At 44.1% G+C, this 60,948-nt stretch overlaps 1 protein-coding gene across 4 annotated transcripts; it reads left to right on the forward strand.

Moving 5' to 3' along the window:
- Nucleotides 1–1,895: 1,895 nt before the first annotated feature.
- On the forward strand, nt 1,896–58,481 carry PRR7 (proline rich 7, synaptic). 4 transcript variants are annotated; one of them, XM_083182078.1, is made up of 3 exons: nt 1,896–2,104; nt 28,099–28,894; nt 57,398–58,481. In XM_083182078.1, the coding sequence occupies exons 2-3, from the start codon at nt 28,492–28,494 to the stop codon at nt 57,775–57,777; spliced, it is 783 nt and encodes a 260-aa protein (XP_083038204.1). In that variant the 5' UTR covers nt 1,896–2,104; nt 28,099–28,491; the 3' UTR covers nt 57,778–58,481. The 4 variants fall into 4 exon arrangements, with proteins under 4 accessions (XP_083038204.1, XP_083038205.1, XP_083038206.1 ...); XM_083182079.1 differs by having other exon boundaries at nt 2,100–2,238; XM_083182080.1 differs by lacking the exon at nt 1,896–2,104 and adding an exon at nt 2,360–2,475.
- The last annotated feature ends 2,467 nt before the right edge of the window (nt 58,482–60,948 follow it).

Below are 60,948 nucleotides of genomic sequence, written 5' to 3' on the forward strand. Positions count from 1 at the left end.
CTTTTGGAATATACCCTCAGAAAAACTGTAAGTCAGAGAGAACCTGAAATATCTGACTGGGAAGAGCAATTAACAGGCTTGGATGGGGACCACTGCTTTGAAGTCAGATATCTCCGGTTCCCAAGGGCCAATTTTAAAAATTCTTGTACCCGTGGAAAGAGGGGACCCTCAGCTTTCAGACTAGGGCCCTTAGAATCCTGGGGGGGTTTCTGGGTACTCAGAAACCCCCCCTGCATGCGCTACTGCGCCACCGCGGGGGCTGCGGAGCTATAGTTACGCCACTGGCTGCAGTCTTGTGCTTTGACCTACCTTAAGGACCTCTGTTTTATCAGGATTTAGTTAAAATACTTTTGAGTCTTTTAACAGAGGATCCCAAACTCGGTCCTTAAAGCGACCTAGCAGCAAAGGTTTTAAGGGTATCCATGTTTGAGCACAGGTGACTTAAGTAGTTCCACAGTGAATTTAGTTTAACCATCTGTGCTCAACCATGGATATCTCTACAAGCTGGACTGTTAGGGTCACTTGAGGACTGCGTTTAGGAACCACTTGTTTATTTCATGAAAGATACAAGCCGCATACAGAAACAACTTCATCTTGGAAAGAAATACTGTTTGTGCTTTCATTGTTCTGTCCATCCCCTGGATGTGATACTGTAAGAGATGCGTTTTATACCACATCAAATATGTTAAAGTTATGTAGGGTACACACCAGGAAGACCCGCTCACGATGCACATCGTGAGCGGGTCGTCAGTGTCTCGTCCGACCCGCTCACGGTGACGCGGTGGGGCACAACCCGCTCACGATGTGCACCGTGAGCGGGTCCGATCCGATGGCGACCCGCACCCGGCTGTATGGTCGTCATTGAGATCCTACCTGCAGCAGGTAGGATCTCAATAACAACCGACCGACCCGCGGGACCGCGCATCGGATCGGTATCGGTCCACACCAGGTCAGAAAAGGGCCCAATCAGCACACAATCTACATCCAATTGATCGGAATTGGATCTAGATTGTGGGGATCGGGCCCTAGTCGTCCTGGTGTGTACTCAGCATTACTCTGAGAAAGAAATGAGAATGGCATGTTACAGTTTTTGTCTGCGGTATAAAACACAATACCGGACACAAAAGCATTAACACCGCTCTGGAGGTTCTCTTCCCCTCCCTGTCTCATTTTCTCTATACAATGAGACCGTTATTAAAGCACTTTTCCTCTCAACACCCCCAACTGTCTTTCCTAAAGCAGTGCTGACACATTGTGTGTGCCTGTGCGCGTCGTGATTTCCTGGTTACTCTGTTACCATGACAACAGCTGGGAGCAGTGTAATGAATAGGAATTCGGCAACACATGCCAACACATATACATTGCACGTGTGCACACATAGAGCATCACAGGCAGTCATTACACCCACACCATCCAAAGACGCAGGCACATCCTGGCTGCAGCCTTCCATTCTCAATCACAGTATATACTGGTGGTCTTATGTTATTTATATATATATATATATATATATATATATATATATATATATATATATATATATATAAAAGAGAGAGAGATTATATTATATTGAGGTCTTCTGTTATATATAATGAAATTATCGTATAAAGAAATTATATATATATATATATATATATATATATATATATATATATATATAAGAAAAAATGTATTGTAATATAGTTCTTACATTATAGAGCTATTAAAGGTCTTGTATTACATAGAGGTTTTTTGTTATATAGAGAGGGCTCATCTTATATAGATGTGTTATGTGGAGAGATTTAAACATTTTAAAATTGAGCCGGGACACCTTTAATGTATGGCTGGGGTGAGCAGGGATGGGGCACCAGATCATTGTGGTAGAGGGTGGGCTATAACTAATGCTTGTGAGAAAAGGGAACCCAGGCACTGGGGACACAGACAGTTCATCCTAGCGTCACCCTCCCTCTGGGAAAAAGGAAACCCTGTGTGTGTGTGTCATGTTCCAAATGTGACAGAGGTACAGAGAAACACTACAGAGGGGTGAGAGAGTGGCAGACTGCAACACCAAAGGAGGGAGGATAGGAAGAGAAGAAAGCTAGACGGGAGGCATGTGAAGGAGAGAAAGGTAAGAGAAAACACAGAGGAGGATGGATGGATAGGAAGAGAACATGATCATAGGGAAAAGGAAAAGCATTGGACTGCCTGTGTTGCAGAGTTTATGTCAGATCAGCCTGAGCGCCCATAAGGAGCTGGTGAGAGGTAAGGCTGCAAGAGGAGAAGCAGAATAATCATGTGCTTTGCGGAAAATAGACAAAAAGCCAGATGTAGAAGGGAAGCAAATAAGAAATGACATAAGGCATAACGAAAAATGATTGCAAATGACAATGAGGTGGGGGGTGAGGGATGACAGCAGAGTGACAGCAGACGTGCTGGTGCTACGGAAGGGGCTGCTGCTGAGAGCTACACATGCACACGGAACAGGGGCCAGTAAATCAGGTGAGGAGATGGAAGCAGAAGGGAATTCTCTCCTCGTCACTACTGAGGAGACATAAGGACTCCCAGCAGTCCAATGCACCCCTTGCACAGTGCCCCCCTTCCACACTGCACCTCTAACACAGTGCACCCCTTCCACATTGCACCCTTAAACACAGTGCACCCCTTCCACACTGCACCCTTAAAACAGTGCACCCCTTCCACACTGCACCCCTCTACTGCTTTCACTGCTGCTTGCTGATTCTAGAGCTTGTGGGTGGACTTTAGATAAGGTTTCTGGTGCCTGGAAGGAGCTGCCATCCTCCCCAGCTGCGGGCATTGAATAGGATGTAACATGTCCCTTGGAGTGTGCCACCAACATCACACACAGGAGCCGCAGTCGTTTACTGAGACAAGAACACAGCCCTGGGAGGCTCACATCTTCACAAGCCAAATCTGGGGGAGGGAGTTGTAGGAAGGAGGAAGACAGACTGTCAGCTCAGTGTACCAGGCTACAAAAGGCTGGCACCATTCTGTCTGCCTGTCTCCTGCAGAGCCTTGCTTCCAATCATAAGGCTACCCTACAACCTCAGGTACCAGGGAACCTCTGCAAAGGGAGGGGCAATGGGATAAGAGGTGATATCATTGGGGACACGACAAGAGGTGAGTTTATATGTAACAGGATGAGAAAGGAGAATAATACTTATGTGTCATGCATCCATGCTTTGTACTAACATACATGTAAGAGAAGCTCTTAAAAACTATGCGCACATATATACCCTCACTTACAGATGTGTGTATTGATAGATTATATTAAAGTTGATGTATTGTGAATAACACTGTATCTAATATATTATTGCAGAGAGGTGTCTGTATGTGTAATATTACCAAATTGCAGCCTCACTGTGTACATTGCATTGTGCACATATGATGTACCTCCCTGTTGCTTGTACACTGTTGCTAACGCATGTGCTAAGGATGCTGTGTCTAAGATATAACAGTATAGGCTGCATGAGTAAGGCAGGCATATTCACATCTATTGGAATTGGAAGGGGGATTAAAAATAAGCTTCTACGTTTATTATAGAATTCCGCATTTGTCTTGGTGAACTGTCATTACAGGAACCATATATAGATCCTTATTACATGGGACTTTCTATCCAGAACTCTACAGCTTGTATGACTGTGGTTCCGACCATGCAATCAGAGTGCTTTGTATTGCATAGCAGGCATTGCATATAGAGTTTCTAGCTGTTAGCTGCATCCTGGAACTTTGAATCAACAGCCATCCATAGTCAACTTAGCTGCTTTAGTATAGCCCAAATGTCAGCACAAGGTTCATATTATACATGTTCAAATAATGAATATATGTTTTACTATTAGAAGTAACGGCTTATTAGCTATTAGACTTAATAAGTCACAATATTTTAAGTTGTCTTTAAATAAGTTTTAATTTGTTGTTATGTATCAAAAACGACAATTTCCAAATATACTGTGCTGATGTCATAAGAAAGTTTGACTCTTCCGCCAATTGTTCTTCACTTGAACAGGGTTATTTATCAAAGCTTTGGAGAGAAATAATATTGTGAGAGATGAAGAAAGAAAATACCAACCAATCATCACCTGTCATTTTTTCAAACACAGCCAGTAAATTGTAAGGCAAAAGCTGATTGGCTGGTACTTTATCTCTCACAATTGTATTCATAAAACAAGAGGATTGCAAGATAGATAGATATTCCTTAATTACTGTTAAATGCTTGACAAGATTGTCTGTCAATCAAGGCTATTCTATAAGTAGGTCCTTTAGTCTAGACTCTAGACTGATTTATATATAACTGATTTAGGCAAACCTTTTAAAATGAGTGTAGTCAGTCATATGGGGGATATATTGATTCAGTACATATGAACAGATTGATGTATTCATTTTTTTACCTAATCAATACATATCATGTACTCCACTTCATAGGCAAAAGCAGGGGGGTTTCCGGTTGCCCGGAAACCCCCTCCTCTTGTCAAGGGTCTCAAATTATGACAATAGTAATCAAATATGATACGATTACTACAGCTACTGCCACCTCATGCAGTGTAAGGGACAGAGCGGAGCTGCAGCACATGCCCAGTGGTAGCAGCTTCATCTACCGAGTTTGCTGTGTTTATGGATCTGAGTCCTCAATCAGTGCATTGAACCAGAGAGCAGCTACCAGGAAGAAGAGACAGGAGCCTTAGCATGAGGTGGCAGAATATGTTTTTAGACAATGCAGTACTGGTTCTATTATGTTTTTGTATTTATTATGTATGGTATGTGTAATCTTTCCTGACCATGTATTTATATTATTTAAATGTTTGATACAGACAATACTATAGACCATTTATAGTGTTAGGTATCATTACTGTATTCCATACATAATCCAGTAAATAAAAAGACCAATATTTACATTAATGTCCAGGGTTGTTAATCGGTTCTGCAGAGTTAGAGATTGTGGACTGCATTTGGAAACCCCTCTCCAGAAATCCTGAATTTGCTACTGCACTTGGGCCCTTATTCTGATCGGTGCGGCCGGATCCGATTATGCGGCCAGGACCGTGCGTGCGAAACCCCGCCTTCCATACGGATCGCCAACTCCGTCCGTACGCGGTAAGAAGCTGGTCAAACGGACCGCACGTGTATTTTTCACGGAATACGCCTCCTCCATCTAAGGGAACCTCCCCCATCATTCGATGGTCGCAGACCGAGTGCTCCACCAGCTCCCGCAACCTCAGACCACACGGACATTTTTCCGTGCAAAAGCAGGGATCTGGGCGGGCAGCTGACATCTGGCGATGTCATATGTCCGCCCCCTACACGTGCGTCACGACCGCATTACCATACGTACGCCCAGCATTTTCATGGGAACGCCCATGAAACGCGGGGTGTAAACATATGGTAATGAGCCCAAACAGCCCTTCACGCCCCTCTCCACCCCCTGTTCGGAGTGTTCACATATCATGCGGGATTTGGCCGTACGCCCCGCTCGCACATGCGCAGAGACGCCTCTGCACATGCGCAGACACAAAACATCGGCGGCCCGAACGCACGCGGATATATCCGCACCAACCAGAATAAGGGCCTTGGTTTGGGAGTTTTGTGTATGGTGAGATGAAATTGTCTTTTTTTCCATATTGTTGTTCTCTATGTCTCTTTTATATCCACCATTCACTTAATCTGCACATAAATGGTACAGTGAGCTGACCAGGCTCAATCTTTGAGCTAGACAATTTGGTCAAACAAGAAGACTGAATGAATCAATGCATTATGTCATCAAAATGGGCAAAACCATATGCACTGTAAGTTGGGCAAATGCAGAGAGAGTTAGATTTGGATGAGGTGTGTTCAAATGAAATCTAAATTGCAGTGCAAAAATAAAGCAGCCAGTATTAAACCTGCACAGAAAAAACAATATAACTCCCAAAAATCTAACTCAACCACCTGCAGTGGGGCAAATGGTTTTGCCCATTTTGAGAATACTTTTGTCCTGCGACCAGGTCTGAATTAGGCCCTATATCTACAACTAAATTAGGACGCAGACTTTTGGATCAACTCATGTAGTGTCTTGGTCAGGAATGAAACTGCGCATCTCAGGCAGTAATGATTACCATTCAGTCAGAGTAAGTGGCAAGCTCGCACAGTTCCCAAATCCTGACTTTTGGATGGTGGGGCCTAATATATTCTATACAATAACGGTTTTATCACACCTGTAGGTAAGTATCACCAATTAGCTTGCCACAGCATATTGTAGCGGAGGATAATTGTAGTTCTTCAAATCATCCATAGTCAGAGATGGATTAAAGGCTACACACAAAATATAGAAGTGCCAATACTGAGAATGGGAGGAGCAGTGTGCGTATGTACCCCGCTGCACTATCAGCTCCAATGTCTCTCTTAATACATAAAAATAGAAAAATAACATCATTTTGCAAAGATATTTAAAAACAATATTTTAATACTTGAGATTTATGGGGAACTGTATGGCCGCTGGTCATCATTATGCTGCAATGTTGATGCTTATTGATATGTGGAGGCCTGGAGCTACAGCTCCATCCACACCATTGTCATCTGGCTCTAGCTATATAGCGCAGTCTCTGCACCACCAGTTGGCTACAATACAGCTATCATTATAAGGTACAGTACAGAACCATCTTATGAGAGGAGGGGCCAATGTGCAATCTCCACGTGGCGTCCCCTACTTACAGAGATGCATATGAAATGAAGACTCTGGAACTATGTCAGAGCCTCCTGCTCATGCCCAGGTCCCTGTGGAAATATTAGACCAGACAAGTAAAGGAAAGCCTTTATTTACAAAAAAATAATTCAAATGCTGCATTAAAATGCATAATTAATACATGTATAGCTATTTTAAATAAAACGGAAAATGTACCGGAAATATAACACATACTGTATTGTGTCTTCTGATCACTGGGAAGACAGAAATAAATCATTACAGCATTTTAAACACATAACAATCCTTTGGATATATTTGGCATTGGTGTCAGTGGAACCCTGAATAGTTATTTGCTTATTGCTGCATGGAGGGAAAATATACGGATGACCAGAGGAGGGGATGTTGGCAGTCAGAATGCCGATGTAAGTATACCCTCCCCTAACCCTCCTTCCGCATACACTAACTCTCCTTCCTCCCTCATAGCCTAACCCACCCCGCTAGTGCCTAATCCACCCTGCTAGTGCCTAACCCCAACCCTCTTACCCCACCTCATAATTGACCCCCTGCCCCGCAATCTAAACCCCCTCTTCTAAGTGACTAAACCTCCCTATCTGCAGCCTTACCTTAACCCCCCTCCCCAACAGTCTAACCTAAGCCCACCGCTGGCGCCTAAACCTAACCCTCACCCCCGGCCCAACACTAAAGTTTACCTCCTACTTACGTTCAGGATGCATTTCTTAAATGGCTTTAGTTTTCTCATTAGACCCCTAGTGACACAATGAAGTGTTAATGACACAAGGCATAAAAACTCACAATGCACACTAGGCATGACTATTCTGACTTTAGGAACTTCTTTTTATATAAGTGAAGAGGGTTTTTGATGATGATGATGATGATGATGATGATGATGATGATGATAACATTTATTATTATTACTATTATTCTGTGACAAAATATTTACACAACTTTTTCGAAAGAATGTTTAATCCGAGCATTAGGGAAAGCCATATAGTTTTCTAGTATCATATTTGGACTGTGGAGAGAAATCTGATGCAAATCCCACACAAAAGGTGCACTGTTGGGAAATCTTCTACTATATATAGTATTACAGACGTGTGCGTCTCCTCCCCCTACACCAAATATCAGGAAATAGATCACATGGATATTTGTGAACAAAAGAGGAATGGCTATGAATGACACTAATTATTTTTGGACTTTATTTACTAATTGAACAATATTAAACGCATACAATCATAAATTCATATACTACTACATATATAAAACTGCCCAATTCAGCCAGCACTCACAGGTCCTCAATGGTAACTAGCCCGAAGGAAAAGACCAATGCACAATTTCCAAGAGAATAATGGCACTCCAGAGGTATTCATAAAGTTTTAGGAATGTATCCTGAAGAAGGGGGTTGTACCCCGAAAGCTTGATTTGTATATCAATACAATTCCACTTTAAAAAGTTTTATGAATGCCTATGGAGTGCCATTACTCTCTTGGATATTGTGTTTTATATGGATGTGACTGGATGGATAAGTTAAATAAAGAAGTGGAAAAATACAGAAATGACCTTATAGCATTTAAAAAGAAAAAAGTGGTGGCGTTGGATAGAGACTATGAGAAAACAGGGTATACAACTGGACCAGCTTCCAAGCTGGCAGGGGCAGACCAAATAGGAGGTATAACAGACGCCCTAACAGAAACCAGTTTGACACAGAAACCTCAAGTGCCACCAGTGGATCGGACAGTACATCCAGAGAATTGGCTACAACCTCTAGATCCAACCCTTTAGGGGTACGAACCAGAGGACAAAGAGGAGGCTTAGGGCTACAGGCACAAGAAGAGGTAGACAATGTGAAAGAAATCAAAGGAAAGAAGGGAAAGAAAACCAAATAGTTCACAACCTTTCAAAAAGGATACTGTCTCCAACAGAATTGACAGTGTTGAATAAAGGCTTAAGCTTTATACCAACCAATATGCCAAATGAACTAAGAAACAAAATAGACTTGACCAGACTGAACCGTCAATTACGTTTGAAAGAATATTTTGACAAAATAGAACCAGTTACACAAAGTGAAAAAACCTGTCCCATCAAATGCAAATCAACATTTGACCCGATGTCGGTGAATCCAGCCATAAAAAGACCTTGCATCTTATACAGATATAATAGTCCGTCCAGCGGATAAAGGAGGAGCACTGGTAGTGCAGGACCTTGAACAGTACAAACAAGAAATCTACCAGCAATTGGGGGATATTGAAGTCTACAAAAAATTGGAGGCAGACCCTACACCTGTATTTTACAAGGAATTGGAGCAAACTTTAAACATAGCGCTGGCAGAAGGAATCATAAAGGAAGACACTAAAAAAGCATTATTGACTATTAACAGCAAAATACCAGTATTTTACACAGTGCCCAAATTGCATAAAGACAACATAAATCCACCTGGGCGACCAATAGTGTCCGCAAGAGATTCCCTATACTACAATGTAGCCAGATTTTTGGATTATTACCTACAGCCGGTAATACAAAAACAACAGACATATTTAAAGGATACCAACACATTCCTAAACAAAATAAAATTGTGAGAACATCTCCCGGAAGGTAGTTGGCTATGTACAGCAGATGTCATAAGCTTATATACAAGCATCCCGCACACTATGTGAATACACGCAGTCAAGGAATTGCTCACCGATAATCCGGACTACAAGGGACCACAAATGGACTTTTTTCTAGAACTATTGCGCTTAGTGTTAGAAAGAAACTTCTTCCTGTTCAATAAAGAACTGTATCTCCAAACGCAGGGCTGCGCGATGGGGGCATGCGTCTCGCCGTCTTATGCGAACGCATTCATGTTCAAAATAGAACAAAATCTTTTTTTCAGTAACCAACAATATTCTTCAAAAATGAAAATGTATACGAGATTCATCGACGATGTCTTTATCATCTGGTCAGGTACACAGGAAGAATTCCATCAGTTCATGATACAAGCCAATGATCAGGATCCAAACATCAAATTCACCTACAACATCCAACAGAATGAAATACAGTTTCTGGATGTAAAACTACAAGTAAAAGACAACAAGATCAGTACCACAATATATACTAAACCAACGGACTGCAACAACATACTTCTAGCATCCAGTCACCATCCGGAACCCCTCAGAAGGGGACTACCATATTCCCAATTACTGAGGGTGCAGAGGATCTGCAGCAATCAGTAACAGAAAACAGCGGAAATGGAAATCATGAAAAAGAAATTCCTTCAAAGAGGATACAGCAATAAATAGGTGATGGAAGCTCAAGCTAAAGCATTACAACAAAAGACCAACATATCATCCAATACTGAAAAAATTGAAAAAAACATGATAGTATGGATAAATAACTATATAACAGAATCCAAGACTGTAACTAAATTAGCCAAGCAAATCTGGCCGATTGTACAGAGGGACCCGGACAGAAAGTTATTACCATGTTTCACAAGGGGTAAAAACATCAGAGATCATATAGTGAAAACAGATATCTCTGACTTCGAGAAAACTGAAGAAACACACTTTCTAAGAAAGAAATTGGGAAATTTCAAGTGCACAGGCTGCACAACGTGTACTTACCTGATAGTGGCTGACTACATTAAACATCCCCATAATGGAAAACAAAATACCCATTAAACATAGATTGGGATGTCACAGCAACTACGTAGTATATTGCATTATATGTCCGTGTAGCAAATACTACATAGGAAAGACAATATGCAGTTTTAAAACACGAATGGCGCAACACCGCAGCGCAATAAAGGCTGCACTGGAAGGAAAAACGGCTGAACAGCCCGTGGCCAAACACTTCCAAAAATGTAAGCATACCTTATCCAGTTTAAAATACCTAATGATCGACCACATACCAGCGGACCGGAGAGGAGGGGATAGAAACTTGAAACTTTTACAGCGAGAGACTTATTGGATACAAAAATTAAACACATTAGCACCGGCAGGACTCAATGAACTGTTACCACTAAATTGCTATTTGTGACTGCATATTATATGCGCTACTATGTATCATTATCTGTAAGTCTCAACTGTTCAGAAACGTGAACTCTCCTTGTGAGCATAAGCCTAAACATATTACAGAGGTTTAGCTAGATAACGCAATATACGCTATTTGTATACAGATCACCATGGTTACCAAAGTTTAGTCGGATTGCATTCCTCCTTGCACCGCAGACCGGAAGGTCGGACAGGAGAAGGGAGGGGACCTGGCACACACGGAGAGTACACGAGAATGGGGTGAGACACATGTATATATATGGTGAGTTGAACACTTTTTGCTTTATATCTGATGACGGTTAAGTAAACCGAAAACGTTTATATTGACCTACTGAGTGGACTCAGTTTATTTGTTGAAAGTGAGTGCCGCCGCTTCGTGTGCATATATTTGAACTACTTTGTTCTTGGATGGCACCGCACAGATTGGACAGCATTTAAATACTTGGAGTGCCGGGACCAATTCATTGGTGTATATATATATATATATATATATATATATATATATTGACAAAGTTACAAAATGTAATAGATTTAGGATCTTGGACACAGTGTATAATGCTGTCTTTAGATGGTGATACCCAATAGAAGCCTACGGAATTCTATTGACATTTCCCAGCACCCTACACAGCGTGTGCATCAGCCTACACATGCACACATAGGAATCCTGGGCCATACATCCAGAAGTCTTACCATTGCAAAGGACAGCTCTTGTTGGTTGCTGTGCTATGGAATTGGTTCAAGCATATGGAATGAATAAATACTGTTATGTTTGCAAAATTGGTTGGGGGGGGAAGGGGGGGTATCTAAATCCCAAATCTTCCCCATCTTTGCCAACTACAAACTTGATCCATCATTTAATCCGGTAGATTCGTTAGTTTTGAAATTGGTAGGAATTGTTGAGCTACTTTATGCTTTCTACACATGAGGGGAGGTTGGTTAGTCAATGTTGGCCGATATTTCTGCCTGTCAGAAATATTGGCTATCAGTAATCCTGGACTCCCCACATGCACATTCAACTTTGTTTAAATTGTAGAATCTGCAGCCATTTAGGGCTATCGATGTCTCTTTTCACCGATTCTACAGTTTCCAACTTTACCTAATCTTGTCAGAAATGGCAGAGTGCATGGTGGCCCCCCTGGGACTCAGGGGTCCCTGTGCACACTGCACCCATTATAAATATGCCACAAAACTACGCCCACTTTTTGCGGCATACGCTGGGTGTCACTGGAGTAAATGACACCCTGCCAGCCATCATTTCACAGTCAAAGGGTCCTCTTTATAAATTTATATTTTGGGCTGTACCTGCAGTTAATAAGTATCCCTTGAATGTAGTTACAGGGGACTGCATTAGAAATTTGGAATAATAGTGCTGCTTCCTTGCCAAATGTACATGCATGGTCAGCAGGTTGCACATGCAGTGTAGTGCCATCAGCAAACGAATATAGTGAATGATATTGAGATCACTGATCTTACACACAGCATGGACAAGCTCCTATCAGTGCCTCTGTCCCTGCATGTGTTCTTTAATATATACCAGCAGTCTGGGTCAGATTAACAATGGGGCCGATGGAACTGTAGCTCCAGGCCTCCACATACAAATAGAGCCATCATCGTGACAGAATGATAATCACATGACAGACACCAGCTGGCCATAAATTAAAAGTACATTTAATTTCTATTTTACACATTTAGGGAGACATTGGAGTGTATAGTGTGTGGATTCTACATGCCTATTTGGCATTGGCATCACCATATAGTGCATATGGGAGCCGGTAAACACATACGAACATACATGCAGGGATTGTATGTATGTGCTGGCTGCAGGTCCCCGGCTATGATAAGCGTGTGTATCTTACAGCTGCCACTGAACCTGGTATCCTGCATTTGGCTATATTCTCCTTCAAAGCTTGTCCCCTGACTCCTGTATAAACTAGCCAATGGGAATCTGTGGTGGGAGGCTTAGAAGGAGAATTATGCCAAATGCTAGGTGCCCGTTGCTGCACCTGTGATAGCCACAGCAATGCTGGCCACCATGATGGCTATTGCTGCAGTCACCACTGCCATTAATGAATAAATATGCACTGAAGTAACTTTTATTCAGCATTCTGGTGTTGGGTTTGAGTAACTGAACTCCTGGACCATGTCTGCATGCCTTTATGCATTAGGCTGCTGTCATAGGATTGGCTGTCACTGCCTGTATACCAGTATCTATTTATTTTTTACTTATTTGTTTTTAAATATTAAAGTGTCCTATTATCTTAACAGCACAGTGCAGTTGCCCATATTGTAAGATGCCTCTTCCTCATGGTGTGAAAACACAAGTGTGCAAAGTCGTATACAGTGATCCTTATTCTGGTTCACTCGCAAAGGCAAATTCCTTCTCAAATGGACAAAACCAATGGCACTGCAGGTGGGACAGATGTAACTTGTGCAGAGAGAATTAGATTTAGGTGTTATTTTGTTTCTGTGCAGGGAAAATACTGACTGCTTTATTCTTACACTGCAATATAGATCTCACTTTGAAATAAAACCCAACCCAAATCTAATTCTCTCTGCACAAATTACATCTGCCCCACCTGCAGTGCACATGGTTTTGTCCATTTGAGAAGGAATTTGCCTTTGCGAGTGAACCAGAATAATAGCCTGTATCTAGATGTTAATTATTTATGTCTAGCTGTAAATCTCAACCATAGCGTAACAAGGTAGGAATTTAGGAAGTACTGTACATTATTTTTCTCTGTGCGCCCACTTTTTGTGCCTTGTAAGTTACTAATAACTGCAACGAGTTGGATGTTACTGCCCAGAGAAGGATGGTTTACTTGTGTCACTGTATATTCATTTCATGCATCCTGTTTCTATTTACACACTGCTTCAATCACGACCTTGTGTAAAACTGTAAAAGAAAGTATTCCTGTGTGAAAGTGGCGCTGATTGCCTGCCTAATCCAGGAATCTATAAAAGCACAGCATGATGTCACAGCTCTCTATTCACTGGTTTATCCGAGCTGTATATATGCACAATGCATGTACATGCAGTGCTTTGTGGCTGAAGCCTCTCACATTGAAATGAAAAGGAATACAAATAGGAAGTACAGTCTAATAAGTAGGGCTGCACTTGAGCAGAAGACATATCATACTGTAGAAAATATGCTACATTATGAATCATCAGTCAAACATTATGACCATTTTAGGATCTCTGATGTCAACGTAAATGGATATCTGTTTGTGGTGTAAGTATAGATATATACTGGAGTGCTGCATTTTGTTTGCTGGTCTGTATAACACGTTTGTGTAGTGCGGGCATCGCTGCGAGTCCCGGACCCCTTTGGTTGATATATATATATATATATATATATATATATATATATTTGTTTCTTTTCATTATTTATTTTTAATTTATTACCAGTTATTTATATAGTACCACATTTTCCATAGTGCTACAAAGAATATTTAAACATTCACATCAGTCCCTGCCCCAGTGGAGCTTACAATCTATATTCCCTACCACATATACACGCACACACATTCATTCTAGGGTTCATTTTGGTACTTGTTTCCTAACACGGCCACACCGATTTGCATCGGGGTGATCGTGTCGGAAAAATCGCGTCCGTCGCATCGCATGCGACCAAAACGCATGCGATGCGACCCGATTTTTACATTGAATCAAATGTGAATAGGGTCCTTGGGACCCTATTTTACATTGGATTCAATGTAAACTATTCCCCAGACCCCCAATTTTACCCCCTGAACGCCACTCCACGATTGACGCCAACCTGAAGCGCGGCGAGCGCAGCGAGCCCGCGAGGGGCGGCGGTGGGCATCCTCCGACCTTTTCATACCCCTACTATCCACGTCGGCGTGGAGTGGAGAATATAAAGTGTAGCGAGCCACCGAGGCGAAGCTTGGCGAGCGCACGCGTATAACTTCACAGGTATACGCGTCCCCTCGCGGGGCTCGCTGTGCTCGCTGTGCTCGCCACGCTTCGGGCTCGGTGGCTCGATGCGCTCGCCACACTTTATATTCTCAACTCCACGCCGACGTGGATAGTAGGGGTATGAAAAGGTCGGAGGACGCGCACCGCCGCCCCTCACGGGCTCACTGCGCTCGCCACGCTTCGGGTTGGCGTCAATCGTGGGGTGGCGACGGGGCCATATACAATGTGAAATGGGTCATATTGGCCCATTTCACATTGTTTCCTATGTGAGATGCACTTAATCAAGTCCATCTCATCTTGTGCCATTATAATGGCACAAGACTGACGCGATGCTCCCGATTTCAATGTTAAAAAATATTTTAACATCGAAGCCTATAGCAAAATCGCGGGCATCGCGTCGGTCGCCATGTTAATGCATGCGACCGACGCGATGCCCCCGATTTTGCCTTTGCCGGCAAAATGGACCTGATTTCAAAGGAAATTGGGTCCATCGCGGGCATCGTGTACCTTAACTTTAAGGTACACGATGCCCGCGATTGTGGCCGTTCTAGGAAACAAGTACCTTAATTTTTGTTGGGCGCCAATTAACCTACCAGTATATTTTTGGATTGTGGGAGGAAACCGGAGAACCCGGAGGAAACACAAGCAAGTACGGGGAGAATATACAAACTCCGCACGGTTAGGGTCGTGGTGGGAATGAACCCCATGACCTTCATGCTGTGAGGCAGTAATGCTAACCATTACACCATCCGTGCTGCTTAAAGTTGGAAACAGATTGGCCTACACATGTACACAAGTAATGATATCTGTAACATGTGAAATAGCTGTCTTTACCAAGATTTATATCAGTCCTATCATTTTTTTGAAAGAACTCATTTTGCAGAGTAGTTTAGAAAGCACAACTTGTTGCATCACTCTGGGCTGAACGGGGAATTGGAGCATTGCACAGAACTTGAGGCTTTAATTAAAAGATGTGATTATTGCTGTCTCCTGTGAATACAAAATGCGCTGAACAGATTGGGATATTGGAAGCCAATTCATAATAAGACGGTTCTGAAAATTAAATCGTTGTCCAGCTTTCTTTCCTACTTTTGTCATTTTATTTTTTTGCTTTACCTCAGATTAGATGGAAACAGGCTAGATATAACAAGTGAATTCCCCCCCAGTGAGTCCAAAGATGTACAGTGACAAGCTTCTATCAGCGCTTCTGTCCCTGCATGTGTTCTCCACTGAATGACAACCCTGGGGTCTTTTTGTTTGATTGTCACCAAGGCCCTATTGGTGTTCAGGGGTTGATTGTAAAGGGAAAAGCCCTGGTGGGCCGGCACACCTCTGGGGCCACCTGTGGACAGGAAAAGTTGATAGACTGGGGAAGTTGGTGTGTTAGTGGGTAGAGGGTGGCATGCTGGTGTGGGTGTGTGCAGGTGATGTGAGTGTGTAAGGGGGCCACTTTTTGGAAATTTTTATATTCACAATCCACCCATGACACCAGGGAAGGGCAATGTAGTGGAATTAGCAGGTACAACCTCAGTAAAAGACACAAGGATGGCTGCAACTGTGTTCAACTCACAATAAGGCCCTAAGCTGAAGGATACCACCTCTTGAACAGGCCCTGCCTCCATGAGGACTGCTTCCAAAATTTTCTTGGGCTGGTTTTCCATCCTAATCTACCCCTGTCATTGTACATTTGTCTATTATCTCTGGTTACAGGTGGATCTATTCAGAAAGCCCTGGTTAGCAATAAGCATGGCTTCTCTCTGCTTTGGGCTATTCATGCAGTGGGTTACCATGGAGAAGTTCCTGATTTCTCCAGCAGTGACCCCCCACTTTCAGGTTCGCCAACTCAGGATAACAAATCTGCACAGCAGAGAAGCTCAATGCTTCCCTGCTCTCAACCTGGTGCCTAACTCTGGTTTCACCCTCCAGCCCCTACAGCCTCCCCTGACTTCAGCCACTGGCGCATCTGCTGAAGGGACCCACTGGCTGATTCCACATTTCCAGAGGTGACCAAAACTTAAGAGAGGATCGCTGGGGCCCTTGATACTGAGGGGCAGATTTATTAATGGGCCCCATACATCAGCAATCACAATTTATGGATTTCCAGATCCAGGGATTTTTTGGCCAGATAAATGGATTTTACAATCTATTTGACTTTGCCCACACATTACAGATTTATTTCAGTGATCGGCAGATTTTTCCATCTAAAGATTGCATCTTCATATCTGGAAATTTCCCAATCGATTGTCATTTCAGCTGTTCATAATGTAAATAGATGAAGAAGACGAATTGGGAATGCCCACACATATAAAAAAAGATCTGCAGATAATACCAGGTTATTAAACATGTTTAAAAACCTGATTAAGCAATCGATTGGCGATTTTGATTGGGATTGCCAAAAGGGGGAGCCCACACATCTAAAATTAATTGTGGCAATCCTCTCTATATCTGAAAATTGTCACAATTAGTTGCTAATGTATGGGGCCCTTAAGCTTGGAGAAGAGATAAACTGGAGATAAAGGGCCTTATTTTGGTTCATTCTTTCTGACAAAATCCTTCTTAGATGGGCAAAACCATGTGCACTGCAGGTGGGGCAGATGTAACATGTGAAGAGAGAATTAGATTTGGGTGGGGTTTTACTTCAAAGTGAGATCTATATTGCAGTGTAAAAATAAAGCAGTCAGTATTTTCCCTGCACAGAAACAAAATTACTCACCCAAATCTAATTCTCTCTGCACATGTTACAGCTGCCCCCCCCTGCAGTGCACATGGTTTTGTCCATCTAAGAAGGATTTTGTCAGAAAGAAGTAACCAAAATAAGGCCCAAAGTGGAGAAAAGGTAAAAGGAGATAAATCTACCCCTGAATTGCATAGCTGCGTAATTGGATACCTTGTTTAGTGAATTTCTTTTTCAGTGTTCATTTTCCTTGTCTGTCTTTATTTGTTATTCGTGTAGATGGAGAGAGAGAGAGAGAGAGAGGAGAATGATCAGAACCCTGTGGACCATCCCCAGCCTCATTTCCTAAGAGGAAACTATTCATTGCTATTATTAATCATTATATTTCAGCATACTTACCATATTTAACATATTTATTGGTTCTGTGAAAAAAATGTCAAACATATTTAGTAAATTCATAAAATGGAGATAAAGCAGGTGGTAAAGTGGAAGGAGATAATGCACCAGTCAATCAGCTTGGTTTGAAAAATGACAGCAGTCGATTGGCTGGTGTGTTATCACTTTCCACTTTATCACATGCTTACCTACCCTCCCGGAATGGCCGGGAGGCTCCCAAAAATTGGGTCCCCCTCCCGGTCCCCCATGAAGGTGGGCAAGTCTCCCGCATGCCCCCTGGAGCCGCTGGAAAGACATGCCGGATTTTGCGGGTCTTTGGGAGGGGGCAGGACTAAAATGATGCTAATCGCATCATTTCACATCATTTTAGCCTGTCCCCTACTCGCAGACCCGCGAATCATGGTGTTTGCGTGGATGTCGGGTGGGGCTTTGAGTCATCAGCCTTGTCCCCGCCCCCCGACCAGAAGATCCGGCTGTCCTCTCCTGGCTTTTCCCGGAGAGGCTTTTTTAAAAGCCGGCAAGTAGGCTTTATCAACGCTTTATCACTTTACCAGACTTAATACATCTGCCCCAATGTTTCATCAGGCATAAAAATATCTTTACACTTTCACAATTTTGTCAGTACAGTCCCTCTATTCAGCCACTGGGACGCCCACAGCCGCAGTATCCCTTGTCCCTGGGTCTGGAAGGTAAATATATATAAATATATATCCCTAATCTAATTAAGCAATGGTTAGCTACAGAATATGGCCCATATCTGCAAAATAAATCTAGGAGGTCAAGTACTTAAACAACTACGAAAGACATGTCAGAAAGATGGATTTCCAATTAAAATATACTTTCCCTTTAGCAAATCTAGAATGTATTTATTGCCTAATTCAGGTTGGCTCGCTAAGCGGCTCCCTCTGGCGCCCAAATCCCTTCGCTGCCATACGAGGGGATTTGTTCACTAACACAAGAAATTATTTGGTCACGGGCCATCGAATGATTTCTCTTGCCTTTGGAAATAAGAGTTAGTTTTAATTGCCTCCGTAGATGGCCAGAGACAGGACAGACGCTGGCCGAATGTGACATCAGCCACCCGCCATGAGCAGGCATTGGCCCTCCTGCGTTTCCAGGGGAATGCCCAATGTTTTCATGAGGACGCCCATAAACGCTTGGCTTTCCCTCCTCCAGCCCGGTGTTGTCGTCCCCAGCCCTCCCTCCCCGGCAGCAAACGACCCGGCGAGTGTGTAACTCACTGAAGCTCACTTTGGCTGAACGAACAGCTGCCCATCTTGTTGCCTGTCTCATCCTTTGCTGAAAACAAGTCTGGTTAGAACATATTGTATCACTTTAGATTAAGGAGAGGGGTGTGGGAACAGCGCAGAAATGTGAGCTGGATGACATGCTTGCTGTGTGCTATTTGAGCTTTGTGAGAACAAGATCTTTGAAAAAAATGGAAAATCAGTTTAGTTTAATGAGCACTTTTAGCCATCTTACATAAATACATGGAAGTGTACCTAATATGTATTTGACTAGGTTAATCAATGTGTAGCACTGGGATGTGTTCAGGTAACCAGGGAGCGCTCACTTCAGTCTAGGGGGGTGTTTAGGTTTAGGCAGTAGGGTTGGGGGTTAGGTTGCAGGGGAGGGGTGTTAGTGTTAGGCACTTAAAAGAGGGGTTATACTTACAAAATGGACCATTCGGTGTCTCCACCCAGACTTGACACAATGCGCGCTGAGCTTCTTAAAACCCTATATCTAGAAAGGCAATCTACTCTAGCGAATGTGGAGGAAGGTGGAATCCGTTTCTATAGAACATGGAGACCATTTATTGAGTCCTTAGGTCCAGAACAGCCCCACTGCTTTGTCCATATAATTTGTATATATTCTTACTTACACCTACATTACCATGGATCATCTGATATGTTCTGATATTTGCATAAGATTACTCGCCTGACCAGGGGCACTTTACCCTATGTCCCTCCCGTCTCCCTTCCTCCTCTTATACCGACCCTTTGTTATTAATGTAATTATAGTATTGTTTATTTAATATTGCTATGTGTTGTTTTGCTGCTAACAATGTATGTGTGGATCCTTCTGCTACTTTTCATTAATTTTTGTTATTTAACACTCTTTTTGGACTGCAGGACACATGTTATTGTTCCTTCTGATACTGAAGCACCTTGAAGCTTCAGTTATTGGGTAAGGGAAATGGTTTTGTTTGGATTCCGCACAAAGTTACCCCCACTCGGGATGGGGGGGGATCAAGAGAGATCCCTGCCCACCGTGTGGGGTTCGGCTTGAGTTGCCTATTACCAACTAATATACGTGTGTCTAGGTACCTGATTGGACGGACACTACACAGTTGGTGGTGCTCCCGTGAGTCCCGTGAGTCCAAATGAACAATTAGACAAAAATGGGGAGAGAAAGAAGACTCAAGAGTCTTCTTTCTCTCCCCATTTTTGTCTAAAGCTTCAGTTATTGCCAAACCCCCACTTATTTTCACTACAGTCAACAGTTATTCCTGGTTGATCTGTACTACTTTTCAATACTGTTAAGGCATGTGTCCTATATATGCTGTGCCAATGTACTTTTTCAGCTGTTGATGTTGTACCGTACATACTATTTTGTCTGTGCAAACAATTTTTTTTTAAATTTTCAATAAATACATTAAAAAAGGAGGGTTTAGGCACTAGCAGGGAGGGCTAGGGTCATGCTGTGGGAACAAGTTTAGGGTGGCAGGGCGAGGGTATGACCGCTGTCAGGATTCCCTCCATCAGGATGCCTGCATTGGGATAATACAGATTTTAGATAAACTGATCCATTATAGCACCACAGTGTATTTCAGAAGATCTTGCAGGATTCAGTCAGTGACCTGACTAAGATTAGGGCCAATTTCACCCGATCCCGAAGGATGTGTGTCCAAATCGTATGTATGCGGCATCCCCTCCGACCCGATGCGTGGTTCTGTGCGCATCGGGTTGGACCCTACAGATTGAAGCTCCACTGGCACACACCAGGGGGCAGACAGCAGGACAGCAGTGTTGGGCAGCAGCAGGTGCTGGGTAGCGGTGGGGTCCAGGCAGCAGCAGAGTCCGGGCACCGGCAGGGTAGGAAGCGGCAGCAGAATTTAAAAAATATTTTCAAAAGACTGGCCTGCCGCTGATTGGCTCTCAGACAATAACCGGCTGGCCAGTCTTTTGAGAATATATATATTTTATTCTGCGGTCTCTTCCCATACCACCATCTGGCGCTACCAGCTGCCTGGGCCCACCACTGCCTGCCTCACAAATCACCTCTGCCCAGCTCTCCTGCTTGTCCCTGCTACTCCGGCCCCCCAGAGTTCACATACGATAAATCACATGTAAAAATGGCAGATCGTAAGTGAGCCTCCTGGGGGGCTGCCGGGGGAGCTCCAACTTGTTATTAGGGTAAGCTGGACTAGTATATGGGGGCCTTAAGTGATGACAAAGAGACATGATTGTGTGGCAATGGTAGCATTGTGTGGCAATGGTAGCATTTATACATGGGGTAGTGAAAGGAGCTGGGTACCACAGCAGAAAAGTACAGTGATATAGATATAGAGGGGTTGATTCAGAAAAATGGTTGAGCAAAGTCAATTAGGGCAATCGTTCCACCACCTGCCAGTAACACTTGTCTACTACAGCTGGCTGTTGCATATCAATGTAGTAGCATATCAAGCAGGGACAGAGCAGCATCAGCCTCCTTCCACAGCATCAGCCTCCTTCCGCAGCACAACCCACTCTCTGCTTTGTACTGGGCTGGGTAGGGTTTGCTTTGGTGTAGATCACTAGGTCAATAGTGTCTAGGTCGACAGTCATTAGAGACCATGAAAAGGTTGACACATGCACTAGGTCAACATAGACAACTTGTCATCACATGAAAAGGTTGACATGAGCTTTTCACATTTTTGTCTGCCTATGTCACATCTGTTGACTAGGACCCCAATTAATGTAGCGCGTATGCTCGCCATGCTTCAGGCCTAGTGCCTTGATCCGCTTTGCTTGACTCTCCGCACTTTACTGTTCCCAATTGTAGTCCACATGGATGGTAAAGTGTGAACAAGTTATGTGAATGAAAAATCATGAAAAACTCATGGGGACCTTTTAATGTGTCCATCATTGCCATGTAGACCTATTGCTTGTGTAAACCTTTTGTCAGTGTCAACTAAGTGCACGTCAACCTTTTGACATTGTTAACATTTTGCCTGTCGACCAATAGTGGTCGATTTAGCAGCTGCTGACCTAACGACCAGAACCAGGTTTGCGTTCTCCCTGCCTGATGACTTTATTGTCATTGTATTGTAAATGGCAACTAAAACTCGCCCCTAGTGCAAAAACGCTTGATGTCAATTGACCCTCAAAAATATGTGGATAAATTGAACAATGATGTTGTCGCTCAGCTCTCCAGGCAGGGGGCAGGAGAAGCCCATGTGGGCACCTTTAATTTGAAAGCTAAGGATAAATGATCTCCTTAATATACATACTGCTCCACCTCCTCCTCTAGGGATCGGGATCCATATTGTGCACTTGAATTATACATTATACATATGTTACCTTATACTGCACATGTCTCTGGTGTATTTTCTAGTGTATTGCTGTTATTGATCTGGTACATTATCACGCAGGAGGATCTGGATGATAGATTGACAGTGTCTGATTTGATAGTAAAAAGGTTGACACCTTATGGTAAACTTTGAAAAGGTTGACTTAGACAAAACACATGCAAAAGGTCAACAAGTCAGTGGTTGGCATGTTCCATAAGTGGTTTCCCCTGTACCTTTGTGGGCCAGGCCAACACTGGGTAGGCTCCCCAAAGAACAGCTGCCAGCTGCAAACTATGTTATACCATACCTCCACACTGTCCCGCTTTCCGCATGAAAGACACATTTTTTGGGGACGTTCCCGTGTCCCACCCAGGGCCGGCAGTGTCCTGCGGCGGGAGGTGGAGTTGGGAGACCCTCCTGTCACCCGTGGATAGATGCTGCATCTATTCATGCCCCCACATCGGTGAAATGGGGAGTGGCTTCATGGGAGCTTTGCAATTATAGACTATTCACCCTTTTTGCTAGGTCACTGCCCTCTTCATCCCTCCTCAAAGATGGGAGGTGTGATTATAGCGGTGTCCCTAATCTGAGGTTTTCTTTAAAGAAGATACATAGGACAAACTATAGTAAGCCTTAGAGAGTGATACGGTGGAGAGAAATAAAGTACCAGCCTATCTGCTCCTAACTGCCATGTTACAGGCTGTATTTAAAATGACAGAAGCTCATTGGCTGGTACTTTATATACTGTATATCCACTTTATCACTCTCCAAAACTTATATAGTGTGGCGAGCGCAGCGAGCCCAAAGCGTTGCGAGGGGACACGGATTACTTTACATGTATTCCGCGTCCCCTCACCACGGAATACATGTAAAGTAACCGCGTCCGCTCGCGGGGCTCGCCACGCTTCGGGCTCGCCACACTATATAAAATCAACTCTATGCTGTAGTGGATAGTGGGGTTATGAACAGGTACTAAATCGCATCGCACATCAAATCGTATGCGATATCGCATTCAAATCGTATGCAAATCGAATGCGATTTATCTGCCGCCGTGAAACTAAACAAGTACCTTTGCTTCTACATAGCACAACTAAACATGTGCCTCAGAAGTCTTTTGGGTACATGGAAATCCTGTAGCTCTGTGATATGAGCGGACTGTGGGCCTGATTCATAGCTGGTTGCAGATTTGGTAAATTTTGCAAAAACCGAAGCATCCAGTGGTAGTCTGGTGGGGGGATCCCGAGCCCAGCACAGGGAAAGGCTGCCCCACTCACCGGGTCCCTCCCTGCAATGGGCCTGCAAAAACTTGCGGGCATATCACTAAAGTGTGAGCGCTTTGCTACACATTAAAGTGCTCACACATGAGTGTGCATCGCACAGTGCATGGGCACCTTAAGGGCTAGATGAATCAAGCTTCAAAAAGTGATAAAGTGTAGAGTGCTAAAGAACCAGCCAATCAGCTACTTCCTGTCATTTTTCAAATACAGCCTGTAACCTGACATTTAGGAGCTGATTGGCTGGTTGTTTATCACTCTCCATTTTATCACTTTTGAAGATTGATACATCTGGCCCTAAGTGTTTGTGTATGCACAGGTGGCCGAAAATCACAGATTTGTGTCAGGGTCTGATTCAGCTCCTGTATTCGTTAAAGGCTCAATATAAGTAATGGCCAGCTGGACTCTCCCTGGTTATTTGAAGGTTAATTAAGTTAACTGAAGTAAATAGTGAATTAGAAAATATAATTGTTGCTATTTACACTGACACTAAAAAAATTTGTGTGACCACAGCAACTTGTGGATAGCAGGGAGGCCGCCTGTTGCTAGGTGGCTGTCCCATTCACCTACATGTTCTTCCTGAGTATATCACCTAGCAACAGCAGTTGGGTAGTTTAGTATGTACCTGGTGGTTTCACTGAGACATTGACATTCAGTGCTCAGATGAATAAATGCACATTGTGAAATCCAGTTTACTGCTTGTTTTATGTTTCCGAGAAAGATCCTCACTGTGGCACCTTAGATGTTGGAAAAGTTGTTAGAAAATAGCCTTTAAATTTAAGTGCCCATATTTACAGATGTCAGAACCAGTAGTGGCTCGTACCTTTTGGCAGGAGGGGGGCTGTCGCTCGCCGCAATGCAGGCACCCCCCCTGCTGTAGCTGCCATCGCCGCTCCTCCCGGTCCCCGCCTCAGGCGCTGCGTTCCCAGCGCCTGTACTATGATGACAGGTGGCGTGGCGGGACTGGCGCTGGCACAGTACAGAACTCTGTACTGTGCATGCGGACAGATTTTATGGACTGCTTCAGCAACAGCCCATAGAAGGGGAATCACGATCCCGGCGCCTGTATAATACAGTTAACAGGCACCGGGACCAGCATGTGCGCAGTACCAATGTAGGTACTGCGCATGTACAAACCACAGGAGTAAGGGGCTTACGCTCAGCAACCCGTAGCGAGGCGCCCTGGAGGAAGGGATCACCTCACAATAGGACTGCCTTGGTGACTGGAAGGTTGGACTTCCAATAGGAAGTCACTGCCAGTCACAGTGAAGCCAGTGCAGTCTCAGAGACTACATCTGGCTTCACTACAGTGGTGGATTATTTTATCTGGGGGGGGGGGGCGAACAGATCAGCTCCTCATTTTATACACCTTGTAACTCTATTACAAAGTTTCTCATATGACAGGGATGAACCTTCATCTTCCATCTGAATCTTGGTTCAGAGGGAATCTCATTGTCAATGCCCATTGGATTTGTGGACTGTAACCTGAGATAATAACCCGTGATTATTTTTTTATTTACTGTAAGAAAGCATATAGGCAATACATAAAAAGTGGGGAAAAAATCCAATAACCAGTGACCATAAACTCTGCTGTTCTATGTTGAACTGTTCTGATGGACTACTTTTTCACAGCATAAGCACTATTCTCTGTAATGTGGTGGTGGCTGATTGGTGCCATTGTTTTCTTTCTCTGGAAGATATTGGTATTTGGATGATGGTGACAGGCAGAGATTATAACCATTTGCAGTCCAAATTAATTTTTTGCTATTCTACACTGAATTTTAAATGATATTAATGTTCTTATTTTAAAGTGGCTCACCATTGGATCTGCTACTAGCGCTAGGACTGTTGAGCCTGACGAGACGTTGGACCTGAAAGGGATAATGGTTAATGCTTTGTATTATGATCTTTTTATTGGAGGGTTATATAATAGACCGTATCTTGTTAATTACTTTATATGCTGTGTATTGCAATTCTGTATTTTAAATGGATATTTAAGTAATTAGAACTGTGATGCTTCAGTAACACAGTAACAGGCTTGGGCATACCTTTTTATAGAGCCAAGTAAACAACATGCATCTTTAAGTTTGGTAACTTGTGGGGCAGGATGTACATTCCGGTACACATTGCATGCATACTACCAATATCTGTACTAAGATATGTAATTTGTATCACAATGGACAGCTCTCCAGATAAGAGCTATCCTTCTTGGCTGGATTTACTACAAATGGAAGAAACGACAAAGAGGGGGAGCGGCGCTATAAAACCACTGACAACGATTGGATTATCATCCCAAAATGTATTACAAAATAAAACTAGACACTGATTCAAACATTTCAAGAAAAGGTTGCTCCTCTCAGGAGCCTGGGGTATACCTGCACACCAATTCAGCATAGGTTACTGTAAATGAGGGACTATTGATTGATTGATATCTTATTGGGATACCTAGGAATTTACATCAACCAAACAATAATCCCTCATTTACAGTAACCGATGCTGAATTAGAAGACATTTTCAAGTAAACATTTGTGTAATTTTTATACACTTTTCCTTCTCTCTTTATTCTCTAAGAAACACAATATGTGTAGGTATGTGTTTATGTATGTGATTTTAATCTCTATTATTTTGCTATTACCTCCCAAAATACATTATAAGGGAGACTTATTATATTAAAAGTTAAGTTTTAATTTCTGTTTGTGCGCTCCCGATAACAGTTCTTCTTCTTCTTGTACATACTGATCATTTTCAATGTGAATATTGCACATTTACATTGAAAATGATCTGGCGGAAATAATATAGGGGAACCGTCTGTTCCTAGTGTACCTCTGGAACCTTAAGGTAAGTTCCTTTAGAGCCAAATTAAAAGGAGATGATATTTTACCAGTACTGTGTAGAAGTGGTAGTGACCAGCTGGCTGGGTCTCCGGTTCGTAGTGTGGCAAATGCTCTATAGCAATGAGATTGCCGATATCCACTGGAGATAAATTTGCTGGTAGCCACAATGTTCCTGGAAGTAGACACAAATGTCTCATAATCTTTTCCAAGATGGCAATGAGGACAGGTCCGAGGCTAGCTCAGGCTGAAGTAAGTCGACCCAGATTTCCAAAAGAGTGAGTGTGCAATAGATGGGGCCCTTATGCTATTTGTTGAGTACCCCAAAGGTAAGGGGTACACAGCGAAATGTGTATGAACCGGAGACCCAGACAGCTGGTCAATACCGCTTCTACAGAGTACTGGTAAAATATCATCTCCATTTAATTTGGCTCTAAAGGAACTTACCTTAAGGTCCCAGAGGTACCCTAGGAACAAACTGTTTCCAGTATATTGTTTACACCAGATTATTTTCAATGTGAATGTGCAATACTTCATGTTTTAATCACTGTCTAGTTTTATTTTGTAATACATTTTGAGAAGATACAGTAATCCAATCATTTTTAATGGTTTTATAATGCTGCTCCCCCTCTATCCTGTTTTGAGCAGCATCTTGGGTAAGCAGTCTGCTCTAGCGCCGCCCTGTTCCTCATTTGAGGTACTTTTTTTATTTTTTATTATTACATATGGGAAAATGTGGCCAAAGCTAATAAACAGGCTTTTGGCAGCATTTTTTCAATTTAGTGAATCCCACAGGTGATGTTATTGTGGCTGGTGAGTCATGCACAGTAACACTTAGTTAAGAACCAGCTTGTAGCATTTAACTACATGTCAACAGTTTTTCCTAAGCTTAAAGGTCTACAGCTGGTTATCAGTTTGGTGGGGGCAACATGCTATTACTATTATTTATTTGATATAAATTTGACATTTCTGTGTTTTGTTGTAAAGAAGGGATCTGTCAGTGCTTTCTACCAACAAACCTACCAGAGGCAGGTCATTTTTTTGTGAGGTTTCTTGGGATAGTGGCGACTTTGTGTCAGGCTTTTAAAACTGTTTAGCAAATCTGGAGATTGTATAGTTTCACAGGGGTAAAATTAAGACAGCAGTGACTACTCTAAATTGTGGCTTGACATCAGGAATGTGGCGGTTTTGAGTTTAAGAAATTCAATTTGGGGGGAAACGCAGCACTCCCGACGTCTCTTTGTAGCAATACCCCACCATCATTATACTATAAGTTGGATAAATGTATGTGCCCCTTTGGGTTGTGACATGGGCCCTTGTTCTGGTTTTGCACAGGCAAAATCCTTCTCAAATGGACAAAACCATGTGCACTGCAGCTGGGGCAGATGTAAAATGTGCAGAGAGATTTAGATTTGGGTGAGTTATTTTGTTTCTGTGCAGGGGAAAATCTTGACCGCTTTATTTTTACAATGCAATATAGATGTGACTTTGAAGTAAAACCACACCCAAATCTAATTCTCTCTGCACTAGTTACATCCTCCCCACCTGCAGTGCACATGGTTTTGTCCATTTGACAAGGAGCTTTTGCAAGTGAACCAGAATAACCCCCATCATGCAAACAGTAATAATGGTTACTTTTATAGTAAAGTGTGTTTTTGTCATGTTTGGCAATTGATATGTACTGTGTAGCAAATTTACATTTAAATTATGTTACTAACATACTACATTTTCTGTTTGCAGATTGTACAGTCACATAAGGAATAAAACACAGTGGATAAATGAACGACAAAGCAAAGACAATACCAAAACCTTACAAATCTGCTCTGATCTATAAGGAAGCGACATAACCGAAACTCTGTGTCTGGTTTCTAGATAAATAGAATACATAAAACCTTCCAAAATCAAGCAATATCCTCACTGCCACATAATTGGTGGATCTTAAGAACCTGAAATGCCATAAAACATACTTGAGGTAACAGCTGGCAGTGACCAGTAGGGATTCAGGCAGCCCAACAGAAGCCATTTTTGGACAGCAGTATTCATGGGTGGAAGATATCATAGGACCACAGCTCAAGATGAAGAGAAATGAAACAACGTGTAATAAAATGACAGAAAGAAAGCGCCAGGGATGATATGCCATCTTTGCACAAAGAATACCTGACGCTGGTGCCCCCATCTGTGAATCTGCAGTGCGTGTTTGGGGGTTCCTGCCCCTCTGTATGGCAGAATAAGATGGTTATGTCTCAGGGCACATACACTTTTCTCAGTTGTTTTGCTGGATTCTGGCTTATTTGGGGGCTAATAGTGTTGCTGTGCTGCCTTTGCAGTTTTCTGAGGCGCAGAATGAAGAGACGTAGAGAGGAGAGGTTGCGGGAACAGAGTTTACGCTCTGTACACATAGAGCCACTTCAATACGAGGAATATGTTAGCAGCCCACGTATACCTGTGTCCCATCGAATTAGGGCACAGGCAGCAAATCAACCACCAGCAGCAGCAACAGCACAAGTTCGGCCATGGTCTGCTGCACGCAGGAATGGTAAGCCGCCAAAAACCAGTATAAATCAAATATTCATTGTCATCTCTAATTCTCAACATTATTGTTTAGGAAGAATATGTTCTGTAGCAATTAGCTGAGACAAAGCTTGAGTTTTGGTGTAATTTTACTGACATGTTATTAGTAACTAATATAAACACCCATTTACACAAGTTTTCTTCATTTTAGTAATAAGGAGATTTAGAGAAGTCTTTACCCTGGAATGCCACAGCCTCCATTTATCAAACTCTGCATTCAGCCTGTAGTGTCTGGTCCGGGTGGGAGGGCCTGTCCAGGATGCCTCTATGATACCTTTATCTGGGAAGATTACAGCCTCCCCGTATGCAGGACCTGATGGAGCTGCATCTCCAGGCCCACCCTCCAATGATGACACTATACTCCCTGTCTGGAACACTTCACTAGAAAGTGAGTCCGATGCAGGAGGACCACCAACTCTTGCAGAGGCCAAGGCTTTAAACATACCTCCCAACTTCCGAGTAGGCTACGGTACGCGCTTGAAATTTGGGGGTGTGGTCTTGCAGTAAGGAGGCATGGCCTACAAGTAGCATCACTCCTGTGAGGCAGACCCCATTTTGCTTCTGTGGGGGCATGGTCTGTGGCTCTGGTGTCTATTCGCTGGTGACAGGAGACTCCCAACTGAACCACCCCCTTATCTCTCCCCCCCCCCCCCGCCCCGGCCACAGGCGGGAAGCAGAAACGTTCCAAAGAAATGGGACTTTCCTGCGAAAATCGGAGGTATGCTTTGAACACTAGATTTACGGACTACCATCAATAATATCACAGTCATTGATGTTTGATTTCTAGTAGCTCTACATGAATACTATGCTACAGTACATGGGGTGATTACAAGGCTGCTCCTCTTTAAAGGCAAGGTATGACTCTTAGCAAAGGTAGCAGCATTCTAGGGGTAGCAGAAATGTTGTTCTCACCACTTTTACCAGTCTCCTGCCTACTTTCAATCACTAACCACGCAACTGAATCAGGGGCAGATTAAGGTCTGTGGGGGCCCTGGACATCAAAATTGTGGGGGGGCCCCCACAGACACACACCCGCCCCCCCACCCTCCCCTCGAAGAGAGTGGTACCTGGGCAGCGCAGGTGTGCACAGGGTCCCTGCTGCAGCCTATGAGAAGTCAGCATCGGGGTCCCTGCAGCAGATGGGAACTAGTTGCGGTATTGGCTACTACCCTTATGTGTGGGGGCCCCGGGGCGACCGCCCCTGTCGCCCCGTGGTTAATCCACCTCAGCACTGAATAGTAAGTTACAAGAGGAAGATCAATGTGATAGATTCAGAAATCAGCTGTACTTCCTCCTGCAGATTTTTTTATTAATAGCACAAGAACTGACAGGATGAATATAGACATTGAAGAGAGAAAGTATTCTCTATTCTACAAATCTACTCTTACCTAGGCAGTCCCTGCAATCCTAATAAAGACAATGTAAACATAGGCTTTGGTGAGTGATATATTTATGACAGTGCTTTTCCTTTTGCAATCAAAGATTCAGAAATGTGGGAATTAGCAGCGGAGGCTGGTAGAATAGGTTTCCTAAGACGCAACACTTTCTCTGGAGCCCTGAAAGAATGTTTTGTGGGGGCGATAGTTATTTCGTTTAACTCTGGTTACTGAAATGTGATAATCATCAGAGATATGGGCTATCTTCCCCAGAGCCGGCCTTAGGCATAGGCCAACTAGGCAGTTGCCTAGGGCATATGGAATGCCTAGGGGCACCAGCAGCTTCTGCTGATTAAAATGATATGCAGCATGCCTATATTCTGTGTGTGAGTGAGGATGTATCTGCATATGAAATAGTGTATTCATGGAAATCAATGTAACATAGCATTCCGTTTGCAGGTACAGCCACAGTTGCACACATAATATAGGCATGCCGCATATCATTTTAATTATTGGAAGCTCCTTGTGTGTCCTGGTCTCATAACAATGCAAATAAGATGAATTTTCAGAAAAAAAGGCACCCAACGTTAGCAGAACTGGCCAGGAGCTGCATGGCCTATTGAGTCAAGATGTATGAGGAAACATCTGTATCCAAGCAGAGGCAGAGGTCACAGTGTTAGCGGCTGTGTGAGTGCTGTCTGCGGGTGGGTTGGTTGTGCAATAGTGTTCGGCATATGTGTAAGGGGCATAATGTGTGTCATGTGTATAAGGGCATTAATAATGTGCGACATATGTGTAACATGCATTATGTGTGTCGTGTATAAGGGCATTAATAATGTGCAACATATGTGTAATGGGCATTATGTGTGTCATGTTTATAAGGGCATTAATAATGTGCAACATATGTGTAAGGTGTCATGTGTATGAAGGGCATTAATAAAGGTTGGCAAAATGTGTAAGGGGCATTATGGTTATAAGGACATTAATAATGTGTCATGTTTAAGGGGCATTACTGTGTGGTATTATCAGGGGTGCAGAGAGAAAGTGGTAGGGGGTACAAATTACCCAGGCCAAAGTCTGGTGGAAGGGCCCACTGGCGGCCCCGGGCCCCCTCCCCTTTAGTGACAGCAGCAGCTGCAGCTCTTCTCCTCTGCCCAGCACACACTGCTTTGTGCTGGGTTGCAGTGTGGCCATGGAGGTGCTTAAAATACAATATTTTCTCAGGATTTTTTTCTAAGGGTATAATGTGAATAATGTGAGGAGTAATGTATAGAAGGTAAAGTGGTACTACTGTGTGATGTAATGTGAATAAGGGACACCATCGCATGATATAATGTGAATAAAGTTGCTCTACTGTGTGGCATAATTTAAATTGGGGGTACTATTGTGTGGCCATGCCCCTTCCCAGCAAGAACACACCCCTGTTTGGGCTGCGCACCGAATGTGTGTGCTGTTTCTATTTAAAATATTGCGGGTGGGAGCACCAAAATGATGGTTGCTATGATGAGGGTTGATGGTGCTGGGAAACAGGAGCAGGGTCAGAGGCAAAACTAGTGGCGGTGCTAGGGGGCACCAGCCAAAATCTTGCCTAGGGCGTCATTAAGGCTAGGGCCGGCTCTGATCTTCCCAACTCATTAAAATGAATATTACAGTTTACTGGGTAAATCAATTATTCGCATTGTAAAGAAGGAGTGAAAGGTAAAAATAAGTATTACAGAGTAATGCAATGGGCATGATTTAAGCTTTACTAGGGTTGCACATTTTGCATGCATCTAAGTATCTGCATGCCACACCTTATCTTAGCTGTATAGTGAGGCCTAATACTGGGGCAGATGCAATAGACCTGGTAAAGTGATAAAGTGGAAGGTGATAATGTGTTTGAAAAATGACAGTTAGGAGTTGAATGGCTCTTGCATTATCACCTTTCACTTTATCATGAAAGGGAAAAAGAGCGCTTGATTATGTTTTAAGTGTCTAAAATAAAAATAAAATAATTATGTGCATGCCGTTTTTATAAATTTATAAGTTTATGCTTAAAAACTTTTTGCCATATTCGCAAAAGAATACATTGTTTACAGCCCTTTTTTGCGGGGTTAGTTGTGGGTGCTGTGGTGCCGGGACTTGGGTCTGCGGGTGGTCCGTTTTGGATACGCTAGGAGGTACTTGCTACTAACTCTCCCTATCGCGTCATTCAGTTGGTGACGGTCCTCTCCGGCAGAACGCTGTGTACCGGAAGTTCGGGTTTCTCTCTTCCGGTCAGCGTGTGGGGCGTCTTCGGCGGTTCAGCTCCCCTACTCGCAATACAACGCATTTCGAAGCTGACGTACTTCTTTGGCAAGGATGACAAAGAAGTACGTCAGCTTCGAAACGCGTTGTTGAACCAGCCACGAAAAGTGTGGTGTTTAAAAAGATTATATTTCCTATATAAGGTAAACATTACAGGCCATTATGATAGATAAAAATGTTTGCTTGCCAATTTTCACACCTTTATATACAGTAGTTGCTACTTAATAGCTGGATTTGTAGACTAAACATGCTAGTTAGACAATCTTTATCACATCTTTCACTACCTCCAGGTGGGTGATTATTCAACATTCTGGAGGAAATTTACTAAGCCAAATTCGTAAAAAAAAAATAGGTGTAATTGTATTCAGAAATACACTATTTTTTAATTCTATTTTTTACACCATTTTATTAGCTCGATGCCCACCACCCAGGGGCATCGAGGACAGCACCAGGCTTCAGCCTGGCCAGGTAAGTCCTGGAGGGGGGGGGGGGGGGCCAGGCTGACCGGTCAGAGGGCTGAATGCTTTGGTCTTGGGGACTTGCATATAAGTCTCCCCCTGGCTGTGGCATTACCTTGCTGGCTGGTTGGGCCTGGGGCTGGTTCTTAAATTCTTAAAATACAGGGAACCCCTAGTCATTTTGTCTCCCCCCCCCCTGTATTTTGGGAACCAGCCCCGGCCCTGGAGCTGTTTTAAAAAATACAGTGAGGCGCTATTTGGCTGGTTTCCTGATTTTTTTAGTACCAGCCCTGGCTCTTTCAGGGGGGGGGGGGGGGGGGGAGAGTTTGTGCACGCTTCCACTCACCTGGCTCCAACCAAGAGAGGGGGGGGTGTATGTGCTGCTCCCAAATTCTGACCTCCAGTGGCCGGCGCCCCAAGCAAATGTCCAAAGCTGCGTAGTGGTGCACCCATGGCCCATGTGCACAGCATGCCCTACACCCAATACAAATATGCCCCTGTAGGGAATGGAAAAATTATTCCACACACACCTACATCTTTTCTATCATCACTAATGCAACAAAGGTACAATGCACAGGTACCTACTGAATCCCAGATGATAATGGTATGGGGGCACTGGCATTTCATATACCTCTATGTGCAACCTTAGTCATTAATCTGTGTAAAAAGGAAAAATCCAAAAGGTCCGATAAGTGCTAATCCTTTTACCACACTTGGCTCTTATGTAACGAAGACTCAATATTCAGGAAAAAGGAATTAAAGTACAGAAATCTCTACTCATGGTTTCACTCCATAGGTGAAAAAAGCATAGGTATATCAGGACACATCTGTAAGTCACAGTAGACTAGTTATCACTAGTGGAATCTCAAAGGGGACTGCAGCATTTTATATAAAGGTTTTTTTCTATTAAACTGTACTTAAAAAAAAAAATACTTACATTAGGAACATGTAGCAGACCAGTTGTTGGGTGGAAGATGCCCTGAAGGGACTGTGACCTAGCAGCAATGTAATAACACTGTGCCTCCTGTGCCAGCCAGTATTGTTATGGAGTTTTGCAGCACTAAAGGCCCCATATTGCCCAATATCCAAATCCTCCAATCGCCGGGTCGGAGAATTGGGACTATTAGACATGTTAAAAAATCTCGATTCCCAAATCCCGACCATTGGCAAATGAGGTATTTTTAAAATGAATAATTTCTCCAATCCTCAATGGCTGGATCAGATCAACAGATCACTGGTTTGGGTCAGTTTGGGAAATAGGGTTTAGATGTATGGGGGCCTTAAGCTGCAGCTGCAATTTATTGATTTTTTTTACATAGGTATGAAAAATAATCTCTATTGTTACAATGAGCAGCGATAGAAAATATGTGTTTCTGGGTCTAGATATTAAATTGGTCTTATAGTATTTTTACCATTCTTGTCTTGTCTCGTTGAGCCACAAGGATTTTAGCTTTTTGTTTCATTTTCCATCTGCTGTCAGTACTCTCTCTGCCTTACCTTTGAGGATATCCAATGATCATATATGACGGTAATATCATTGCTACCAGACTGCAGGTCAGAGTCACCAGGGAATAAAGAAGTCAGCTCAACCCAGCAACTCATAGAAACATCAGTAGGATGAAGGCTGCCACAGCTAGGTTAGATCATAATAAGACTTTCCTGACCTTGGTGTCAATGGCGCATATAGTCTTGGAAATAGACAAATAAACCTAGAGCCATTTCTATATGGCTTCGCACTAAATAGTGGAAAACAACTTATTTAACTTCTGTTAAAATCGTACAGGTTTACTGATAAATACGAGGTTATAACTGGTTCCCCAAAGTGTTTCCCTTTCTGCCAAGGCGCTAGGACAGCAATTACAGCAATTACAATTATATTACGTATAATACGCCGTGTTACTCTTTTGTCTGTCTGAATGAAATATCCGTATATAAGTGTGGTTGTATGCATCTCGAGTGCACTTTTTTCTATTCATACAGATATCTGGTTCCATAAATATATTAAAGTGTGTATGTTGATTATTGAAATAAAGAGAAACATCTCTAAAGTTCAATAAAACTTTCTAGTATTTTCACATTATGTACGAATGCATACAAAGGAGTACAGTTAGCAGAACCATGGGTGTAAGAGGGTACCTATTGTTTTTGGGATTAATAATAAAGCTTATTAATTGTTTTGTCTGTGAGAGGGGTGTTGTGGGCAGTGCGGTGTGGTGCCTGCTGCCGTGCAGGTGTTTCCTGACCACTTACCTGGCGCCGCACCCTCTCACCTTCAGACCGTGATGAACCACGGTCCTGGAAAACTCTGGCACCCGGACACGATGACCTAGGACGAAGAAGAACAGGATTTATCCCCTGGATGAAGATCAAAGCGCCCTCTGTCCCACAACGTCTTTACGGAAGCAATCTTCGGACTCCAGGAAACATCATCATCGGCGTGCGGCCTCAGAGCCTGGAGTGTCCCCTATTGGCACTCGCGCACCTAAGTGAGGCCTTGACCTTGCATGGGGGTGCGAGGTCCACATACGTCCTGAATCAATGAAGGAAGGTAGATAGGCAGAGACAAACACGCACACTGATGGACGGACAAGATGACACTCACCGTCTTCAATCTTGTACTGCACCCCTCAGTTCTCCTCACAGGTCCCGGTAAGGCAGGGGTGGGGAACCTTTTTTGTGCCAAGGGCCGTTTGTATGGGGAATAAATCCTTCGGGGGCCATATGTAAAAATTTCTCTTACAAATTGCCACCCCACACTCCGGCGGCTGCTGCTGCTGAATAGGACTGACAGTCTCCGGCTGCTGTTGATTATGAGGAATCTCACGAAACCTACTGACCGCTCGCAAGAATTCCCCTGTACTTGACTCCCGGCAAAGTCGTCGGGCGACTCAGACCGACTATGGGGGCTAAATGTACACACGCTAAATGTTCCCGTTACCTACTAGGGACATAGTGAAGGGTCTGCTGTACAGCCCGTCCACCTCTTAACCCAAACACCAACAGGGAACTACACACTCCGAGGGGAATCACAGTATTGAGCCTAGTGCCCTTTTCTAATCCCCTTCAGTTCTAAAGCCTGAATAACAGCCTCAGGCCTAGTGCCTGCCTATAAATTACACCAGTGACTCTGGCCTAGTGAATATCCAATTTTAGAGACATCAATATATATTTTTAAACATATAAATAAACACTTCCATGTTTTAACAATCTGTATGTATATGTATATTCATGTTTAATAAACAGTGTACTAATTTTAAGCCCAAATAAAATATTATTGAAAAAAATCATAACCATCAAATGCTTATTCATAATTGATACGCCTATAGCTGAGGGAGTTTAAGCGCAGGGTGACACCGTAAGATGTAAAGCCCCATATACAAACTCCACACAGTTAGGGCCATGGTGGGTATCAAACCCATGACCTCAGCTCTGTGAGGCAGTAATGCTAACCGTTACACAGTCTGTGATGCCCTTGTACTTCTCATGCTAATGTCTGCTTTGTCACACAGGTAGGTATTCCAGAATACACAGCTACAGTAGGTCAGCCAGAATACATACAAAGAGTTACCAAGTATATTCAAAGCTGGAACTTGTTTTCATCTGTATGAAATTAATTTGCATAATTACAAATGGGCCCCCTAATGTGTACCAGAGAGGGTGGGGGTCCACTATTCAGTTCATATGAGGTCACACACTCAAGACTTATACTTAAAAAAGGAGACGACATAGTGAATCAAAATATCACATATTACCATGTAAATGCTAAATGCATTACCTATATAGGCATCTATATAATAAGTTGAAGAGTCTGTGTGCGTGTGTGTGTGTGTGTGTGTGTGTGTGTGTGTGCGCGTGCGCGCGCGCGTGTGTGTGTGCGTGTCCGTTGCATTGCGGATACACCGTGGCACTCAGCGCTGCCAAATTTGGCAACAAGGTACCTCTGGATCTGGTGGTGTGCACCTCGAAGCCGTTTTTGGGAAATTTCACTTAGAAATTTAAAAAACACCAAGTTTAAATTTGCCTTCATTGATGATCTGGGGAAAAAGATTGACGATCGGGGAAACCGTAGTCAAAGGAACAACTCCACACCTTATATCATTGCTGTCATTGACTATGAATGACACATTTTAACATTATGGTGAAGGCTTTAAACAATTATTAGGAATAACTGAGGATATACATAGACCACACATCACACACACACACGTACATTTTGTACACACACACACACACAGTACACCACATATGCACACAACACACATATATATAGGTAGCGCATCTCACACACTTACACATTGGACAGATACACACAACAAAACACACACATAACACACCACAAACCCATATATACTACAACACACACCCAAAAACAGTACAACAAACACACAGAACACACACACTTAAACATTGTGCAGATACAGAAACACACAGAACACACACACTTAAGCATTGTCAGGATACGCACAGCACACTACACGCACATATATATGTAGCGCACCTCACATTCAGCAGATACACATAACACAACACACACACATAACACACCACTCATGGTACAACACACACCCACATTCACTACAACACGCACCCAAAAACAGTACAATACAAAGAACACACACAAACATTGCACAGATACACACACACACATTTATACGTAACACACTTACACATTGGGCAGATACACACAACACACACATAACATACCTCTAACAGCACAACACACACCCACATTCACCACACACACACACACCCAAAAAACAGTACAACACACAAAACACATACTTAAACACTGCACAGATACACAAATGCAAAACACACACATACACATACTGTATATACATAGAACACCTCACACACTTACGCATTGGACAGATACATACAACACAACACACACAACCACATACACTACAACACACACACAAAAACAGTAACACACACAAACACATAAAAAAAATAATTTGCCATTTATTTAACAGTCTGTACCGGCTAGTAAAAACTGTACCTAATGTACCAGCTTTTCTTTTTTCCCCATATCCATCTCTGCGCACCCCGGCCAGTTGCACTGAGAAATCTTTGTCCTGGCCAATGCACCCGTTGATCAATACAAAGTGGGTACACTGCACTCACCCTGTTAGTCAGTTGGATGTTAGGCACTGCTCTGCCTTAAGGGTTTCCCAGACTCTTTTGGTTCATAGATAATGTTTGGTCGATGGGCATGAGCAGAGGCGTAGGGAGGGCGGAGCCACCGGAGCTCATGCTCCGGGCGCAGATTGGCTGAATGGCGCCGCCGGCCCGCCCCCCCTCCGCAAATGATGCCTGCCCTGCACTACAAGTGTCACGCCGCCGGGCAGTGTGCGCAGCGCCGGCTGCTGCCCTGCCCGGCTCCTACTCTGCCCTGCTCGCCCGGTCCCTGCCGCCAAGCATCACAGGCGGTAGGGCCAGGGGCGGGCTGACAGTGACACTCCGACCTATGACCTCCTCTCTGTCTGAATTGCTGCTGCTGCTGCTCGGTCCGGCTTCCGAGCAGCGCAGCGTAGCTGCACACTACAGACTCCTCCCACTCCCCGAGTCACCTGTCTCTGACTGCCTCCCTCCTCCCAGGCTACAGCAGCGCCATCAGCCATCCCAAGCGCTGGCTGTAGCCTGGAGGATTAGAAGAATGTGTGTTGCTGCCGCCCGCCCGTGCCTCTTTAACAAACATCCCATTATTCAAGGTAACTTTTTTTTGTGGTGGATTCGTGTGTGTGTGTGGGGGGGTTGGGTTGTTTGTAGGGGCTGGGGGGGGGGGTTGGGTTGTTTGTAGGGGCTTGGGGGGGGGTTGGGTTGTTTGTAGGGGCTGGGGGGGGGGGGTTGGGTTGTTTGTAGGGGCTGGGGGAGAGTAAATCTCTCTGGCTTCTGTTGCTGCCCTGGCCTACTGTGCTGTATATATCTTTATATGTATATTTATTTACAGCTGTCAGCATGTTATATAGCGCAGCAGATTCTGTTACAGTTTCTTATATAGCGCAGCAGATTCCGTTACAGTGTCTTATATAGCGCAGCAGATTCCGTTACAGTGTCTTATATAGCGCAGCAGATTCCGTTACAGTGTCTTATATAGCGCAGCAGATTCCGTTACAGTGTCTTATATAGCGCAGCAGATTCCGTTACAGTGTCTTATATAGCGCAGCAGATTCCGTCACCGTGTCTTATATAGCGCAGCAGATTCCGTTACAGTGTCTTATATAGCGTAGCAGATTCCGTTACAGTGTCTTATATAGCGCAGCAGATTCCGTTACAGCGTCTTATATAGCGCAGCAGATTCCGTCACAGCGTCTTATATAGCGCAGCAGATTCCTTCACAGTGTCTTATATAGCGCAGCAGATTCCGTTACAGCGTATTATATAGCGCAGCAGATTCCGTTACAGCGTATTATATAGCGCAGCAGATTCCGTTACAGTGTTTTATATAGCGCAGCAGATTCCGTTACAGTGTCTTATATAGCGCAGCAGATTCCGTTACAGCGTCTTATATAGCGCAGCAGATTCCATCACAGCGTCTTATATAGCGCAGCAGATTCCTTCACAGTGTCTTATATAGCGCAGCAGATTCCGTTACAGCGTATTATATAGCGCAGCAGATTCCGTTACAGCGTATTATATAGCGCAGCAGATTCCGTTACAGTGTTTTTTAAGTTTTTTCTTTTCAAATGTGACATGCCAACACATGTTAGCCACGCCCCCAATTCATTACCGGGGGGGGGGGGGGGGCGCGAAATATGCCATTGCTCCGGGCACCATGGCGCCTAGCTACACCGCTGGGCATGAGCACTGCATGTATTTGTTTGAAGTTATGAGTGTAAGAAGTTGAAGAATAAGACTGAGATGAAGATTTGTCACGTTATAGTGTACAATTTACTCAATAAATCGTGAAATAAATATGTGTACATAGAAGTACAATCAAGAAATGAAAGTAGAATTAAAAAAAAAATTCTGATTTAAACTGATAATTGTTTGGATGGGTTGGGTTGCGAAACAAATCTATAGGTGGAGGGGGTATGGATATTGTGGGCATAATTAGTGTTTTATACACCCACAGGGGGTCCCCAGTTGATGAGAAATTTTCACTTCAGTGTCACCATAGGGGTATTTCCAATTGGGATTCAGGTGGTCTTTTAGGGGTCCCTTTACAATCCCGTTGGTCTCTTCTCCTGGAGCCTACGGTCTCCCTCAGTGATTGACTATTATTAAGGGAGACCGTAGGCTCAAGGAGGAGAGACATACGGGATTGTAAAGGGTCCCTAAAAGACCACCTGGACCCCAATTGGGGAATTGTAACTGTCCTGATGACGGGCGATGCCCGAAACGCCGTAGACGTGATGCAGTAAAGTTTCTTTGTTTTCACTTAAGTCCCGGAGTGACGCTGTCTTCATTGCTATATTCTATATATATATATATATATATATATATATATATATATATATATATATATATATATATATATATATATATCTGCAAACAAATCATACATCAACACAGGAAAAAATCCCCAACACATTAGAGAATAAATCAATGTACTCACCAGTCATCAGGGATAGTATCAACTACAATAATGAAGATATAACAAACACATAAGATCCCTTGTACAAGGTATAATAATTAGCACCTATATTGAACTTCCCCCAAAACTAAGCACATATGATAAATATCTCCTATTTCTTTGCCATTAGGAGGGCAGGCTGGCTAATTTTAGTTTTGTAACACTGACAACTAACACACTGTACTTATTTGAAGGGCTGATTTTGACTAAAATTGGTGTGTTCTGTCAACTCGATAACATGTACCTGAAGTATCTTTGCGCCACAGAGTCCCGCAGCTGGTATCCCCTCCGGCATTCAGGGGCGCGGGATGGGCGCATGGGCGGATCTTGCGGCTCAGATGGTACCTCCCACTCATCAAAGGGTATCTCACGCCGCACAGCAATGTTGTGGAAAAATATACACAGGCCCACGATCCTCGACACCATTTGAGGCGCATATTGTAAGTCACCACCAGTGCGGTGGAGCACTCTAAATCGACCTTTTAAAAGGCCAATTGAGCGCTCCACCACTTGCCTGGTGGCAACATGCGCCCGATTGAATGCCTCCTGTGGGCCCGGTGCTGGGTAGCTGTACGGCGTAAGTAGCCAGGGCGTACATGGGTAACCGGAGTCACCCAGAACCCACGCATCACGGCCTTCCAGCTCTTGGAGTCTTTGCCATATCCCGGTTTGTCGGATGACATGAGAGTCATGGGCACTTCCGGGAAACTTCGAGTTGAAGGCGAGAATTTCCATGGATGGGCCACATACCACCATCACGTTCAGTGAGTGGAACAATTTGCGGTTCCTATATATCTTCTCACTTCGAGATGGAGGCACAAATGGTACATGGGTGCCATCCACAGCCCCTATCACATTAGGGAAGCCAGCAATTTGATGGAAGGCCTGCTGGCTTCTGCGCAGGGTCTCGGTGGCAAATGTCATGGCCATGAAGTGCCCCTTGCGCCTGAACATGGCCGACGTCACACGCCTCAGGATTCGGCAGAAGGCCGGCTGAGATATTCCAGCAAGTACTGCCACTACTTGTTGGAATGATCCTGAGGCGCAGAAATGCAACACCGCCAGCAGCTGTGTGTGAGGCGGAATTGCTGTCGTGATCCCGTGTAGAGGTTCCAGATCGCTCTGAATTAAGGTGAGCAGATCCAGAATTACATGTGGCGGTAACCGGTACCTAGTAAGTACCTCATCATCGGGCATAGCAAACAGAGTCACCCGTGTGCGATAGATTCTAGCACGTCCTGGCCTCCTTGGCCGACGAGTGGGGAGAGCCGCAAGTGCCCTTAGCCTCCTCTCCATGTAGCGCATCATTGCTTCAGCAACCTATAAAGAAATGAACATAAATACTGATGCACCTATGCACATAATGGCCATATCCCACTACAAATAGATTTGTAGCCTTCAATACGTACAATAGATGGCCGCCCCGTGAAATCCCTCAGATCCATTTGACTCTATAATGATGACACAATAATATGAACTCAATACACACCGTCCAAAACACTCAGATAAAGGTGTCAGCATTTTTTGCCGACATCATGTACTATGAGACATTTCATCTATTGCTGGGACATGTTGTCCTGCAATAGATGAACCCACACAGGTTTAAGACCTGTGAGTGAAATAGTGAACATGTGACATGTTGCAATAATGCTACACGCACTTTGCTGGCCCAACAATCTGTAGTCAGTGAGGCAATGGTGCATACATTCATACACTTACATTGTTAATGGATATCATATCTACAAGGAGCATGGAAGAGCTTACCTTAGACCCTGACAAGTCCAGATCTGGAGACAAATGATTCTAGCAGCAAGTCACTATTTATAGGCCTCTCACATGTGTGGTCTATAACAGTAGAGATGAGTATTGGATGACTTGTGGCCTGGATTATCTAAGGGATTGGGCTACTTTTAGCTTGCAATCAAACGCCACAATACCACAGTAGTCATGAATCAAATGTCATGTCATGCTAGCAAATAGCATGTGTATTGTGCAATAGTCACAGGTGTATCAGAAGATTCTATGCAATGTTAGCATTGGTGCCCAGTATTTCATGTAGAACTTTCGCCAGGTTTTACACAATGGAATTTCCGCCACCGTATGCGGCGCGAAAAAACAGCGACGTACGCTCACGCACGGAACGCAGCTGCCGCTGATGTCCGCCAAACAGGATACACAAACAGTATATAAAGGTGTATTAGAAGGTGACCATGTTGTTGCTAACATGTCTGGATCACAACCAGAGGTGGACCCAGATCTGCAGCAACTATTTGACCAGATGGACTCCAGCACCACCTATGTGCCACTGCACATGCGGCCAGTGGGTAATGAGGAGGCTGCTGGCCCTTCTACAGCAGGGCAACCTGCACCTGACCATTCTACAGCAGGGCAACCTACACCTGGCCCTTCTGCAGCAGGCCAACCTGCAGCTGGCTCATATGCACCATCAGCAGAATTGATTGGAACACAACCGGGGACTTCACAAGGTAGTACCATGGCCAGCACTTCAAGTGCAGCGACACGTGACAGGGGGCGTGGCCAAGGACGTGGCAAGGGGAGAGCCAGGGCAACAGAGGAACCACCCAAAAAAAATAAGGCATATGAAGCACAGGAGCTTGCCATCCTGGTTCCCCGAGCACGTGATTGGATTGAGTGTCCATCGGAGAAGCTGACACACACACGCAGATGGAAGATTTGGGAACAGATAATGGCAGAGATTAATGAAGTAGCGCCACAAGTTCGTGAGACGGACCATGTGAAGAAGAGGCAAGTTGTTTTGTGATACATGTGCCCAGTAATAGCCAAGTAATGATTGAATTGATGCTTAGATGGATTTTGCAAATGGCCCGTGAGGTTGTTACGATACACATACATTATTGCCATGTTATTTCGGTGAGAGTTAGAGTAGGGTGATTGTGAATGTGTATTGTAACGGTGGATATCATAGTTGCATGTAATATTATCTTTTGGACATTAATCACATGTCGTAATATGTAGCACAGAGCAATGGCTGCAACAGCTAACATCTGGAGTGACATGTATTAATATGTCAACTTACATTGCAGGTGGCAGGACTTCAAAACCAACCTGAAGAGGAAGATGACCAAGCGGTGGGAACACAGCCAGACATCTGGGGCCGGGCCCATGCCATCAGGGCTAGAGCTCACCCCCCTGGAGTTGATGGCCGAGAGCTGTATATCAGTTGAGGAGATCAGGGGGGTGAGCACGATGGATAGCGAGGCCCCAGCTGAAGTGTTTGCGTCTTTTCTGGAAGGTAAATATTGGTCATGCCATAAACTTGTGCAAGTAATTATCTTAGAATGTCTCCTAATTGTGTTTATCTTTTTCCACAGACACCCCACCGCTTGGTGACGACTCTGCTCAGGAGGTGGAGGAGTCCGTGCCACCTGGCCCCAGTGGTAGGCCTGTGCAGCAGCAGCCATCGGCCCAAGCCGATTTGGCCGCCTTGGCCCAGATGCTTGGGGACATCAACCAGCAGGGAGACTTGGCATCAGAACGGATGCATAGGACCGAGGAGATCCTGGCGAGCTTGGTCAGCACCCAGCAGGCCATCGCTGCGAGCATGCAGGCCATGGCTGAGTCACATCAGGCCATGGCTGCAAGTGCTCAGGTGCTGGCCGAGCAAGCCACCCGCCAAAATGATCTCCTCCTCCACCATAATGAGCTTATGGTGGAGCTGGTTACCAGCAACAGGGTCCTAATGTCATCCGTTTCTGGTGCATTACCACCGGCAACACTCCCTGCTGGCAGGAGGGGTAGACCAGCCAACCCCTCAACATCATCTGCTCCACCTGCCCCAGCATCTGGCCGTCCCCGAAGAGCTGCTGCACAGGCCAAGGAGCCTACCAAGGCCAAACGTGGTCGCAAATGAACTTGTGGCTGCATTAATCTCCACCGTTATGTGGTCCCAAATCTTCCATTGTGCTGTGTGTGTCAGCTTCTTGTGTCCAATCACGTGCTGAGGGTAACCAGATGAGCCCTTGCTTCATATGTCCTTTTTGGTTCCCCTGTTGCCCTCTTTTGCCTGCCATTACTGTCAGCTGTACTTGAAGTGATGGCCATGGTACTATCTTGTGAAGTCCCCGGTTGTGTTCCAAATGATTCTGCTGATGGTGCATATGAGCCAGCTGCAGGTTGGCCTGCTGCAGAAGGGCCAGGTGTAGGTTGCCCTGCTGTAGAATGGTCAGGTGCAGGTTGCCCTGCTGTAGAAGGGCCAGCAGCATCCTCATTTCCCACTGGCTGCATGTGCAGTGGCACATAGGAGGTGCTGGAGTCCATCTGTGTGCAATTATATTTGTTTTGTATTATTATTTATTTTGCTACATTCCTGCCATGTTGTTTCTTTTTTGGATTTTGTATTTTTTGGTCATTGCATCACAGTGGCATTGACTGTGACATGTATAGAAATAAATTTGTTTACTTTACCCAAAAATGTGTGGTTTCATGAGTACATGTCGAATACACATGTGTATTGCTAGTATTAATATTCTGTCATGTCCATTGTTAGCAGTTTTAAAGTGTCTGACAAGTACAGGATATGTGGGTGTTTAGTAAGGGTTCCTTGAAGCAGCAATGGTTTCAATTAAAGCACTGACAAGCGGCCTATTAGTGAGTAATGAGTAAAGGAGTAGATTCTATTGGGTTCAGGTGTTAATGCTTGTAGTCATTAGGCGGTACGTTCGCCTACCGCATGAACGAGTGGTGTCCGCAAAGCAATAGTACACTTGTGGACACCGCACATTTCTTCCCTTTTTGATCGCGTGCATTCGGAGTGCTATCCGAATGTACGCCCCCCAACATAAGTGTACTCCCCCGTGTCCGCCCATGTTTCCGCCCCGTTTTGCCCACTTTGAAACTACGCCCATGTGACATTCCGCATGACGCCCATAATACGCCCATATTTCCCGACTGATTGCGGGGAACAGTTTTGTACGGGATTTGGCCGAACTGGTACAGAGTCAAGGCGTGGCACATGCGCGTTGCGTTCTCCACGCATGCGCAGACGCCGAAAAGACGCGATCCGAAAGTATGCGGTAAAGTCCGCGTCAATCAGAATAAGGGCCAGAGAGAGATGGGGTGGGGAAGACAGCATGGGAGAGAGAAAAAGGGAAGAGAGAAAAAAGGGGCTACAGATAAAAAGATATGAGAGTGAGGTGGGGGAAAGAGAGAGCAGGAGAGAGAAAAAGAGGAGAGAGGGGGCCTTGAGAGACGGGGAGAGGGGGCTTGAGAGGCAATTGAGGGGGATAGAAAGGGGGCTCTGGGATGGGTGTGAGAAATGGGGGGGCTGGAGAGGCAGGGAGGAGGTGAGAAAGGGGGGCTGGTAAGGCAGGGGGATGGAGGAGGAGAGAATGGGGGGCTGGGGAGGCGGAGAGGGGGATGGCGATGGAAATCACTTTTCCCAGTACCCTCACATTTAGCTCCTCCTCCCTCCCTGTGTGCTTCACTTGGTACTCCTACTCCCTTCAGCCAAAGCGGCACCTGTATTGGGTCTCAGCGCTGTCAGATCTGGTCCTCCTGTTCACGTGTGCTAGGAGCGCCTGGTCTCCCGCTGACTAGCGCTGACAGCTCCTAGTTTAGCAATCAGCATAGGGATGGCCTTCGACCATCGATGATTCATGGTTGATGTCGAATACTTTTGCCATCGATGGGGGAGAACCAGATGGTTTCCCTCCATCGATCGAATAGCAAAACAATGTTTTGCTTTTTTTTTTATTCAAAGTGCCGGGACACGGAGCATAGCTCCGCCCCCGACACCTGCGAAGCCCCACCCCCTGTGTTTTGATTGGCCCACAGGCCAATCAATAAAATACAATGGATGCCCATCGATATGTAAAAATATTGATGGTCATCCATTGCATAGTTAAGCACTATCGATGGCCAGTTGCAGAATTGCCATCAATGGCAACATCGATGGCAATGGCAACGATGGCCATCCCTAAATCAGTGACACTGGATCTCCCACTGACACGTGGCTGGGTAGGAAAGGGGAGGAGATCACAGCAGCCGCTGACTGGTCGCACAGGTCAGGCATCTCCACCATCACTACCGCGCGTGGCAACTTCAAGAGGGTACAGAGGTATGCCTGCTGGGCTCTCGGGCCCCCCTAAGCCCCCATGCCCATAGCAATTGCACCCTCTACTGTTATACCACTGTCACCGTAGCCGATTCTAGTTTTCTACAAAATAGCAGATTGATATAGCCAGACTAATAACTACTACCATCTAATTAGTTGCTATGAGTTACATCACATTATCATTCTATGTCCTATATTATTTGAGAACTATTTAGTATTTTGAAAGCATAGCTTCTCTCGCAGTCTAGACTACAGTCCCCAGTTTTATAAATCTGTCATATGATTGTGCCTGCAAGTAGTTTGTAATAATACTAGCATAATTCAGTGCAAACATGTCTGGCCAGCCTACAAAGACTGCTCGAAATGTGAAATAATTATGGGCTGCATAGTAAGTACAAGAAGATGCAGAATTATATTTTATTTATATACAGCCAGGTTCATAAATATTGGGACATCGACACAATTCTCATATTTTGGCTCTATACACAACCACAATATATCTGAAATGAACCAAACAAGATGTATATTAACTGCAGACTTTCAGCTTTAACTTGCGGGTATTTACATCCAAATCAGGTGAAAGGTGTAGGAATTACAACAGTTTCTATATGTGCCTCCCACTTTCTAAGGGACCACAAGTAATGGGAGAAACTAAACAATCCTAAATCAAACTTTCACTTTTTATTACTTTGTTGCAAATCCTTTGCAGTCAATTACAGCCTGAAGTCTGGAACACATAGACATCACCAGACGCTGCGTTTCCTCCCTGATGATGCTCTGCCAGGCCTCTACTGCAAATTTCTTCAGCTCCTACTTGTTCTTAGGGAATTTTCGCTTTAGTTTTATCTTCATCAAGTGAATTGCATGCTCAATCGGGTTGAGATCAGGTGGTTGACTTGGCCATTGTATAACATTCCACTTATTTGCTTAAAAAAACGAATTTCTTGTTTTTGCAGTATACTTTTGGGTCATTGTCCATCTGCTCTGTGAAGTGCCGTCCAATGAGTTCTGAAGCATTTGACTGAATATGAGCACATAATATTGCCCGAAACACTTCATCCTGCTGCTTTTGTCAGCAGTCACATTATCAATAAATACAAGGGAACCAGTTCCATTAGCAGCCAAACATGCCCACACCAAGACACTACCACCCCCATGCTTGGCTGATGAGGTGGTATGTTTTGGATCATGAGCAGTTCCTTTCCTTCTCCATACCTTCTTCCCATCACTCTGGTACAAGTTGATCTTTGTCTCAACTGTCCATAGGATGTTTTTCCAGAAATGTAAATGCTTTTTTTGATGTTGTTTGGCAAACTGTGATCTCGTCTTCCTGTTTTTGAGGCCCACCAATGGTTTACATCTTGGTTGACATCTTGTGGTGAACCCTCTATATTCACTCTTGTGAAATCTTCTCTTGATTGTTGACTTTGACACAGGTCTCCCAGCAAAAGAATTGCACCGCATACAGCTAGTACAAAACACAGCTGCCAGGCTGTTAACCAACCAGCCCCGTTCTAGCCACATAACACCCGTTCTATATTCTTCACTGGTTGCCTGTAAGATGGCGAGTCATCTTCAAGATTGGCTTACTGAGTTTCAAAGCCCTATATGACCAGGGCCCAAGGTACACGAAACAGCTTTTGATTCCATATTGTCCCACTCGATCACTGCGATCTGTAGATGAAGGGCTTTTAGTAGTACCTAGGATCTTCTGTATTTCATCTGGAGGTCAAGCTTTTAGTCATGCGGCTCCAACTCTATGGAACTCATTTCCCCACATAGTTTGAGAGGCCCCTACTCTAGAATCCTTCAAAAAGAAACTTAAGACTTTCCTGTTTACTCAAACATTTCTATAATGTCCCCTTAGTATCTCCATGCTCTCTGTATTTTATGAAAAGTTTTTTTTTTTTTTTGTATTTCATTGTTTTTGTACTATATTATGTTGATTCTATCTGTTAAGCGCCTTGAGTCCTATTGGAGAAAGAGCGCTATATAAATAAAATTATTATTATTATTATTATTATTATTATTATTATTATTATTATATACACCTAGCTCCTGGAGAGTGTTCTTGATCTGGCCAACTGGTGTGAAGGGGTTTTTCTTCACCGGGGAAGTCATTCTCCTGTCATCCACCACAGTTGTTTTCTGTGGTCTTCCGGGTCATTTGGTGTTGCTGAGCTCTCCCGTGCATTCTTTCTTTTTCAGAATGTTCCAAACAGTTGATTTGGTCACACCTAATGTTTTTGCCATCTCTCTGATGGGTTTGCTTTAATTTTTCAGCCTAATGATGGCCTGTTTCACTGATAGTGACAGCTCTTTGGATCCCATATTGAAAGTTGACAGCAACAGATTCTAAATACAAATGTCACACCTAGAATCAACTCCTGACCTGTTACCTGCTTAATTGACGATGAAATAACGAGGGAATAGCCCAAACCTGTCCATGAAATAGCTTTTGAGTCGATTGTCTCATTAAAATGAGAATTGTGTTGATGTCCCAATATTTATCCACCTGACTGTATAATGATGCTATAACAAAACTGTAAGATAATAACGAACAGAAATGGGCCCAGATGAGACTATAATAACTAACTGCAGACCTTCAAAGTTTTTCCTGTCTGACTGCCCAGGTAGTAAGCGAAACACAGAAACCTAGTCCAGCCAAGACTAGTAACTGGTGAGGGCAGTATAATTGTGTTCACATGCTAATGATATTATTTTGGAGAAAAAAAATTGTTAAGAATACTAGAGGATCAACATTTGGAGAAAGTAGGGTAAGCTGGACATAAGCCTGTGTTAGTAAACAAAGTGTCCAACAGCTAATGTCTGATACTAGTACCATGCTCAGGCAAGAAACGGTATGAACCGGTACCTTACATTTATTTAAAGTTTATTTATTTATGGTTTCTTATAAAGCGCCGCAGATTTAGTTGCGCTTTACAACTGATGACAACACTGAAAGAACAAACTAGGTAAAACAGACAGACATAGAGGTTGGATGGCCCTGCTACAAGCTTACAATCTATAGATGGAATACATTGGTGGAATTCAAATGATCGTATTATTAAATGCAAAGTTCTAATTACTAAGTGCAATGTTATAATTCTGTGCTAATTGCAAAAAGGCTGCAACAGTTGCATTAACAACATGTGCAGGTAAATGAGAACTCTGGGACTAGCATAGCTTGGTCATTTTGGACATGGCTGTGCTAAGATTAGGACTCTCATACACTAATGTATGCACCAGGGTCAAGTTTTTGTTGATATAAAACATCTATATCGAGACTTTCTCTAAACCAGGCATGTCCAAAGTCAGGCCTGGTGGCCAATTGCGGTCCATGCCATCATTTCAAGTGGCCCACTGCCTCCAGCCAGAAGCAGGCGGAGCATCAGATGCAGGATGCACAGCACAGGACACTAAAGGTGGGGTCCCGGCGCGCCGTTACCTTTCTGTCTGCAGCAGTGAGGAGGTGCCGGCCACCACAGTGAGATGGGTTTGGCGGCTTTCGGGTGAGTGTGCGTCCAACCTCAGGCATTCAGAGAAGTGGGGGAAGGGGGCAAGCTACGGGACAGATTGAATGGGTGCAAAGTGGGGGGCAAACAGTGAAGGAGGGCAGGTTGGGGGACATACAGAGAAAGATGGTCAGGCAGGGGAATATAATGTGAAGGGGGCAGAGTGGAGGACATACAGCTAATGGGGGCAGGCAGGGGAATATGCAGTGAAGGGCAAGGCTGGGGGACATAAAGTGGGGGACCATTCTGATGTGCTTAATGATTCAAAGAATGTCAGGCTGAATTGGTTGGCCCCCACACATTTTAACCTCACCAAATCTAGCCCTTGTCGCAAAAAGTTTGGACACTCCTGCTCTAAACCATCAAGTAGAAAGAAGCAAACCACATCATTAAATTACTTTAACCCATACATAAAATCAATAAACCACTTCAGGCCAAATGAAAATAGCAGGGATGAAAAAAGGGGGGTAGCCTTGGGCATTAATGCCAGGGGCTATTCAATTGCAGACAGGTTTTCTCAATAGGTAAATTATCCTGTTATCAGGTGTTAAGACATAGAATATGGGAACAGTTCCAGGAACTACAGTATGTGGTACCGTAGCACTGTGTTTGCACTAGATAACAAGCTATTGTGTATTTCAAAATAAATCATCATTAAGTGCAGCCTACAGACTGCCTTTGGGGCCAATTGAATAGTCCTGGGGGAATCTATAAACTAGCTGTAAATTACCGCAGCTAATTTACCCCCCCCCCCCCCCCCCCCCACCCCCCTAGGCTAGATGTTGCCGTTAAACTGCTATAAACATTTACAGTGGTTTAATACCTGAAGAATCAATCACCATTTATATACAATACCAATGGAAAATAAATATAAAATTATAACTCATCAATGGTTGGTAGTTTGGCATATGTATATAATACAATGCACAACTAAATAGCCAAATGTAAAATAATAGTGACTTTTTACTGAATAATTGTACATCACAATAAGATTGTGCACAGAAAAATCCCACCACTCCTAATACTATGCAAGCAGACTAGACAGCAATTCTGTTCTTCTCTGGTCTGTCGCTTGCGCTAACACCACCAGGTGGAATGGAATTGGAAGAGGATTAGCTGCAGCATAGTGACAACCAGGTCCTCAAGGGAAATAATATACCTGCAGATTGTTGTCTTTTCAGGGGAAAAAATGAAAGTCAGGTACTTTCATGAAAAAATAGGACAGGGTCAGACTTCTAGGTAAAGCAATATGACAAACCAGGGAAAGGATATTATAGTTCCAGGCAAACAAGACAGGATCAGGAACACTAGCCCCGAAAGCTGTGGGTCATTTGCTCTTTGGATCCTTCAGCATTTATTTTTATTCCAAGGGCTGGGGGGGGGTTGCGTTGTGTGGGGTTTACTTTAAAGAATATTTCAAGTTTTAATTTCCTGGGGAATATACTCCAGGTTACCTGCATTACTTGTATATAAGAAAGTCCAGAAATGTACTAATATCATTTGGATTTTGAATCAATATTATACAGAATTATTAACTCACATTGCTCACTGTCAGTTAAGTATATCTTCAGATTATATATTTCGGTTTTCAATTCAAAGGCGTATGTATATATATATATATATATATATATATATATATATACATACATTAACAAACTACTATATACTATATACATCAATAATTCTCACTATATTATTTCATCAATCACAAATGTGTATGACATAGGTGCTCCCAAGTAGTTGAGTTATATCATATATACAGAATGGAAATAAAATAGCTACTTTATGTTGAACCACTCCCAAGGTAAAATTAGAAATACCCTCCGTGGGTTCTAATTTGCAAGGCTACCCATTGGATTACTTCACATCAAGTAAGAAGAACAACACCATTAACTAAACTGTTATTGAGATATATATATATATATATATATATATATATATATATATATATATATATACTGTATATATACATAGCATGGTGGGGGGACCGGCACTCCCAATACGTAGATAACTTGCCCCGGTGCCTTCACAGCTTTAAAGATAAAGCGATATACATACATGGGTAGGTGTGGCACTCGGTTCCTTTAGGTGCAAAAATGACAGTACAGTGTCAGTTTGGTGATCAACGTTTCAATGCTTTTTACTGGCACTATCCTGATGATAAATCAGGCACCCTCCAGCATAAATCCTGACCATCTCTCATCCTAACCTACTGTGTATGCTCACTTCTTTCCCTTCTTTGTCACCCCTGTCTGTCTAACCCTCCCCTTTTAGAATGTAAGCTCTCACGAGCAGGGCCCTCTCTCCTCTTGTGCCTTTCTTAGAATATATAAACCACTGCCACCCTGATGATTGCTTCAGTGTCCTGTCCCCTGATGCAACTATCCGTATTAACCATGTACTTGTCCTAAACTGTCTTGTACTGTAATTTGATATGTGTTTTTGCTCCTAATTATGCTCTTTAAAGCGCTGCGGGATCTGTGTGCGCTATATAAGAAACTGTTAATAAATAAATAAATATATCAATCAGGTAAAGAAAGACTGGCACTCCAGGGTCTTGGTGCAATAGTATATTTAAAGCATGGAAAAAACCAACCAACGTTTCGGGGCAGTGCCCCTTTGTCAAGGTGTAGGTGAGAACTATATATATACATATAGATAGATAGATTATAAAAAAAATACTCATATTCTGGGGCAGTCTGACTTATGCCTTATACATACAATATAGAACTGTTTGATCAGTACAGACAACAATGTAATAATACCATTAAGATCTCTCATCGCTTTAAGCACTTTACAAATGATGCTATAGGTACAATGAGGTCCAACAACCAATATAGTGGTCTATGTACCAAGCCTTGGTATATCGGGTATGGATCATTAGGTCGACCCAAGAAAGATTGACCGGCAGAAGGTCGACAGGGACTGAAGGTCAACAGGGTCCTTAGGTCGACCAACGGAAGGTCAACAATGCAGAAGGCCGACACGTTGTTTTTGTTTTTTTAGGCGTCTAGTTCTGGACACTGTCATAGTGTACGGCAGCCCCTCGCATGGCTCACTGCAGTCACGATGCTTCGGGCACGGTGCCTCGCTACGCTGGCACACTATTCTGGTCTCCCTCCATGCCCCAGTGGAGGGTAGGGCATGTACTACCGCCTGTTCTGGAAGCACAGTGGAGAAAAAAAATCCTGTGTCGACCTTCTGCATTGTCGACCTAAGGACCCTGTTAACCTTCAGTCCCGGTCGACATTCTGCCTGTCGACCTACCGGTGTCAACCTAAGGAGTGTCAACCTTTTTTATTTCTCTTGCATATGGAGCAATAATGTGGATACCTACCTGAGATTTTTACAGTGAAATACCTTAAAGACCCCCCAACATATAGGGAGGTAACTATTTATAAGGTACGCGCTGGTGGAGGCTTTGAAGCACTTTTTCTCTGTCATTAAACTGCAGAATTCCCTAATGTGGAGGCAATGTCGCAAATAGGGTGGGTTAGACGGTCACATGCCCCAGGTGCTGGATGAGATTCCCATAAGTGCATGCAGGGACAAGGGAGACTGAGCCTTGCCCCGGGTGATGTAAATCCTAGTTTCAGCCCTGGTGGAGGCTACTTGATGAATATATTACATGTAAAATTGCTAAAGATGAAATTCAGCCTACTTTCATAGAGGACACTGGAGACATCCTACATCATTACTGATATGTTCCGTCAGTGTGACAGGCTGGTAACTAGTGTTCAGATAATAGACTGACGTGGGCCAGAGGACACAAGAGTTTTTTTATCCATTATTATCATAGACAAAAGAATCCTTCCATGTTTCAGTACCAGTGAGTTTTTATCATTAATAAAGCAGATAAGGACATGATACAAGCTGAGAATAGAGCACACTTCTAAAGCCCCATACACACAGGCAATCCTGCTTAGCGATGTGTGCTTAGTGATGTGTGTGCTTAGCGATGTGTGCTGAGAGACGTGTGCTTCGCGATGTGTGCTTAGTGATGCCCAAATGCTGCTACCAGTGGTGAATTTCCCATTAGGCAAGTGAGGCACACGCCTAGGGGTGACACTTGTTTGTGGGCGGCACATAGATGCTTGTGTTGGTATTGTAAACCTAAAATGTACCAGTGATTGCTTAATATTTCAACTGTGCTGTACCATATGCCATCTTCAATGACACGCAAGTACTGGCCCTGTACACTTGTCCTACTTAGTAAATATGTCTTCTCTCTATTAAGTTGACTACCATCAAATTAAGGCTTATAACCAATCAGTTAAAATTAGACAGTGGGGGTGCAGCCGTTACTGTTGTGCTTCGGGCGGCAACCAACCCCAAATCCTCCCTTGGCTTTTACTAGAGTTGTTGCTGATGCTAGTGAAGGTGAGAGATCATTTAAAGTGGTGGTAAAGAGATATAAAGGAGAGGGGGCAGAAAGTGGCATGGGAGAACTTCAGGACAAGACAGGAGAAGAGAGGAGGGCTGTACAGAGAACCACATGTAGGAGACAAAGGGCAGAAAGATAGATAGAAAACCATGGCCATCATCAGGGTGTACAGAGGAACAGATGTAAAGGCCCATCTGACGACTTGACGATAGGGGCCACGGCGGATTAATTAACAATATTGGCTGCTGGTCACGATATTGTGCATACACACTGAACGACATCAGTAAATCATATCTTCAGTGACGTCTCCAGGACCCGCTGAACCTGCGGGTTGTTTGGCTATCTAGCCAACTTGACCTGCATGTTGGGCAGATATCAATCATTGTTAAAAGACACACGGGAGCGTGCATTGTCAATGATATTGACTGTACACATTAGACGATATTGTGATATTGCTCAAAAGCCCCTTTCTGAGTAATATCTGAGGGAGGACGGGAGATGGCGAGGGGGGTGTGGTGTTGGTGAAAAGAAGTGGAATTAGTTATGTATATTTAAGGCTTCTTACATGTGGTTTACTATGCTGATCACTTTGAACTGACTGCTGGGGGGAAATTTATTAGGATGGGAGTTCTATTCCAGATGGGATGTTGCTATGGGCAACCAATCAGATACTATCTAGTATATTCTAGAAGGTGCAAAATAAATAAGAAGTGGATTCTGATTGGTTGCCCATAGCAACAAACCATGTGAACACCCATCTTAGTAAATTTCCCTACTGGAGTCTATTGTTCACCAGCCAGTGTACAAGAATAGGGGAGCCACATAGGTAACCAGATTTGATTGGCTGGGAAGTGAAGACTGGGATCACAAAGTTACCGTTTTTCTTGTATCCACTGCTCCCCAACAAGCATGCTCACAACCCCTTATAACAATTTACATCTTCAAAATAAAATGTATTTCTACTCTGCTCCATAAAATGAGGTGCACCTAGTAGAATGCTCAGTACAACTACTCTTTATTAGGCAAGTCTAACTTCTCCTCTCTACCTGCACAGATTTCTGTTCCTTAAATACAGCCATATTCCCCCACTAACCATACAGTATGCCTCTTTGGAAATATGGGTTGAGCTGCAATTGAGTAGCACGGTGGTCCAGGACAACACTAATACCCCTTTCACACCAGCCACCCGACAATTACCTGGATTTTTTGAGTGCCAGGTCATTTTGCCAGATGCAGCCTGACCACAATTCACACCACGCGCAAATTACCGGGTTAAAGCTTTTCAACCCGGGATTTTTCTCTAAAACCTGGGTTTTTCTGCAGTGTGAAAGGGTCAACATGGGTCTGAAATCCCGGCACTCCGACCCTGGTCAAGAGCAGGTTTCAGACCTGTGTTGACCCTTTAACCGGGTCATTTGCACTGTGTGAGTTACCTTCAACACATTTATATAATTTGCCGTAGAGTATGTACAAGTCCATAGATATAAAAGGTATAAGGCAAAAAGCAACCATTTTATCCTATGGAACAAATAGGTCTCATTTATGCATACTGTAATACATGCATTGCCCACAAGCATATTATACAGTATACCTATTAGCAGTAATAGTTTAAGCTCTTGGCTGGAATACAGGTTGTAATGAGTGGCATTGTGGCAGAGGGGTTAGCCTTGCTAACTTGCGGTGTTGAAGCCTGAGGTGTAATTCTGAGCAGCAGAGCACTAGCTACAGTGAGGTTATGTGTGCTTACTGTACATAGGATTCACCTTCTTCTCTCATTACCACCAATGGTCCAGACATATTTGGGTACTTGTGTACAATCACGGCTCCCATCGCATGCCATATGTAGTGGCATGCGATGGCATGCGATGCGATTTTACCGTGTTTTTATGCATTTTTGTTAAAAATCGCATTCGATCACATAGCATGCGATTGCATGAGATCGCATGCGATCTGATGCGATAAGATGTAATTTTTCACTGAAATTATGGACATGAGTTGAAATCATGTAAAATGCACCCCAAATGTCATTTTTCACCCTGTACCACCCCCACTATCAACGCCAACCTGAAGCGTGGCGAGCGCGCGAGGGGCGGCGGTACGCGTCCTACGACCTTTTCATACCCCCACTATCCACGTCGGCGTGGAGTTGAGAATAGAAAGTGTGGCGAGCGCAGCGAGCCACCGAGCCCGAAGCGTGGCGAGCGGACGCGGATACCTTCACAGGTATCCGTGTCCCCTCGCGGGCTTCACAGGTATCCGCGTCCCCTCGCGGGGCTCGCTGCGCTCGCCACATTTTCTATTCTCAACTCCACGCCGACATGGATAGTGGGGGTATGAAAAGGTCGTAGGACGCATACCGCTGCGCTCACCACGCTTTGGGTTGGCGTTGATAGTGGGGGTGGTACAGTGTGAAAAATGACATTTGGGGTGCATTTCACATGATTTCAACTCATGTCCATAATTTCAGTGAAAAATGACATCGCATCGCATCAGATCGCATGCGATCGCATGCGATGCAATGCAATTTTTCCGTATATGATGCCCATTGTGGGAGCCGTGATTGTACACAAGTACCCATATTTGAAAGAAAAATGGCTGTATGTGTGTGTGTCTGTGGGATGGTAACTCCATCCTGGCAGGTACTGTTCTTCTTAGGTGACATTCTCTGCACAATGATGAGAAATACTTTACTACTACTCCCTTGAAATATTGGGTTAAAAATAATGAATTAATTAATGCTGTTATAATGGAACCACTTTTTGTACTTTATCTACAGAACCAGACTTGTCTCAGCCACCATGTTATGAAGAGGCCCTGCTTATGGCAGAACCACCACCACCTTACAGCGAAGTCCTCACTGATACTCGAGGCATCTACAGGAAGATTCTCAGTCCTTTTCTTACCGTTCAGGATGAGCTTGTGAAACCGGAACAACCCATGAGCCATAAACAACATCTGGCAGGAACACCACATACCCAACCTCTTCCAGGCGCTTTAAGCTCACAGATTCCTCCTAATCCGCCTCAAGAAGCACAGAGAATGAGACGGCCATCATGGTCAGGCTCTGAAATTGGAAGTGGGGGACTGCACAGACTGCCTAGGGGATGCCAGCTGATTTTCCCCATTCCTCTGCTTGGCAGGACTACAGCGGTTTGAAACACCCTACAAGGGTGGATCACATCTCCTTGTGGTTGTGGTCCAAAAACTTATGGAGGGATTTGGGTGGGCTGTAAACATTACAAAGTGACAGTACAGACACTGTTACGTTTAGCCTTTACATTTGATCTGCACTTGACATTCTGAAAATAAACCTAATGGGCCATATTTGTGTCACACTGACAAATGGGAAAATGAGGACATCAGACCACTTGGAAAGGTGCATCTAGTGTGCTCGCCGAGACTTCTCATGTACAGTCTGGACCTGATCTCTAAAAAACCATGTCCTGTTCTCCAGAGACACTCACAGACTGCGAGACATCTGCATTTATTTATTCATTTGCATTTTGAGTTGCACTTACATTTTGTGGGATTAAAACGGCAGCCAATGCGTGTATGTCTGCTGCCGACTAGGTCATGGTATCCATTTCTGTATGTTGTACATACTGTGTGTGTAAGAGAGGGTTCTGATCTCCATTTCAAGATGTTCAATACAATTAATATGAAAGGGCTTCACTTTGAACATTTTCAAGGTACTGTGGATGCTGAAATAATCTGTACAGTAATACATAGCTCAGCACTTCATTTTATATCAGTATTCTAAATCAAGATTTGAATGTAATATACTCAAAACCAATGCAGTTATCTTGCAGCTAAAGAGGAAAAACACCCGAAATAAACAACAACAAAATTGTGGAGACAAAGCTGCACCAGAAGCTTTCAGTGAATGTATAAAGCGCTTATTGCCAGCTGCCATCATGATTACAATGTCAAACTATGGGCCCAATCCAGACCTGGCTGCAAATTTACACTGCAGCCAATTATCAATGCACTGCACATGAGTAAGGGTTGCGCAGTGGCGTAACTATAGCTCCGCAGCCCCCGCGGTGGCGGGGGGGCGCAGAGAAATTGGGGGCGCCGCCGGGGGGGCTGCGGGGCTAAAGTTACCCGCGGTCTGCGTCTCGCCCGGCTCTCTGTCGGGACCTTCCTGACGTCAGACCGCGGGTAAGAAGGGGGGGCGCTAAATAGTTAGTTACGCCCCTGGGGTTGCGGTACGTATGCGTGAGGCCATGCTGCAATGACAGCCTGCTTTATCTAGTTGCGTGCTGTTCGTAAGGTGATTGACAGGAAGTAGGCGCCTAGGGGTGGAATTTGCCCGTTTAGTGGGAGTGCAAAGAAAAACGCAGACGTGACAGAAAAAACCCAATGAAAATGTGTCCTGGAAAACGCTAGTGTTTTAGGGGAGGGTGTGTGACAGCTCCAGGCCGGATACGCCTTTTTCTTTTGCACTGCGAGTAAGTCTCTGGCTACTCTGAGCCTGCGAGGACTGGTGCCCAGTGTATAAAACAGTTGATGGTGAGCCTGCTACGATGGGCAGTGCCGTAACTAGGGGGGGGGGGTCATGCGCACTGGGCGCTGCATGGGGGAGGGGGGGGCGCTGTCGGGCCGGGCAGCGGGGGTCCGTGGACGGGCAGCATGGGTCCACGGACGGGCAGCAGGGGTCCGGGGGACGGGCATAGCGGCAGCTGGAAGCAAGCTACGCTATTTGCCCGGCGGGAAGCAGATTTTGAAAAGAATTGCCGGACGCTGATTGGCTGAATTCTCTCAGCCAATCAGCGTCTGGCAAGTCTTTTCAAAATCAGCAGCGCTTCCCGCTGCCAGCTTGCTTCAAGTGAAAGCCGCCGCGGCGCTGCCCGTCCCCGGACCCCGCTGCCCATCCCGTACCCCGCTGCCCGTCCCCGGACCCCGCTGCACAACAGAGGTATATGGGCGCAGGGTTCGCTCAGACTTCGGCGCCAGGAGCAAGGCAGTCATTTGGTCCCCTCCCCCCCAACCCTAGGAGCAATGGGTTTTGAACATATTTGAATAACTGCAAAGGGATGTGTAGCGGTACACATCCATTTGCACAGTGAGCACATTAATCCGCAAGGTGGGATTTCTCTTTAGCGGGGCGGCTTCTTAACTGAACACTGGCCGTGCAAATTAGCGGCCGTGCGATCAGGTCTGTATTGGGCCCTATATTTGTAAAATAATAATATTAAGGCACACACTGATGTCAAGGTATATCCTCAGAAGTGCTGATATTATAATAATGACGTTCTTTTTATATGGCACATCCAGGTGTTGCATATGGGGTTTACACAACACAGTACATGTACATCAGTACCTGGGTAACACAGGGTAAAAAAACAAAAAGAGGTAACAAAGGCAGGGTGGAGTGAAGTGAAATGTTGGATAGAGTGATCTACTATGACTTGAAATGTGATGCTATATCATGAGCAGAGGCGTTATTAGGTTTTGACGGTGCCCAGGGAAATTCAGATATTGGTACTAAAATGAACGGAATGGGATCATTCGTCAGACTGCATTTAGGTCTACAGTCATTAGGTCGACCCCACTAGGTCGACTGGCAGGAAGGTCGACCTGACTTAAGGTCGACATGGGCCAAGGTCGACATGACTTAAGGTCGAATTTGCATAAAGGTCGACATGAGGAAGGTCGACTGGTCATAAGGTCGACATGGGTTTTTCACTGTTTTTTGATCCGAATGTCGACACAGTCGACATGGACACAGTTGGCAATGAGAATCGGACCCTCGCATCGCTCGCTTCGCTCGCGATGCTTCGGGCACGGTGCCTCGCTGCGCTCGGCACACTATTTTATTCTCCCACCACGCCCTAGTGGATGGTAGGGCATGAAATACCGCCTGTCGGCACATGTCGGCTCAAAAATCAGTGAAAAACCCATGTCGACCTTATGACCAGTCGACCTTCCTCATGTCGACCTTTATGCAAATTCGACCTTAAGTCATGTCGACCTTGGCCCATGTCGACCTTAAGTCAGGTCGACCTTCCTGCCAGTCGACCTAGTGGGGTCGACCTAATGACTGTAGACCTAAGTTCATTCTAATAGATGACCGCATCCCAAATGAACACCCACTGGAAATACTAGCGAAAGATAAGAGCAAACTAAACATCATTGTGACATCATCTGAGTTAGTGTCATCTTTTTGCTGTGTATCAGTAGGGACCTTTGTGGCATCAAAGTATTAGGTTTTGCAGTGTCTGCCTCGTGATTGGCAAAGTACAAGTTATACAGAAAGGTCCGCCACTCCAGGTATAGTCACTTGCTTAGAAAACCTACCCACAATTCCTGTTAGGCCTTCTGAAA

This window comes from Crinia signifera, chromosome 4 (assembly GCF_055691185.1).
Source record: "Crinia signifera chromosome 4, ASM5569118v1, whole genome shotgun sequence".
Lineage (NCBI taxonomy): Eukaryota > Metazoa > Chordata > Amphibia > Anura > Myobatrachidae > Crinia > Crinia signifera.

Excerpts from the sequence above, each read along its gene's own strand:
- PRR7 (XM_083182078.1), top strand. The coding sequence starts at position 28,492 with ATGCCATCTTTGCACAAAGAATACCTGACGCTGGTGCCCCCATCTGTG. Across the intron at positions 28,895-57,397 it reads GTCTGCTGCACGCAGGAATG|AACCAGACTTGTCTCAGCCA; the intron begins GTAAGCCGCCAA and ends CTTTATCTACAG.